General features: G+C 48.5%; 4 protein-coding genes and 1 pseudogene across 4 annotated transcripts; 4 read left to right on the top strand and 1 right to left on the bottom strand.

Annotated features, from left to right (window-relative positions):
* Positions 1–39,547: 39,547 nt before the first annotated feature.
* On the top strand, positions 39,548–40,222 carry LOC142710426 (histone H1A-like). Its single transcript, XM_075848555.1, has one exon. The coding sequence runs from the start codon at positions 39,548–39,550 to the stop codon at positions 40,220–40,222; it is 675 nt and encodes a 224-aa protein (XP_075704670.1).
* A 906-nt stretch (positions 40,223–41,128) lies between these two features.
* LOC142710427 (histone H3-like) lies at positions 41,129–41,531 on the top strand (annotated as a pseudogene).
* Positions 41,532–42,533: 1,002 nt separating this feature from the next.
* On the top strand, positions 42,534–42,845 carry LOC142710430 (histone H4). The gene has a single exon (XM_075848558.1). The coding sequence runs from the start codon at positions 42,534–42,536 to the stop codon at positions 42,843–42,845; it is 312 nt and encodes a 103-aa protein (XP_075704673.1).
* A 1,660-nt stretch (positions 42,846–44,505) lies between these two features.
* Positions 44,506–44,898, bottom strand: LOC142710428 (histone H2A type 1-like). Its single transcript, XM_075848556.1, has one exon. The coding sequence runs from the start codon at positions 44,896–44,898 to the stop codon at positions 44,506–44,508; it is 393 nt and encodes a 130-aa protein (XP_075704671.1).
* Positions 44,899–45,217: 319 nt separating this feature from the next.
* LOC142710429 (histone H2B 1.1-like) lies at positions 45,218–45,598 on the top strand. The gene has a single exon (XM_075848557.1). The coding sequence runs from the start codon at positions 45,218–45,220 to the stop codon at positions 45,596–45,598; it is 381 nt and encodes a 126-aa protein (XP_075704672.1).
* The last annotated feature ends 24,873 nt before the right edge of the window (positions 45,599–70,471 follow it).

The raw sequence follows: 70,471 nt of genomic DNA, 5'->3' as shown, positions 1-70,471 counted from the left end.
GAGTAGTCTCTAGTGTCCTGTCTGTGTCCGGGTAATGTACTGCTGGAGGAGCAGGTTCTGGGGTCTGGCCTGTGTCAGGTTATAGTTATACAGATGGAGTAGTCTCTAGTGTCCTGTCTGTGTCCGGGTAATGTACTGCTGGAGGAGCAGGTTCTGGGGTCTGGCCTGTGTCAGGTTATAGTTATACAGGTGGAGTAGTCTCTAGTGTCCTGTCTGTGTCCGGGTAATGTACTGCTGGAGGAGCAGGTTCTGGGGTGTGCCAGGTTATAGTTATACAGGTGGAGTAGTCTCTAGTGTCCTGTCTGTGTCCGGGTAATGTACTGCTGGAGGAGCAGGTTCTGGGGTCTGGCCTGTGCCAGGTTATAGTTATACAGGTGGAGTAGTCTCTAGTGTCCTGTCTGTGTCCGGGTAATGTACTGCTGGAGGAGCAGGTTCTGGGGTCTGGCCTGTGTCAGGTTATAGTTATACAGGTGGAGAAGTCTCTAGTGTCCTGTCTGTGTCCGGGTAATGTACTGCTGGAGGAGCAGGTTCTGGGGTCTGGCCTGTGTCAGGTTATAGTTATACAGGTGGAGTAGTCTCTAGTGTCCTGTCTGTGTCCGGGTAATGTACTGCTGGAGGAGCAGGTTCTGGGGTCTGGCCTGTGTCAGGTTATAGTTATACAGGTGGAGAAGTCTCTAGTGTCCTGTCTGTGTCCGGGTAATGTACTGCTGGAGGAGCAGGTTCTGGGGTCTGGCCTGTGCCAGGTTATAGTTATACAGGTGGAGTAGTCTCTAGTGTCCTGTCTGTGTCCGGGTAATGTACTGCTGGAGGAGCAGGTTCTGGGGTCTGGCCTGTGTCAGGTTATAGTTATACAGGTGGAGTAGTCTCTAGTGTCCTGTCTGTGTCCGGGTAATGTACTGCTGGAGGAGCAGGTTCTGGGGTCTGGCCTGTGTCAGGTTATAGTTATACAGGTGGAGAGGTCTCTAGTGTCCTGTCTGTGTCCGGGTAATGTACTGCTGGAGGAGCAGGTTCTGGGGTCTGGCCTGTGTCAGGTTATAGTTATACAGGTGGAGTAGTCTCTAGTGTCCTGTCTGTGTCCGGGTAATGTACTGCTGGAGGAGCAGGTTCTGGGGTCTGGCCTGTGTCAGGTTATAGTTATACAGGTGGAGTAGTCTCTAGTGTCCTGTCTGTGTCCGGGTAATGTACTGCTGGAGGAGCAGGTTCTGGGGTCTGGCCTGTGTCAGGTTATAGTTATACAGGTGGAGTAGTCTCTAGTGTCCTGTCTGTGTCCGGGTAATGTACTGCTGGAGGAGCAGGTTCTGGGGTCTGGCCTGTGTCAGGTTATAGTTATACAGGTGGAGTAGTCTCTAGTGTCCTGTCTGTGTCCGGGTAATGTACTGCTGGAGGAGCAGGTTCTGGGGTCTGTCCTGTGTCAGGTTATAGTTATACAGGTGGAGAAGCCTCTAGTGTCCTGTCTGTGTCCGGGTAATGTACTGCTGGAGGAGCAGGTTCTGGGGTCTGGCCTGTGTCAGGTTATAGTTATACAGATGGAGTAGTCTCTAGTGTCCTGTCTGTGTCCGGGTAATGTACTGCTGGAGGAGCAGGTTCTGGGGTCTGGCCTGTGTCAGGTTATAGTTATACAGGTGGAGTAGTCTCTAGTGTCCTGTCTGTGTCCGGGTAATGTACTGCTGGAGGAGCAGGTTCTGGGGTCTGGCCTGTGTCAGGTTATAGTTATACAGGTGGAGTAGTCTCTAGTGTCCTGTCTGTGTCCGGGTAATGTACTGCTGGAGGAGCAGGTTCTGGGGTCTGGCCTGTGTCAGGTTATAGTTATACAGGTGGAGTAGTCTCTAGTGTCCTGTCTGTGTCCGGGTAATGTACTGCTGGAGGAGCAGGTTCTGGGGTCTGGCCTGTGTCAGGTTATAGTTATACAGGTGGAGTAGCCTCTAGTGTCCTTTCTGTGTCCGGGTAATGTACTGCTGGAGGAGCAGGTTCTGGGGTCTGGCCTGTGTCAGGTTATAGTTATACAGGTGGAGTAGTCTCTAGTGTCCTGTCTGTGTCCGGGTAATGTACTGCTGGAGGAGCAGGTTCTGGGGTCTGGCCTGTGTCAGGTTATAGTTATACAGGTGGAGTAGTCTCTAGTGTCCTGTCTGTGTCCGGGTAATGTACTGCTGGAGGAGCAGGTTCTGGCCTGTGCCAGGTTATAGTTATACAGGTGGAGTAGTCTCTAGTGTCCTGTCTGTGTCCGGGTAATGTACTGCTGGAGGAGCGGGGTCTGGGGTCTGGCCTGTGTCAGGTTATAGTTATACAGGTGGAGAAGCCTCTAGTGTCCTGTCTGTGTCCGGGTAATGTACTGCTGGAGGAGCAGGTTCTGGGGTCTGGCCTGTGTCAGGTTATAGTTATACAGGTGGAGTAGTCTCTAGTGTCCTGTCTGTGTCCGGGTAATGTACTGCTGGAGGAGCAGGTTCTGGGGTCTGGCCTGTGCCAGGTTATAGTTATACAGGTGGAGAAGTCTCTAGTGTCCTGTCTGTGTCCGGGTAATGTACTGCTGGAGGAGCAGGTTCTGGGGTCTGGCCTGTGTCAGGTTATAGTTATACAGGTGGAGAAGTCTCTAGTGTCCTGTCTGTGTCCGGGTAATGTACTGCTGGAGGAGCAGGTTCTGGGGTCTGGTCTGTGCCAGGTTATAGTTATACAGGTGGAGTAGTCTCTAGTGTCCTGTCTGTGTCCGGGTAATGTACTGCTGGAGGAGCAGGTTCTGGGGTCTGGCCTGTGTCAGGTTATAGTTATACAGGTGGAGTAGTCTCTAGTGTCCTGTCTGTGTCCGGGTAATGTACTGCTGGAGGAGCAGGTTCTGGGGTCTGGCCTGTGTCAGGTTATTGTTATACAGGTGGAGAAGTCTCTAGTGTCCTGTCTGTGTCCGGGTAATGTACTGCTGGAGGAGCAGGTTCTGGCCTGTGCCAGGTTATAGTTATACAGGTGGAGTAGTCTCTAGTGTCCTGTCTGTGTCCGGGTAATGTACTGCTGGAGGAGCAGGTTCTGGGGTCTGGCCTGTGCCAGGTTATAGTTATACAGGTGGAGTAGTCTCTAGTGTCCTGTCTGTGTCCGGGTAATGTACTGCTGGAGGAGCAGGTTCTGGGGTCTGGCCTGTGTCAGGTTATAGTTATACAGGTGGAGTAGTCTCTAGTGTCCTGTCTGTGTCCGGGTAATGTACTGCTGGAGGAGCAGCTTCTGGGGTCTGGCCTGTGTCAGGTTATAGTTATACAGGTGGAGAAGCCTCTAGTGTCCTGTCTGTGTCCGGGTAATGTACTGCTGGAGGAGCAGGTTCTGGGGTCTGGCCTGTGTCAGGTTATAGTTATACAGGTGGAGAAGTCTCTAGTGTCCTGTCTGTGTCCGGGTAATGTACTGCTGGAGGAGCAGGTTCTGGGGTCTGGCCTGTGTCAGGTTATAGTTATACAAGTGGAGTAGTCTCTAGTGTCCTGTCTGTGTCCGGGTAATGTACTGCTGGAGGAGCAGGTTCTGGGGTCTGTCCTGTGTCAGGTTATAGTTATACAGGTGGAGTAGTCTCTAGTGTCCTGTCTGTGTCCGGGTAATGTACTGCTGGAGGAGCAGGTTCTGGGGTCTGGCCTGTGTCAGGCTATAGTTATACAGGTGGAGTAGTCTCTAGTGTCCTGTCTGTGTCCGGGTAATGTACTGCTGGAGGAGCAGGTTCTGGGGTCTGGCCTGTGTCAGGTTATAGTTATACAGGTGGAGTAGTCTCTAGTGTCCTGTCTGTGTCCGGGTAATGTACTGCTGGAGGAGCAGGTTCTGGGGTCTGGCCTGTGTCAGGTTATAGTTATACAGGTGGAGTAGTCTCTAGTGTCCTGTCTGTGTCCGGGTAATGTACTGCTGGAGGAGCAGGTTCTGGGGTCTGGCCTGTGTCAGGTTATAGTTATACAGGTGGAGTAGTCTCTAGTGTCCTGTCTGTGTCCGGGTAATGTACTGCTGGAGGAGCAGGTTCTGGGGTCTGGCCTGTGTCAGGTTATAGTTATACAGGTGGAGCAGTCTCTAGTGTCCTGTCTGTGTCCGGGTAATGTACTGCTGGAGGAGCAGGTTCTGGGGTCTGGCCTGTGCCAGGTTATAGTTATACAGGTGGAGTAGTCTCTAGTGTCCTGTCTGTGTCCGGGTAATGTACTGCTGGAGGAGCAGGTTCTGGGGTCTGGCCTGTGTCAGGTTATAGTTATACAGGTGGAGAAGCCTCTAGTGTCCTGTCTGTGTCCGGGTAATGTACTGCTGGAGGAGCAGGTTCTGGGGTCTGGCCTGTGTCAGGTTATAGTTATACAGGTGGAGTAGTCTCTAGTGTCCTGTCTGTGTCCGGGTAATGTACTGCTGGAGGAGCAGGTTCTGGGGTCTGGCCTGTGTCAGGTTATTGTTATACAGGTGGAGAAGTCTCTAGTGTCCTGTCTGTGTCCGGGTAATGTACTGCTGGAGGAGCAGGTTCTGGGGTCTCGCCTGTGTCAGGTTATAGTTATACAGGTGGAGTAGTCTCTAGTGTCCTGCCTGTGTCCGGGTAATGTACTGCTGGAGGAGCAGGTTCTGGGGTCTGGCCTGTGTCAGGTTATAGTTATACAGGTGGAGTAGTCTCTAGTGTCCTGTCTGTGTCCGGGTAATGTACTGCTGGAGGAGCAGGTTCTGGGGTCTGGCCTGTGTCAGGTTATAGTTATACAGGTGGAGTAGTCTCTAGTGTCCTGTCTGTGTCCGGGTAATGTACTGCTGGAGGAGCAGGTTCTGGGGTCTGGCCTGTGTCAGGTTATAGTTATACAGGTGGAGTAGTCTCTAGTGTCCTGTCTGTGTCCGGGTAATGTACTGCTGGAGGAGCAGGTTCTGGGGTGTGTCAGGTTATAGTTATACAGGTGGAGAAGTCTCTAGTATCCTGTCTGTGTCCGGGTAATGTACTGCTGGAGGAGCAGGTTCTGGGGTCTGGCCTGTGTCAGGTTATAGTTATACAGGTGGAGTAGTCTCTAGTGTCCTGTCTGTGTCCGGGTAATGTACTGCTGGAGGAGCAGGTTCTGGGGTCTGGCCTGTGTCAGGTTATAGTTATACAGGTGGAGTAGTCTCTAGTGTCCTGTCTGTGTCCGGGTAATGTACTGCTGGAGGAGCAGGTTCTGGGGTCTGGCCTGTGTCAGGTTATAGTTATACAGGTGGAGTAGTCTCTAGTGTCCTGTCTGTGTCCGGGTAATGTACTGCTGGAGGAGCAGGTTCTGGGGTCTGGCCTGTGTCAGGTTATAGTTATACAGGTGGAGAAGTCTCTAGTGTCCTGTCTGTGTCCGGGTAATGTACTGCTGGAGGAGCAGGTTCTGGGGTCTGGCCTGTGTCAGGTTATAGTTATACAGGTGGAGAAGCCTCTAGTGTCCTGTCTGTGTCCGGGTAATGTACTGCTGGAGGAGCAGGTTCTGGGGTCTGGCCTGTGTCAGGTTATAGTTATACAGGTGGAGAAGTCTCTAGTGTCCTGTCTGTGTCCGGGTAATGTACTGCTGGAGGAGCAGGTTCTGGGGTCTGGCCTGTGTCAGGTTATAGTTATACAGGTGGAGTAGTCTCTAGTGTCCTGTCTATGTCCGGGTAATGTACTGCTGGAGGAGCAGGTTCTGGGGTCTGGCCTGTGTCAGGTTATAGTTATACAGGTGGAGAAGTCTCTAGTGTCCTGTCTGTGTCCGGGTAATGTACTGCTGGAGGAGCAGGTTCTGGGGTCTGGCCTGTGTCAGGTTATAGTTATACAGGTGGAGTAGTCTCTAGTGTCCTGTCTGTGTCCGGGTAATGTACTGCTGGAGGAGCAGGTTCTGGGGTCTGGCCTGTGTCAGGTTATAGTTATACAGGTGGAGAAGTCTCTAGTGTCCTGTCTGTGTCCGGGTAATGTACTGCTGGAGGAGCAGGTTCTGGGGTCTGGCCTGTGTCAGGTTATAGTTATACAGGTGGAGTAGTCTCTAGTGTCCTGTCTGTGTCCGGGTAATGTACTGCTGGAGGAGCAGGTTCTGGGGTCTGGCCTGTGTCAGGTTATAGTTATACAGGTGGAGTAGTCTCTAGTGTCCTGTCTGTGTCCGGGTAATGTACTGCTGGAGGAGCAGGTTCTGGGGTCTGGCCTGTGTCAGGTTATAGTTATACAGGTGGAGAAGCCTCTAGTGTCCTGTCTGTGTCCGGGTAATGTACTGCTGGAGGAGCAGGTTCTGGGGTCTGGCCTCTTTCAGGTTATAGTTATACAGGTGGAGTAGTCTCTAGTGTCCTGTCTGTGTCTGGGTAATGTACTGCTGGAGGAGCAGGTTCTGGGGTCTGGCCTGTGTCAGGTTATAGTTATACAGGTGGATAAGTCTCTAGTGTCCTGTCTGTGTCCGGGTAATGTACTGCTGGAGGAGCAGGTTCTGGGGTCTGTCCTGTGTCAGGTTATAGTTATACAGGTGGAGAAGTCTCTAGTGTCCTGTCTGTGTCCGGGTAATGTACTGCTGGAGGAGCAGGTTCTGGGGTCTGGCCTGTGTCAGGTTATAGTTATACAGGTGGAGAAGTCTCTAGTGTCCTGTCTGTGTCCGGGTAATGTACTGCTGGAGGAGCAGGTTCTGGGGTCTGGCCTGTGCCAGGTTATAGTTATACAGGTGGAGAAGTCTCTAGTGTCCTGTCTGTGTCCGGGTAATGTACTGCTGGAGGAGCAGGTTCTGGGGTCTGGCCTGTGTCAGGTTATTGTTATACAGGTGGAGTAGTCTCTAGTGTCCTGTCTGTGTCCGGGTAATGTACTGCTGGAGGAGCAGGTTCTGGGGTCTGACCTGTGTCAGGTTATAGTTATACAGGTGGAGTAGTCTCTAGTGTCCTGTCTGTGTCCGGGTAATGTACTGCTGGAGGAGCAGGTTCTGGGGTCTGGCCTGTGTCAGGTTATAGTTATACAGGTGGAGTAGTCTCTAGTGTCCTGTCTGTGTCCGGGTAATGTACTGCTGGAGGAGCAGGTTCTGGGGTCTGGCCTGTGTCAGGTTATAGTTATACAGGTGGAGAAGCCTCTAGTGTCCTGTCTGTGTCCGGGTAATGTACTGCTGGAGGAGCAGGTTCTGGGGTCTCGTCTGTGTCAGGTTCTAGTTATACAGGTGGAGTAGTCTCTAGTGTCCTGTCTGTGTCCGGGTAATGTACTGCTGGAGGAGCAGGTTCTGGGGTCTGGCCTGTGCCAGGTTATAGTTATACAGGTGGAGTAGTCTCTAGTGTCCTGTCTGTGTCCGGGTAATGTACTGCTGGAGGAGCAGGTTCTGGGGTCTGGCCTGTGTCAGGTTATAGTTATACAGGTGGAGTAGTCTCTAGTGTCCTGTCTGTGTCCGGGTAATGTACTGCTGGAGGAGCAGGTTCTGGGGTCTGGCCTGTGTCAGGTTATAGTTATACAGGTGGAGAAGCCTCTAGTGTCCTGTCTGTGTCCGGGTAATGTACTGCTGGAGGAGCAGGTTCTGGGGTCTGGCCTGTGTCAGGTTATTGTTATACAGGTGGAGTAGTCTCTAGTGTCCTGTCTGTGTCCGGGTAATGTACTGCTGGAGGAGCAGGTTCTGGGGTCTGGCCTGTGTCAGGTTATAGTTATACAGGTAGAGTAGTCTCTAGTGTCCTGTCTGTGTCCGGGTAATGTACTGCTGGAGGAGCAGGTTCTGGGGTCTGGCCTGTGTCAGGTTATAGTTATACAGGTGGAGTAGTCTCTAGTGTCCTGTCTGTGTCCGGGTAATGTACTGCTGGAGGAGCAGGTTCTGGGGTCTGGCCTGTGTCAGGTTATAGTTATACAGGTGGAGAAGTCTCTAGTGTCCTGTCTGTGTCCGGGTAATGTACTGCTGGAGGAGCAGGTTCTGGGGTCTGGCCTGTGTTAGGTTATAGTTATACAGGTGGAGAAGTCTCTAGTGTCCTGTCTGTGTCCGGGTAATGTACTGCTGGAGGAGCAGGTTCTGGGGTCTGGCCTGTGTCAGGTTATAGTTATACAGGTGGAGTAGTCTCTAGTGTCCTGTCTGTGTCCGGGTAATGTACTGCTGGAGGAGCAGGTTCTGGGGTCTGGCCTGTGTCAGGTTATAGTTATACAGGTGGAGAAGTCTCTAGTGTCCTGTCTGTGTCCGGGTAATGTACTGCTGGAGGAGCAGGTTCTGGGGTCTGGCCTGTGTCAGGTTATAGTTATACAGGTGGAGAAGCCTCTAGTGTCCTGTCTGTGTCCGGGTAATGTACTGCTGGAGGAGCAGGTTCTGGGGTCTGGCCTGTGTCAGGTTATAGTTATACAGGTGGAGAAGCCTCTAGTGTCATGTCTGTGTCCGGGTAATGTACTGCTGGAGGAGCAGGTTCTGGGGTCTGGCCTGTGTCAGGTTATAGTTATACAGGTGGAGTAGTCTCTAGTGTCCTGCCTGTGTCCGGGTAATGTACTGCTGGAGGAGCAGGTTCTGGGGTCTGGCCTGTGTCAGGTTATAGTTATACAGGTGGAGTAGTCTCTAGTGTCCTGTCTGTGTCCGGGTAATGTACTGCTGGAGGAGCAGGTTCTGGGGTCTGGCCTGTGTCAGGTTATAGTTATACAGGTGGAGTAGTCTCTAGTGTCCTGTCTGTGTCCGGGTAATGTACTGCTGGAGGAGCAGGTTCTGGGGTCTGGCCTGTGTCAGGTTATAGTTATACAGGTGGAGAAGTCTCTAGTGTCCTGTCTGTGTCCGGGTAATGTACTGCTGGAGGAGCAGGTTCTGGGGTCTGGCCTGTGTCAGGTTATAGTTATACAGGTGGAGAAGTCTCTAGTGTCCTGTCTGTGTCCGGGTAATGTACTGCTGGAGGAGCAGGTTCTGGGGTCTGGCCTGTGTCAGGTTATAGTTATACAGGTGGAGAAGCCTCTAGTGTCCTGTCTGTGTCCGGGTAATGTACTGCTGGAGGAGCAGGTTCTGGGGTCTGGCCTGTGTCAGGTTATAGTTATACAGGTGGAGTAGTCTCTAGTGTCCTGTCTGTGTCCGGGTAATGTACTGCTGGAGGAGCAGGTTCTGGGGTCTGGCCTGTGTCAGGTTATAGTTATACAGGTGGAGTAGTCTCTAGATTCCTGTCTGTGTCCGGGTAATGTACTGCTGGAGGAGCAGGTTCTGGGGTCTGGCCTGTGTCAGGTTATAGTTATACAGGTGGAGAAGTCTCTAGTGTCCTGTCTGTGTCCGGGTAATGTACTGCTGGAGGAGCAGGTTCTGGGGTCTGGCCTGTGTCAGGTTATAGTTATACAGGTGGAGTAGTCTCTAGTGTCCTGTCTGTGTCCGGGTAATGTACTGCTGGAGGAGCAGGTTCTGGGGTCTGGCCTGTGTCAGGTTATAGTTATACAGGTGGAGAAGTCTCTAGTGTCCTGTCTGTGTCCGGGTAATGTACTGCTGGAGGAGCAGGTTCTGGGGTCTGGCCTGTGTCAGGTTATAGTTATACAGGTGGAGAAGTCTCTAGTGTCCTGTCTGTGTCCGGGTAATGTACTGCTGGAGGAGCAGGTTCTGGGGTCTGGCCTGTGTCAGGTTATAGTTATACAGGTGGAGAAGTCTCTAGTGTCCTGTCTGTGTCCGGGTAATGTACTGCTGGAGGAGCAGGTTCTGGGGTCTGGCCTGTGTCAGGTTATAGTTATACAGGTGGAGAAGTCTCTAGTGTCCTGTCTGTGTCCGGGTAATGTACTGCTGGAGGAGCAGGTTCTGGGGTCTGGCCTGTGTCAGGTTATAGTTATACAGGTGGAGTAGTCTCTAGTGTCCTGTCTGTGTCCGGGTAATGTACTGCTGGAGGAGCAGGTTCTGGGGTCTGGCCTGTGTCAGGTTATAGTTATACAGGTGGAGTAGTCTCTAGTGTCCTGTCTGTCCGGGTAATGTACTGCTGGAGGAGCAGGTTCTGGGGTCTGGCCTGTGTCAGGTTATAGTTATACAGGTGGAGAAGTCTCTAGTGTCCTGTCTGTGTCCGGGTAATGTACTGCTGGAGGAGCAGGTTCTGGGGTCTGGCCTGTGTCAGGTTATAGTTATACAGGTGGAGTAGTCTCTAGTGTCCTGTCTGTGTCCGGGTAATGTACTGCTGGAGGAGCAGGTTCTGGGGTCTGGCCTGTGTCAGGTTATAGTTATACAGGTGGAGAAGTCTCTAGTGTCCTGTCTGTGTCCGGGTAATGTACTGCTGGAGGAGCAGGTTCTGGGGTCTGGCCTGTGTCAGGTTATAGTTATACAGGTGGAGTAGTCTCTAGTGTCCTGTCTGTGTCCGGGTAATGTACTGCTGGAGGAGCAGGTTCTGGGGTCTGGCCTGTGTCAGGTTATTGTTATACAGGTGGAGTAGTCTCTAGTGTCCTGTCTGTGTCCGGGTAATGTACTGCTGGAGGAGCAGGTTCTGGGGTCTGGCCTGTGTCAGGTTATAGTTATACAGGTGGAGTAGTCTCTAGTGTCCTGTCTGTGTCCGGGTAATGTACTGCTGGAGGAGCAGGTTCTGGGGTCTGGCCTGTGTCAGGTTATAGTTATACAGGTGGAGTAGTCTCTAGTGTCCTGTCTGTGTCCGGGTAATGTACTGCTGGAGGAGCAGGTTCTGGGGTCTGGCCTGTGTCAGGTTATAGTTATACAGGTGGAGAAGTCTCTAGTGTCCTGTCTGTGTCCGGGTAATGTACTGCTGGAGGAGCAGGTTCTGGGGTCTGGCCTGTGTCAGGTTATAGTTATACAGGTGGAGAAGTCTCTAGTGTCCTGTCTGTGTCCGGGTAATGTACTGCTGGAGGAGCAGGTTCTGGGGTCTGGCCTGTGTCAGGTTATAGTTATACAGGTGGAGTAGTCTCTAGTGTCCTGTCTGTGTCCGGGTAATGTACTGCTGGAGGAGCAGGTTCTGGGGTCTGGCCTGTGTCAGGTTATAGTTATACAGGTGGAGTAGTCTCTAGTGTCCTGTCTGTGTCCGGGTAATGTACTGCTGGAGGAGCAGGTTCTGGGGTCTGGCCTGTGTCAGGTTATAGTTATACAGGTGGAGTAGTCTCTAGTGTCCTGTCTGTGTCCGGGTAATGTACTGCTGGAGGAGCAGGTTCTGGGGTCTGGCCTGTGTCAGGTTATAGTTATACAGGTGGAGAAGTCTCTAGTGTCCTGTCTGTGTCCGGGTAATGTACTGCTGGAGGAGCAGGTTCTGGGGTCTGGCCTGTGTCAGGTTATAGTTATACAGGTGGAGTAGTCTCTAGTGTCCTGTCTGTGTCCGGGTAATGTACTGCTGGAGGAGCAGGTTCTGGGGTCTGGCCTGTGTCAGGTTATTGTTATACAGGTGGAGTAGTCTCTAGTGTCCTGTCTGTGTCCGGGTAATGTACTGCTGGAGGAGCAGGTTCTGGGGTCTGGCCTGTGTCAGGTTATAGTTATACAGGTGGAGTAGTCTCTAGTGTCCTGTCTGTGTCCGGGTAATGTACTGCTGGAGGAGCAGGTTCTGGGGTCTGGCCTGTGTCAGGTTATAGTTATACAGGTGGAGTAGTCTCTAGTGTCCTGTCTGTGTCCGGGTAATGTACTGCTGGAGGAGCAGGTTCTGGGGTCTGGCCTGTGTCAGGTTATAGTTATACAGGTGGAGAAGTCTCTAGTGTCCTGTCTGTGTCCGGGTAATGTACTGCTGGAGGAGCAGGTTCTGGGGTCTGGCCTGTGTCAGGTTATAGTTATACAGGTGGAGAAGTCTCTAGTGTCCTGTCTGTGTCCGGGTAATGTACTGCTGGAGGAGCAGGTTCTGGGGTCTGGCCTGTGTCAGGTTATAGTTATACAGGTGGAGTAGTCTCTAGTGTCCTGTCTGTGTCCGGGTAATGTACTGCTGGAGGAGCAGGTTCTGGGGTCTGGCCTGTGTCAGGTTATAGTTATACAGGTGGAGTAGTCTCTAGTGTCCTGTCTGTGTCCGGGTAATGTACTGCTGGAGGAGCAGGTTCTGGGGTCTGGCCTGTGTCAGGTTATAGTTATACAGGTGGAGTAGTCTCTAGTGTCCTGTCTGTGTCCGGGTAATGTACTGCTGGAGGAGCAGGTTCTGGGGTCTGGCCTGTGTCAGGTTATAGTTATACAGGTGGAGAAGCCTCTAGTGTCCTGTCTGTGTCCGGGTAATGTACTGCTGGAGGAGCAGGTTCTGGGGTCTGGCCTGTGTCAGGTTATTGTTATACAGGTGGAGTAGTCTCTAGTGTCCTGTCTGTGTCCGGGTAATGTACTGCTGGAGGAGCAGGTTCTGGGGTCTGGCCTGTGTCAGGTTATAGTTATACAGGTGGAGAAGCCTCTAGTGTCCTGTCTGTGTCCGGGTAATGTACTGCTGGAGGAGCAGGTTCTGGGGTCTGGCCTGTGTCAGGTTATAGTTATACAGGTGGAGAAGTCTCTAGTGTCCTGTCTGTGTCCGGGTAATGTACTGCTGGAGGAGCAGGTTCTGGGGTCTGGCCTGTGTCAGGTTATAGTTATACAGGTGGAGAAGTCTCTAGTGTCCTGTCTGTGTCCGGGTAATGTACTGCTGGAGGAGCAGGTTCTGGGGTCTGGCCTGTGTCAGGTTATTGTTATACAGGTGGAGTAGTCTCTAGTGTCCTGTCTGTGTCCGGGTAATGTACTGCTGGAGGAGCAGGTTCTGGGGTCTGGCCTGTGTCAGGTTATAGTTATACAGGTGGAGTAGTCTCTAGTGTCCTGTCTGTGTCCGGGTAATGTACTGCTGGAGGAGCAGGTTCTGGGGTCTGGCCTGTGTCAGGTTATAGTTATACAGGTGGAGTAGTCTCTAGTGTCCTGTCTGTGTCCGGGTAATGTACTGCTGGAGGAGCAGGTTCTGGGGTCTGGCCTGTGTCAGGTTATAGTTATACAGGTGGAGTAGTCTCTAGTGTCCTGTCTGTGTCCGGGTAATGTACTGCTGGAGGAGCAGGTTCTGGGGTCTGGCCTGTGTCAGGTTATAGTTATACAGGTGGAGTAGTCTCTAGTGTCCTGTCTGTGTCCGGGTAATGTACTGCTGGAGGAGCAGGTTCTGGGGTCTGGCCTGTGTCAGGTTATAGTTATACAGGTGGAGAAGTCTCTAGTGTCCTGTCTGTGTCCGGGTAATGTACTGCTGGAGGAGCAGGTTCTGGGGTCTGGCCTGTGTCAGGTTATAGTTATACAGGTGGAGTAGTCTCTAGTGTCCTGTCTGTGTCCGGGTAATGTACTGCTGGAGGAGCAGGTTCTGGGGTCTGGCCTGTGTCAGGTTATTGTTATACAGGTGGAGAAGTCTCTAGTGTCCTGTCTGTGTCCGGGTAATGTACTGCTGGAGGAGCAGGTTCTGGGGTCTGGCCTGTGTCAGGTTATAGTTATACAGGTGGAGAAGTCTCTAGTGTCCTGTCTGTGTCCGGGTAATGTACTGCTGGAGGAGCAGGTTCTGGGGTCTGGCCTGTGTCAGGTTATAGTTATACAGGTGGAGTAGTCTCTAGTGTCCTGTCTGTGTCCGGGTAATGTACTGCTGGAGGAGCAGGTTCTGGGGTCTGGCCTGTGTCAGGTTATAGTTATACAGGTGGAGAAGTCTCTAGTGTCCTGTCTGTGTCCGGGTAATGTACTGCTGGAGGAGCAGGTTCTGGGGTCTGGCCTGTGTCAGGTTATAGTTATACAGGTGGAGTAGCCTCTAGTGTCCTGTCTGTGTCCGGGTAATGTACTGCTGGAGGAGCAGGTTCTGGGGTCTGGCCTGTGCCAGGTTATAGTTATACAGGTGGAGAAGCCTCTAGTGTCCTGTCTGTGTCCGGGTAATGTACTGCTGGAGGAGCAGGTTCTGGGGTCTGTCCTGTGTCAGGTTATAGTTATACAGGTGGAGTAGTCTCTAGTGTCCTGTCTGTGTCCGGGTAATGTACTGCTGGAGGAGCAGGTTCTGGGGTCTGGCCTGTGTCAGGTTATAGTTATACAGGTGGAGAAGTCTCTAGTGTCCTGTCTGTGTCCGGGTAATGTACTGCTGGAGGAGCAGGTTCTGGGGTCTGGCCTGTGTCAGGTTATAGTTATACAGGTGGAGTAGTCTCTAGTGTCCTGTCTGTGTCCGGGTAATGTACTGCTGGAGGAGCAGGTTCTGGGGTCTGGCCTGTGTCAGGTTATAGTTATACAGGTGGAGTAGCCTCTAGTGTCCTGTCTGTGTCCGGGTAATGTACTGCTGGAGGAGCAGGTTCTGGGGTCTGGCCTGTGTCAGGTTATAGTTATACAGGTGGAGTAGCCTCTAGTGTCCTGTCTGTGTCCGGGTAATGTACTGCTGGAGGAGCAGGTTCTGGGGTCTGGCCTGTGTCAGGTTATAGTTATACAGGTGGAGTAGTCTCTAGTGTCCTGTCTGTGTCCGGGTAATGTACTGCTGGAGGAGCAGGTTCTGGGGTCTGGCCTGTGTCAGGTTATAGTTATACAGGTGGAGTAGTCTCTAGTGTCCTGTCTGTGTCCGGGTAATGTACTGCTGGAGGAGCAGGTTCTGGGGTCTGGCCTGTGTCAGGTTATAGTTATACAGGTGGAGTAGTCTCTAGTGTCCTGTCTGTGTCCGGGTAATGTACTGCTGGAGGAGCAGGTTCTGGGGTCTGGCCTGTGTCAGGTTATAGTTATACAGGTGGAGAAGTCTCTAGTGTCCTGTCTGTGTCCGGGTAATGTACTGCTGGAGGAGCAGGTTCTGGGGTCTGGTCTGTGTCAGGTTATAGTTATACAGGTGGAGTAGTCTCTAGTGTCCTGTCTGTGTCCGGGTAATGTACTGCTGGAGGAGCAGGTTCTGGGGTCTGGCCTGTGTCAGGTTATAGTTATACAGGTGGAGTAGTCTCTAGTGTCCTGTCTGTGTCCGGGTAATGTACTGCTGGAGGAGCAGGTTCTGGGGTCTGGCCTGTGTCAGGTTATTGTTATACAGGTGGAGAAGCCTCTAGTGTCCTGTCTGTGTCCGGGTAATGTACTGCTGGAGGAGCAGGTTCTGGGGTCTGGCCTGTGTCAGGCTATAGTTATACAGGTGGAGAAGCCTCTAGTGTCCTGTCTGTGTCCGGGTAATGTACTGCTGGAGGAGCAGGTTCTGGGGTCTGGCCTGTGTCAGGTTATTGTTATACAGGTGGAGTAGTCTCTAGTGTCCTGTCTGTGTCCGGGTAATGTACTGCTGGAGGAGCAGGTTCTGGGGTCTGGCCTGTGTCAGGTTATTGTTATACAGGTGGAGTAGTCTCTAGTGTCCTGTCTATGTCCGGGTAATGTACTGCTGGAGGAGCAGGTTCTGAGGTCTGGCCTGTGTCAGGTTATAGTTATACAGGTGGAGTAGTCTCTAGTGTCCTGTCTGTGTCCGGGTAATGTACTGCTGGAGGAGCAGGTTCTGGGGTCTGGCCTGTGTCAGGTTATAGTTATACAGGTGGAGAAGTCTCTAGTGTCCTGTCTGTGTCCGGGTAATGTACTGCTGGAGGAGCAGGTTCTGGGGTCTGGCCTGTGTCAGGTTATAGTTATTCAGGTGGAGAAGTCTCTAGTGTCCTGTCTGTGTCCGGGTAATGTACTGCTGGAGGAGCAGGTTCTGGGGTCTGGCCTGTGTCAGGTTATAGTTATACAGGTGGAGAAGTCTCTAGTGTCCTGTCTGTGTCCGGGTAATGTACTGCTGGAGGAGCAGGTTCTGGGGTCTGGCCTGTGTCAGGTTATAGTTATACAGGTGGAGTAGTCTCTAGTGTCCTGTCTGTGTCCGGGTAATGTACTGCTGGAGGAGCAGGTTCTGGGGTCTGGCCTGTGTCAGGTTATAGTTATACAGGTGGAGTAGTCTCTAGTGTCCCGTCTGTGTCCGGGTAATGTACTGCTGGAGGAGCAGGTTCTGGGGTCTGGCCTGTGTCAGGTTATAGTTATACAGGTGGAGTAGTCTCTAGTGTCCTGTCTGTGTCCGGGTAATGTACTGCTGGAGGAGCAGGTTCTGGGGTCTGGCCTGTGTCAGGTTATAGTTATACAGGTGGAGTAGTCTCTAGTGTCCTGTCTGTGTCCGGGTAATGTACTGCTGGAGGAGCAGGTTCTGGGGTCTGGCCTGTGTCAGGTTATAGTTATACAGGTGGAGTAGTCTCTAGTGTCCTGTCTGTGTCCGGGTAATGTACTGCTGGAGGAGCAGGTTCTGGGGTCTGGCCTGTGTCAGGTTATAGTTATACAGGTGGAGAAGTCTCTAGTGTCCTGTCTGTGTCCGGGTAATGTACTGCTGGAGGAGCAGGTTCTGGGGTCTGGCCTGTGTCAGGTTATAGTTATACAGGTGGAGTAGTCTCTAGTGTCCTGTCTGTATCCGGGTAATGTACTGCTGGAGGAGCAGGTTCTGGGGTCTGGCCTGTGTCAGGTTATAGTTATACAGGTGGAGTAGTCTCTAGTGTCCTGTCTGTGTCCGGGTAATGTACTGCTGGAAGAGCAGGTTCTGGGGTCTGGCCTGTGTCAGGTTATAGTTATACAGGTGGAGTAGTCTCTAGTGTCCTGTCTGTGTCCGGGTAATGTACTGCTGGAAGAGCAGGTTCTGGGGTCTGGCCTGTGTCAGGTTATAGTTATACAGGTGGAGTAGTCTCTAGTGTCCTGTCTGTGTCCGGGTAATGTACTGCTGGAGGAGCAGGTTCTGGGGTCTGGCCTGTGTCAGGTTATTGTTATACAGGTGGAGAAGCCTCTAGTGTCCTGTCTGTGTCCGGGTAATGTACTGCTGGAGGAGCAGGTTCTGGGGTCTGGCCTGTGTCAGGTTATAGTTATACAGGTGGAGTAGTCTCTAGTGTCCTGTCTGTGTCCGGGTAATGTACTGCTGGAGGAGCAGGTTCTGGGGTCTGGCCTGTGTCAGGTTATAGTTATACAGGTGGAGTAGTCTCTAGTGTCCTGTCTGTGTCCGGGTAATGTACTGCTGGAGGAGCAGGTTCTGGGGTCTGGCCTGTGTCAGGTTATAGTTATACAGGTGGAGTAGTCTCTAGTGTCCTGTCTGTGTCCGGGTAATGTACTGCTGGAGGAGCAGGTTCTGGGGTCTGGCCTGTCAGGTTATAGTTATACAGGTGGAGTAGTCTCTAGTGTCCTGTCTGTGTCCGGGTAATGTACTGCTGGAGGAGCAGGTTCTGGGGTCTGGCCTGTGTCAGGTTATAGTTATACAGGTGGAGAAGTCTCTAGTGTCCTGTCTGTGTCCGGGTAATGTACTGCTGGAGGAGCAGGTTCTGGGGTCTGGCCTGTGTCAGGTTATAGTTATACAGGTGGAGTAGTCTCTAGTGTCCTGTCTGTGTCCGGGTAATGTACTGCTGGAGGAGCAGGTTCTGGGGTCTGGCCTGTGTCAGTTATACAGGTGGAGTAGTCTCTAGTGTCCTGTCTGTGTCCGGGTAATGTACTGCTGGAGGAGCAGGTTCTGGGGTCTGGCCTGTGTCAGGTTATAGTTATACAGGTGGAGTAGTCTCTAGTGTCCTGTCTGTGTCCGGGTAATGTACTGCTGGAGGAGCAGGTTCTGGGGTCTGGCCTGTGTCAGGTTATAGTTATACAGGTGGAGAAGTCTCTAGTGTCCTGTCTGTGTCCGGGTAATGTACTGCTGGAGGAGCAGGTTCTGGGGTCTGGCCTGTGTCAGGTTATAGTTATACAGGTGGAGTAGTCTCTAGTGTCCTGTCTGTGTCCGGGTAATGTACTGCTGGAGGAGCAGGTTCTGGGGTCTGGCCTGTGTCAGGTTATAGTTATACAGGTGGAGTAGTCTCTAGTGTCCTGTCTGTGTCCGGGTAATGTACTGCTGGAGGAGCAGGTTCTGGGGTCTGGCCTGTGTCAGGTTATTGTTATACAGGTGGAGAAGCCTCTAGTGTCCTGTCTGTGTCCGGGTAATGTACTGCTGGAGGAGCAGGTTCTGGGGTCTGGCCTGTGTCAGGTTATAGTTATACAGGTGGAGTAGTCTCTAGTGTCCTGCCTGTGTCCGGGTAATGTACTGCTGGAGGAGCAGGTTCTGAGTTCTGGCCTGTGTCAGGTTATAGTTATACAGGTGGAGAAGTCTCTAGTGTCCTGTCTGTGTCCGGGTAATGTACTGCTGGAGGAGCAGGTTCTGGGGTCTGGCCTGTGTCCGGTTATAGTTATACAGGTGGAGTAGTCTCTAGTGTCCTGTCTGTGTCCGGGTAATGTACTGCTGGAGGAGCAGGTTCTGGGGTCTGGCCTGTGCCAGGTTATAGTTATACAGGTGGAGTAGTCTCTAGTGTCCTGTCTGTGTCCGGGTAATGTACTGCTGGAGGAGCAGGTTCTGGGGTGTGCCAGGTTATAGTTATACAGGTGGAGTAGTCTCTAGTGTCCTGTCTGTGTCCGGGTAATGTACTGCTGGAGGAGCAGGTTCTGGGGTCTGGCCTGTGTCAGGTTATAGTTATACAGGTGGAGAAGTCTCTAGTGTCCTGTCTGTGTCCGGGTAATGTACTGCTGGAGGAGCAGGTTCTGGGGTCTGGCCTGTGTCAGGTTATAGTTATACAGGTGGAGTAGTCTCTAGTGTCCTGTCTGTATCCGGGTAATGTACTGCTGGAGGAGCAGGTTCTGGGGTCTGGCCTGTGTCAGGTTATAGTTATACAGGTGGAGTAGTCTCTAGTGTCCTGTCTGTGTCCGGGTAATGTACTGCTGGAGGAGCAGGTTCTGGGGTCTGGCCTGTGTCAGGTTATAGTTATACAGGTGGAGAAGTCTCTAGTGTCCTGTCTGTGTCCGGGTAATGTACTGCTGGAGGAGCAGGTTCTGGGGTCTGGCCTGTGTCAGGTTATAGTTATACAGGTGGAGAAGTCTCTAGTGTCCTGTCTGTGTCCGGGTAATGTACTGCTGGAGGAGCAGGTTCTGGGGTCTGGCCTGTGTCAGGTTATAGTTATACAGGTGGAGTAGTCTCTAGTGTCCTGTCTGTGTCCGGGTAATGTACTGCTGGAAGAGCAGGTTCTGGGGTCTGGCCTGTGTCAGGTTATAGTTATACAGGTGGAGTAGTCTCTAGTGTCCTGTCTGTGTCCGGGTAATGTACTGCTGGAGGAGCAGGTTCTGGGGTCTGGCCTGTGTCAGGTTATTGTTATACAGGTGGAGAAGCCTCTAGTGTCCTGTCTGTGTCCGGGTAATGTACTGCTGGAGGAGCAGGTTCTGGGGTCTGGCCTGTGTCAGGTTATTGTTATACAGGTGGAGTAGTCTCTAGTGTCCTGTCTGTGTCCGGGTAATGTACTGCTGGAGGAGCAGGTTCTGGGGTCTGGCCTGTGTCAGGTTATAGTTATACAGGTGGAGTAGTCTCTAGTGTCCTGTCTGTGTCCGGGTAATGTACTGCTGGAGGAGCAGGTTCTGGGGTCTGGCCTGTGTCAGGTTATAGTTATACAGGTGGAGTAGTCTCTAGTGTCCTGTCTGTGTCCGGGTAATGTACTGCTGGAGGAGCAGGTTCTGGGGTCTGGCCTGTGTCAGGTTATAGTTATACAGGTGGAGAAGCCTCTAGTGTCCTGTCTGTGTCCGGGTAATGTACTGCTGGAGGAGCAGGTTCTGGGGTCTGGCCTGTGTCAGGTTATAGTTATACAGGTGGAGTAGTCTCTAGTGTCCTGTCTGTGTCCGGGTAATGTACTGCTGGAGGAGCAGGTTCTGGGGTCTGGCCTGTGTCAGGTTATAGTTATACAGGTGGAGAAGCCTCTAGTGTCCTGTCTGTGTCCGGGTAATGTACTGCTGGAGGAGCAGGTTCTGGGGTCTGGCCTGTGTCAGGTTATAGTTATACAGGTGGAGAAGTCTCTAGTGTCCTGTCTGTGTCCGGGTAATGTACTGCTGGAGGAGCAGGTTCTGGGGTCTGGCCTGTGCCAGGTTATAGTTATACAGGTGGAGTAGTCTCTAGTGTCCTGTCTGTGTCCGGGTAATGTACTGCTGGAGGAGCAGGTTCTGGGGTCTGGCCTGTGTCAGGTTATAGTTATACAGGTGGAGAAGTCTCTAGTGTCCTGTCTGTGTCCGTGTAATGTACTGCTGGAGGAGCAGGTTCTGGGGTCTCGCCTGTGTCAGGTTATAGTTATACAGGTGGAGTAGTCTCTAGTGTCCTGTCTGTGTCCGGGTAATGTACTGCTGGAGGAGCAGGTTCTGGGGTCTGGCCTGTGCCAGGTTATAGTTATACAGGTGGAGTAGTCTCTAGTGTCCTGTCTGTGTCCGGGTAATGTACTGCTGGAGGAGCAGGTTCTGGGGTCTGGCCTGTGTCAGGTTATAGTTATACAGGTGGAGAAGTCTCTAGTGTCCTGTCTGTGTCCGTGTAATGTACTGCTGGAGGAGCAGGTTCTGGGGTCTGGCCTGTGTCAGGTTATTGTTATACAGGTGGAGTAGTCTCTAGTGTCCTGTCTGTGTCCGGGTAATGTACTGCTGGAGGAGCAGGTTCTGGGGTCTCGCCTGTGTCAGGTTATAGTTATACAGGTGGAGTAGTCTCTAGTGTCCTGTCTGTGTCCGGGTAATGTACTGCTGGAGGAGCAGGTTCTGGGGTCTGGCCTGTGTCAGGTTATTGTTATACAGGTGGAGTAGTCTCTAGTGTCCTGTCTGTGTCCGGGTAATGTACTGCTGGAGGAGCAGGTTCTGGGGTCTGGCCTGTGTCAGGTTATAGTTATACAGGTGGAGTAGTCTCTAGTGTCCTGTCTGTGTCCGGGTAATGTACTGCTGGAGGAGCAGGTTCTGGGGTCTGGCCTGTGTCAGGTTATAGTTATACAGGTGGAGTAGTCTCTAGTGTCCTGTCTGTGTCCGGGTAATGTACTGCTGGAGGAGCAGGTTCTGGGGTCTGGCCTGTGTCAGGTTATAGTTATACAGGTGGAGTAGTCTCTAGTGTCCTGTCTGTGTCCGGGTAATGTACTGCTGGAGGAGCAGGTTCTGGGGTCTGGCCTGTGTCAGGTTATAGTTATACAGGTGGAGTAGTCTCTAGTGTCCTGTCTGTGTCCGGGTAATGTACTGCTGGAGGAGCAGGTTCTGGGGTCTGGCCTGTGTCAGGTTATAGTTATACAGGTGGAGAAGTCTCTAGTGTCCTGTCTGTGTCCGGGTAATGTACTGCTGGAGGAGCAGGTTCTGGGGTCTGGCCTGTGTCAGGTTATAGTTATACAGGTGGAGTAGTCTCTAGTGTCCTGTCTATGTCCGGGTAATGTACTGCTGGAGGAGCAGGTTCTGGGGTCTGGCCTTTGTCAGGTTATAGTTATACAGGTGGAGTAGTCTCTAGTGTCCTGTCTGTGTCCGGGTAATGTACTGCTGGAGGAGCAGGTTCTGGGGTCTGGCCTGTGTCAGGTTATAGTTATACAGGTGGAGTAGTCTCTAGTGTCCTGTCTGTGTCCGGGTAATGTACTGCTGGAGGAGCAGGTTCTGGGGTCTGGCCTGTGTCAGGTTATAGTTATACAGGTGGAGTAGTCTCTAGTGTCCTGTCTGTGTCCGGGTAATGTACTGCTGGAGGAGCAGGTTCTGGGGTCTGGCCTGTGTCAGGTTATAGTTATACAGGTGGAGTAGTCTCTAGTGTCCTGTCTGTGTCCGGGTAATGTACTGCTGGAGGAGCAGGTTCTGGGGTCTGGCCTGTGTCAGGTTATTGTTATACAGGTGGAGAAGCCTCTAGTGTCCTGTCTGTGTCCGGGTAATGTACTGCTGGAGGAGCAGGTTCTGGGGTCTGGCCTGTGTCAGGTTATAGTTATACAGGTGGAGAAGCCTCTAGTGTCCTGTCTGTGTCCGGGTACTGTACTGCTGGAGGAGCAGGTTCTGGGGTCTGGCCTGTGTCAGGTTATAGTTATACAGGTGGAGTAGTCTCTAGTGTCCTGTCTGTGTCCGGGTAATGTACTGCTGGAGGAGCAGGTTCTGGGGTCTGGCCTGTGTCAGGTTATAGTTATACAGGTGGAGTAGTCTCTAGTGTCCTGTCTGTGTCCGGGTAATGTACTGCTGGAGGAGCAGGTTCTGGGGTCTGGCCTGTGTCAGGTTATAGTTATACAGGTGGAGTAGTCTCTAGTGTCCTGTCTGTGTCCGGGTAATGTACTGCTGGAGGAGCAGGTTCTGGGGTCTGGCCTGTGTCAGGTTATAGTTATACAGGTGGAGAAGTCTCTAGTGTCCTGTCTGTGTCCGGGTAATGTACTGCTGGAGGAGCAGTTTCTGGGGTAGGGCCTGTGTCAGGTTATAATTATACAGGTGGAGAAGTCTCTAGTGTCCTGTCTGTGTCCGGGTAATGTACTGCTGGAGGAGCAGGTTCTGGGGTCTGGCCTGTGTCAGGTTATAGTTATACAGGTGGAGTAGTCTCTAGTGTCCTGTCTGTGTCCGGGTAATGTACTGCTGGAGGAGCAGGTTCTGGGGTCTGGCCTGTGTCAGGTTATAGTTATACAGGTGGAGTAGTCTCTAGTGTCCTGTCTGTGTCCGGGTAATGTACTGCTGGAGGAGCAGGTTCTGGGGTCTGGCCTGTGTCAGGTTATTGTTATACAGGTGGAGAAGCCTCTAGTGTCCTGTCTGTGTCCGGGTAATGTACTGCTGGAGGAGCAGGTTCTGGGGTCTGGCCTGTGTCAGGTTATAGTTATACAGGTGGAGTAGTCTCTAGTGTCCTGCCTGTGTCCGGGTAATGTACTGCTGGAGGAGCAGGTTCTGAGTTCTGGCCTGTGTCAGGTTATAGTTATACAGGTGGAGTAGTCTCTAGTGTCCTGTCTGTGTCCGGGTAATGTACTGCTGGAGGAGCAGGTTCTGGGGTCTGGCCTGTGTCAGGTTATAGTTATACAGGTGGAGTAGTCTCTAGTGTCCTGTCTGTGTCCGGGTAATGTACTGCTGGAGGAGCAGGTTCTGGGGTCTGGCCTGTGTCAGGTTATAGTTATACAGGTGGAGTAGTCTCTAGTGTCCTGTCTGTGTCCGGGTAATGTACTGCTGGAGGAGCAGGTTCTGGGGTCTGGCCTGTGTCAGGTTATAGTTATACAGGTGGAGTAGTCTCTAGTGTCCTGTCTGTGTCCGGGTAATGTACTGCTGGAGGAGCAGGTTCTGGGGTCTGGCCTGTGTCAGGTTATAGTTATACAGGTGGAGTAGTCTCTAGTGTCCTGTCTGTATCCGGGTAATGTACTGCTGGAGGAGCAGGTTCTGGGGTCTGGCCTGTGTCAGGTTATAGTTATACAGGTGGAGTAGTCTCTAGTGTCCTGTCTGTGTCCGGGTAATGTACTGCTGGAGGAGCAGGTTCTGGGGTCTGGCCTGTGTCAGGTTATAGTTATACAGGTGGAGTAGTCTCTAGTGTCCTGTCTGTGTCCGGGTAATGTACTGCTGGAGGAGCAGGTTCTGGGGTCTGGCCTGTGTCAGGTTATAGTTATACAGGTGGAGTAGTCTCTAGTGTCCTGTCTGTGTCCGGGTAATGTACTGCTAGAGGAGCAGGTTCTGGGGTCTGGCCTGTGTCAGGTTATAGTTATACAGGTGGAGTAGTCTCTAGTGTCCTGTCTGTGTCCGGGTAATGTACTGCTGGAGGAGCAGGTTCTGGGGTCTGGCCTGTGTCAGGTTATAGTTATACAGGTGGAGTAGTCTCTAGTGTCCTGTCTGTGTCCGGGTAATGTACTGCTGGAGGAGCAGGTTCTGGGGTCTGGCCTGTGTCAGGTTATAGTTATACAGGTGGAGTAGTCTCTAGTGTCCTGTCTGTGTCCGGGTAATGTACTGCTGGAGGAGCAGGTTCTGGGGTCTGGCCTGTGCCAGGTTATTGTTATACAGGTGGAGAAGCCTCTAGTGTCCTGTCTGTATCCGGGTAATGTACTGCTGGAGGAGCAGGTTCTGGGGTCTCGCCTGTGTCAGGTTATAGTTATACAGGTGGAGAAGCCTCTAGTGTCCTGTCTGTGTCCGGGTAATGTACTGCTGGAGGAGCAGGTTCTGGGGTCTGGCCTGTGCCAGGTTATAGTTATACAGGTGGAGTAGTCTCTAGTGTCCTGTCTGTGTCCGGGTAATGTACTGCTGGAGGAGCAGGTTCTGGGGTCTGGCCTGTGTCAGGTTATAGTTATACAGGTGGAGTAGTCTCTAGTGTCCTGTCTGTGTCCGGGTAATGTACTGCTGGAGGAGCAGGTTCTGGGGTCTGGCCTGTGTCAGGTTATAGTTATACAGGTGGAGTAGTCTCTAGTGTCCTGTCTGTGTCCGGGTAATGTACTGCTGGAGGAGCAGGTTCTGGGGTCTGGCCTGTGTCAGGTTATAGTTATACAGGTGGGGTAGTCTCTAGTGTCCTGTCTGTGTCCGGGTAATGTACTGCTGGAGGAGCAGGTTCTGGGGTCTGGCCTGTGTCAGGTTATAGTTATACAGGTGGAGAAGTCTCTAGTGTCCTGTCTGTGTCCGGGTAATGTACTGCTGGAGGAGCAGGTTCTGGGGTCTGGCCTGTGTCAGGTTATAGTTATACAGGTGGAGAAGTCTCTAGTGTCCTGTCTGTGTCCGGGTAATGTACTGCTGGAGGAGCAGGTTCTGGGGTCTGGCCTGTGTCAGGTTATAGTTATACAGGTGGAGTAGTCTCTAGTGTCCTGTCTGTGTCCGGGTAATGTACTGCTGGAGGAGCAGGTTCTGGGGTCTGGCCTGTGTCAGGTTATAGTTATACAGGTGGAGTAGTCTCTAGTGTCCTGTCTGTGTCCGGGTAATGTACTGCTGGAGGAGCAGGTTCTGGGGTCTGGCCTGTGTCAGGTTATAGTTATACAGGTGGAGTAGTCTCTAGTGTCCTGTCTGTGTCCGGGTAATGTACTGCTGGAGGAGCAGGTTCTGGGGTCTGGCCTGTGTCAGGTTATAGTTATACAGGTGGAGTAGTCTCTAGTGTCCTGTCTGTGTCCGGGTAATGTACTGCTGGAGGAGCAGGTTCTGGGGTCTGGCATGTGCCAGGTTATAGTTATACAGGTGGAGAAGTCTCTAGTGTCCTGTCTGTGTCCGGGTAATGTACTGCTGGAGGAGCAGGTTCTGGGGTCTGGCCTGTGTCAGGTTATAGTTATACAGGTGGAGAAGTCTCTAGTGTCCTGTCTGTGTCCGGGTAATGTACTGCTGGAGGAGCAGGTTCTGGGGTCTGGCCTGTGTCAGGTTATAGTTATACAGGTGGAGCAGTCTCTAGTGTCCTGTCTGTGTCCGGGTAATGTACTGCTGGAGGAGCAGGTTCTGGGGTCTGGCCTGTGTCAGGTTATAGTTATACAGGTGGAGTAGTCTCTAGTGTCCTCTCTGTGTCCGGGTAATGTACTGCTGGAGGAGCAGGTTCTGGGGTCTGGCCTGTGTCAGGTTATAGTTATACAGGTGGAGAAGCCTCTAGTGTCCTGTCTGTGTCCGGGTAATGTACTGCTGGAGGAGCAGGTTCTGGGGTCTGGCCTGTGTCAGGTTATAGTTATACAGGTGGAGAAGTCTCTAGTGTCCTGTCTGTGTCCGGGTAATGTACTGCTGGAGGAGCAGGTTCTGGGGTCTGGCCTGTGTCAGGTTATAGTTATACAGGTGGAGTAGCCTCTAGTGTCCTGTCTGTGTCCGGGTAATGTACTGCTGGAGGAGCAGGTTCTGGGGTCTGGCCTGTGTCAGGTTATAGTTATACAGGTGGAGAAGCCTCTAGTGTCCTGTCTGTGTCCGGGTAATGTACTGCTGGAGGAGCAGGTTCTGGGGTCTGGCCTGTGTCAGGTTATAGTTATACAGGTGGAGTAGTCTCTAGTGTCCTGTCTGTGTCCGGGTAATGTACTGCTGGAGGAGCAGGTTCTGGGGTCTGGCCTGTGTCAGGTTATAGTTATACAGGTGGAGTAGTCTCTAGTGTCCTGTCTGTGTCCGGGTAATGTACTGCTGGAGGAGCAGGTTCTGGGGTCTGGCCTGTCAGGTTATAGTTATACAGGTGGAGTAGCCTCTAGTGTCCTGTCTGTGTCCGGGTAATGTACTGCTGGAGGAGCAGGTTCTGGGGTCTGGCCTGTGTCAGGTTATAGTTATACAGGTGGAGTAGTCTCTAGTGTCCTGTCTGTGTCCGGGTAATGTACTGCTGGAGGAGCAGGTTCTGGGGTCTGGCCTGTGTCAGGTTATAGTTATACAGGTGGAGTAGTCTCTAGTGTCCTGTCTATGTCCGGGTAATGTACTGCTGGAGGAGCAGGTTCTGGGGTCTGGCCTGTGTCAGGTTATAGTTATACAGGTGGAGAAGTCTCTAGTGTCCTGTCTGTGTCCGGGTAATGTACTGCTGGAGGAGCAGGTTCTGGGGTCTGGCCTGTGCCAGGTTATAGTTATACAGGTGGAGTAGTCTCTAGTGTCCTGTCTGTGTCCGGGTAATGTACTGCTGGAGGAGCAGGTTCTGGGGTCTGGCCTGTGTCAGGTTATAGTTATACAGGTGGAGTAGTCTCTAGTGTCCTGTCTGTGTCCGGGTAATGTACTGCTGGAGGAGCAGGTTCTGGGGTCTGGCCTGTGTCAGGTTATAGTTATACAGGTGGAGTAGTCTCTAGTGTCCTGTCTATGTCCGGGTAATGTACTGCTGGAGGAGCAGGTTCTGGGGTCTGGCCTGTGTCAGGTTATAGTTATACAGGTGGAGAAGTCTCTAGTGTCCTGTCTGTGTCCGGGTAATGTACTGCTGGAGGAGCAGGTTCTGGGGTCTGGCCTGTGCCAGGTTATAGTTATACAGGTGGAGTAGTCTCTAGTGTCCTGTCTGTGTCCGGGTAATGTACTGCTGGAGGAGCAGGTTCTGGGGTCTGGCCTGTGTCAGGTTATAGTTATACAGGTGGAGTAGTCTCTAGTGTCCTGTCTGTGTCCGGGTAATGTACTGCTGGAGGAGCAGGTTCTGGGGTCTCGCCTGTGTCAGGTTATAGTTATACAGGTGGAGAAGTCTCTAGTGTCCTGTCTGTGTCCGGGTAATGTACTGCTGGAGGAGCAGGTTCTGGGGTCTGGCCTGTGTCAGGTTATTGTTATACAGGTGGAGTAGTCTCTAGTGTCCTGTCTGTGTCCGGGTAATGTACTGCTGGAGGAGCAGGTTCTGGGGTCTGGCCTGTGCCAGGTTATAGTTATACAGGTGGAGTAGTCTCTAGTGTCCTGTCTGTGTCCGGGTAATGTACTGCTGGAGGAGCAGGTTCTGGGGTCTGGCCTGTGTCAGGTTATAGTTATACAGGTGGAGAAGTCTCTAGTGTCCTGTCTGTGTCCGTGTAATGTACTGCTGGAGGAGCAGGTTCTGGGGTCTCGCCTGTGTCAGGTTATAGTTATACAGGTGGAGAAGTCTCTAGTGTCCTGTCTGTGTCCGGGTAATGTACTGCTGGAGGAGCAGGTTCTGGGGTCTGGCCTGTGTCAGGTTATAGTTATACAGGTGGAGAAGTCTCTAGTGTCCTGTCTGTGTCCGGGTAATGTACTGCTGGAGGAGCAGGTTCTGGGGTCTGGCCTGTGCCAGGTTATAGTTATACAGGTGGAGTAGTCTCTAGTGTCCTGTCTGTGTCCGGGTAATGTACTGCTGGAGGAGCAGGTTCTGGGGTCTGGCCTGTGTCAGGTTATAGTTATACAGGTGGAGAAGTCTCTAGTGTCCTGTCTGTGTCCGGGTAATGTACTGCTGGAGGAGCAGGTTCTGGGGTCTGACCTGTGTCAGGTTATAGTTATACAGGTGGAGTAGTCTCTAGTGTCCTGTCTGTGTCCGGGTAATGTACTGCTGGAGGAGCAGGTTCTGGGGTGTGTCAGGTTATAGTTATACAGGTGGAGTAGTCTCTAGTGTCCTGTCTGTGTCCGGGTAATGTACTGCTGGAGGAGCAGGTTCTGGGGTCTGGCCTGTGCCAGGTTATAGTTATACAGGTGGAGTAGTCTCTAGTGTCCTGTCTGTGTCCGGGTAATGTACTGCTGGAGGAGCAGGTTCTGGGGTCTGGCCTGTGTCAGGTTATAGTTATACAGGTGGAGTAGTCTCTAGTGTCCTGTCTGTGTCCGGGTAATGTACTGCTGGAGGAGCAGGTTCTGGGGTCTGGCCTGTGTCAGGTTATAGTTATACAGGTGGAGTAGTCTCTAGTGTCCTGTCTGTGTCCGGGTAATGTACTGCTGGAGGAGCAGGTTCTGGGGTCTGGCCTGTGTCAGGTTATAGTTATACAGGTGGAGTAGTCTCTAGTGTCCTGTCTGTGTCCGGGTAATGTACTGCTGGAGGAGCAGGTTCTGGGGTCTGGCCTGTGTCAGGTTATAGTTATACAGGTGGAGAAGTCTCTAGTGTCCTGTCTGTGTCCGGGTAATGTACTGCTGGAGGAGCAGGTTCTGGGGTCTGGCCTGTGTCAGGTTATAGTTATACAGGTGGAGAAGTCTCTAGTGTCCTGTCTGTGTCCGGGTAATGTACTGCTGGAGGAGCAGGTTCTGGGGTCTGGCCTGTGTCAGGTTATAGTTATACAGGTGGAGTAGTCTCTAGTGTCCTGTCTGTGTCCGGGTAATGTACTGCTGGAGGAGCAGGTTCTGGGGTCTGGCCTGTGTCAGGTTATAGTTATACAGGTGGAGTAGTCTCTAGTGTCCTGTCTGTGTCCGGGTAATGTACTGCTGGAGGAGCAGGTTCTGGGGTCTGGCCTGTGTCAGGTTATAGTTATACAGGTGGAGAAGTCTCTAGTGTCCTGTCTGTGTCCGGGTAATGTACTGCTGGAGGAGCAGGTTCTGGGGTCTGGCCTGTGTCAGGTTATAGTTATACAGGTGGAGAAGCCTCTAGTGTCCTGTCTGTGTCCGGGTAATGTACTGCTGGAGGAGCAGGTTCTGGGGTCTGGCCTGTGTCAGGTTATAGTTATACAGGTGGAGTAGCCTCTAGTGTCCTGTCTGTGTCCGGGTAATGTACTGCTGGAGGAGCAGGTTCTGGGGTCTGGCCTGTGTCAGGTTATAGTTATACAGGTGGAGAAGCCTCTAGTGTCCTGTCTGTGTCCGGGTAATGTACTGCTGGAGGAGCAGGTTCTGGGGTCTGGCCTGTGTCAGGTTATAGTTATACAGGTGGAGAAGCCTCTAGTGTCCTGTCTGTGTCCGGGTAATGTACTGCTGGAGGAGCAGGTTCTGGGGTCTGGCCTGTGTCAGGTTATAGTTATACAGGTGGAGAAGTCTCTAGTGTCCTGTCTGTGTCCGGGTAATGTACTGCTGGAGGAGCAGGTTCTGGGGTCTGGCCTGTGTCAGGTTATAGTTATACAGGTGGAGAAGTCTCTAGTGTCCTGTCTGTGTCCGGGTAATGTACTGCTGGAGGAGCAGGTTCTGGGGTCTGGCCTGTGCCAGGTTATAGTTATACAGGTGGAGTAGTCTCTAGTGTCCTGTCTGTGTCCGGGTAATGTACTGCTGGAGGAGCAGGTTCTGGGGTCTGGCCTGTGTCAGGTTATAGTTATACAGGTGGAGTAGCCTCTAGTGTCCTGTCTGTGTCCGGGTAATGTACTGCTGGAGGAGCAGGTTCTGGGGTCTGGCCTGTGTCAGGTTATAGTTATACAGGTGGAGTAGTCTCTAGTGTCCTGTCTGTGTCCGGGTAATGTACTGCTGGAGGAGCAGGTTCTGGGGTCTGGCCTGTGTCAGGTTATAGTTATACAGGTGGAGAAGTCTCTAGTGCCCTGTCTGTGTCCGGGTAATGTACTGCTGGAGGAGCAGGTTCTGGGGTCTGGCCTGTGTCAGGTTATAGTTATACAGGTGGAGTAGTCTCTAGTGTCCTGTCTGTGTCCCGGTAATGTACTGCTGGAGGAGCAGGTTCTGGGGTCTGGCCTGTGTCAGGTTATAGTTATACAGGTGGAGTAGTCTCTAGTGTCCTGTCTGTGTCCGGGTAATGTACTGCTGGAGGAGCAGGTTCTGGGGTCTGGCCTGTGTCAGGTTATAGTTATACAGGTGGAGTAGTCTCTAGTGTCCTGTCTGTGTCCGGGTAATGTACTGCTGGAGGAGCAGGTTCTGGGGTCTGGCCTGTGCCAGGTTATAGTTATACAGGTGGAGTAGTCTCTAGTGTCCTGTCTGTGTCCGGGTAATGTACTGCTGGAGGAGCAGGTTCTGGGGTCTGGCCTGTGTCAGGTTATAGTTATACAGGTGGAGAAGTCTCTAGTGTCCTGTCTGTGTCCGGGTAATGTACTGCTGGAGGAGCAGGTTCTGGGGTCTGGCCTGTGTCAGGTTATAGTTATACAGGTGGAGTAGTCTCTAGTGTCCTGTCTGTGTCCGGGTAATGTACTGCTGGAGGAGCAGGTTCTGGGGTCTGGCCTGTGTCAGGTTATAGTTATACAGATGGAGTAGTCTCTAGTGTCCTGTCTGTGTCCGGGTAATGTACTGCTGGAGGAGCAGGTTCTGGGGTCTGGCCTGTGTCAGGTTATAGTTATACAGGTGGAGTAGTCTCTAGTGTCCTGTCTGTGTCCGGGTAATGTACTGCTGGAGGAGCAGGTTCTGGGGTGTGCCAGGTTATAGTTATACAGGTGGAGTAGTCTCTAGTGTCCTGTCTGTGTCCGGGTAATGTACTGCTGGAGGAGCAGGTTCTGGGGTCTGGCCTGTGTCAGGTTATAGTTATACAGGTGGAGTAGTCTCTAGTGTCCTGTCTGTGTCCGGGTAATGTACTGCTGGAGGAGCAGGTTCTGGGGTCTGGCCTGTGTCAGGTTATAGTTATACAGGTGGAGTAGTCTCTAGTGTCCTGTCTGTGTCCGGGTAATGTACTGCTGGAGGAGCAGGTTCTGGGGTCTGGCCTGTGTCAGGTTATAGTTATACAGGTGGAGTAGTCTCTAGTGTCCTGTCTGTGTCCGGGTAATGTACTGCTGGAGGAGCAGGTTCTGGGGTCTGGCCTGTGTCAGGTTATAGTTATACAGGTGGAGTAGTCTCTAGTGTCCTGTCTGTGTCCGGGTAATGTACTGCTGGAGGAGCAGGTTCTGGGGTCTCGCCTGTGTCAGGTTATAGTTATACAGGTGGAGTAGTCTCTAGTGTCCTGTCTGTGTCCGGGTAATGTACTGCTGGAGGAGCAGGTTCTGGGGTCTGGCCTGTGTCAGGTTATAGTTATACAGGTGGAGAAGCCTCTAGTGTCCTGTCTGTGTCCGGGTAATGTACTGCTGGAGGAGCAGGTTCTGGGGTCTGGCCTGTGTCAGGTTATAGTTATACAGGTGGAGTAGTCTCTAGTGTCCTGTCTGTGTCCGGGTAATGTACTGCTGGAGGAGCAGGTTCTGGGGTCTGGCCTGTGTCAGGTTATAGTTATACAGGTGGAGAAGTCTCTAGTGTCCTGTCTGTGTCCGGGTAATGTACTGCTGGAGGAGCAGGTTCTGGGGTCTGGCTTGTCAGGTTATAGTTATACAGGTGGAGTAGTCTCTAGTGTCCTGTCTGTGTCCGGGTAATGTACTGCTGGAGGAGCAGGTTCTGGGGTCTGGCCTGTGCCAGGTTATAGTTATACAGGTGGAGTAGTCTCTAGTGTCCTGTCTGTGTCCGGGTAATGTACTGCTGGAGGAGCAGGTTCTGGGGTCTGGCCTGTGTCAGGTTATAGTTATACAGGTGGAGTAGTCTCTAGTGTCCTGTCTGTGTCCGGGTAATGTACTGCTGGAGGAGCAGGTTCTGGGGTCTCGCCTGTGTCAGGTTATAGTTATACAGGTGGAGAAGTCTCTAGTGTCCTGTCTGTCCGGGTAATGTACTGCTGGAGGAGCAGGTTCTGGGGTCTGGCCTGTGTCAGGTTATAGTTATACAGGTGGAGTAGTCTCTAGTGTCCTGTCTGTGTCCGGGTAATGTACTGCTGGAGGAGCAGGTTCTGGGGTCTGGCCTGTGTCAGGTTATAGTTATACAGGTGGAGAAGCCTCTAGTGTCCTGTCTGTGTCCGGGTAATGTACTGCTGGAGGAGCAGGTTCTGGGGTCTGGCCTGTGTCAGGTTATAGTTATACATGTGGAGAAGTCTCTAGTGTCCTGTCTGTGTCCGGGTAATGTACTGCTGGAGGAGCAGGTTCTGGGGTCTGGCCTGTGCCAGGTTATAGTTATACAGGTGGAGTAGTCTCTAGTGTCCTGTCTGTGTCCGGGTAATGTACTGCTGGAGGAGCAGGTTCTGGGGTCTGGCCTGTGTCAGGTTATAGTTATACAGGTGGAGAAGCCTCTAGTGTCCTGTCTGTGTCCGGGTAATGTACTGCTGGAGGAGCAGGTTCTGGGGTCTGGCCTGTGTCAGGTTATAGTTATACAGGTGGAGTAGTCTCTAGTGTCCTGTCTGTGTCCGGGTAATGTACTGCTGGAGGAGCAGGTTCTGGGGTCTGGCCTGTGTCAGGTTATAGTTATACAGGTGGAGAAGCCTCTAGTGTCCTGTCTGTGTCCGGGTAATGTACTGCTGGAGGAGCAGGTTCTGGGGTCTGGCCTGTGTCAGGTTATAGTTATACAGGTGGAGAAGCCTCTAGTGTCCTGTCTGTGTCCGGGTAATGTACTGCTGGAGGAGCAGGTTCTGGGGTCTGGCCTGTGTCAGGTTATAGTTATACAGGTGGAGAAGCCTCTAGTGTCCTGTCTGTGTCCGGGTAATGTACTGCTGGAGGAGCAGGTTCTGGGGTCTGGCCTGTGTCAGGTTATAGTTATACAGGTGGAGTAGTCTCTAGTGTCCTGTCTGTGTCCGGGTAATGTACTGCTGGAGGAGCAGGTTCTGGGGTCTGGCCTGTGTCAGGTTATAGTTATACAGGTGGAGAAGTCTCTAGTGTCCTGTCTGTGTCCGGGTAATGTACTGCTGGAGGAGCAGGTTCTGGGGTCTGGCCTGTGTCAGGTTATAGTTATACAGGTGGAGAAGTCTCTAGTGTCCTGTCTGTGTCCGGGTAATGTACTGCTGGAGGAGCAGGTTCTGGGGTCTGGCCTGTGTCAGGTTATAGTTATACAGGTGGAGAAGTCTCTAGTGTCCTGTCTGTGTCCGGGTAATGTACTGCTGGAGGAGCAGGTTCTGGGGTCTGGCCTGTGTCAGGTTATAGTTATACAGGTGGAGTAGTCTCTAGTGTCCTGTCTGTGTCCGGGTAATGTACTGCTGGAGGAGCAGGTTCTGGGGTCTGGCCTTTGTCAGGTTATAGTTATACAGGTGGAGTAGTCTCTAGTGTCCTGTCTGTGTCCGGGTAATGTACTGCTGGAGGAGCAGGTTCTGGGGTCTGGCCTGTGTCAGGTTATAGTTATACAGGTGGAGAAGCCTCTAGTGTCCTGTCTGTGTCCGGGTAATGTACTGCTGGAGGAGCAGGTTCTGGCCTGTGTCAGGTTATAGTTATACAGGTGGAGTAGTCTCTAGTGTCCTGTCTGTGTCCGGGTAATGTACTGCTGGAGGAGCAGGTTCTGGGGTCTGGCCTGTGTCAGGTTATAGTTATACAGGTGGAGAAGTCTCTAGTGTCCTGTCTGTGTCCGGGTAATGTACTGCTGGAGGAGCAGGTTCTGGGGTCTGGCCTGTGTCAGGTTATAGTTATACAGGTGGAGTAGTCTCTAGTGTCCTGTCTGTGTCCGGGTAATGTACTGCTGGAGGAGCAGGTTCTGGGGTCTGGCCTGTGTCAGGTTATTGTTATACAGGTGGAGTAGTCTCTAGTGTCCTGTCTGTGTCCGGGTAATGTACTGCTGGAGGAGCAGGTTCTGGGGTCTGGCCTGTGTCAGGTTATTGTTATACAGGTGGAGAAGTCTCTAGTGTCCTGTCTGTGTCCGGGTAATGTACTGCTGGAGGAGCAGGTTCTGGGGTCTGGCCTGTGTCAGGTTATAGTTATACAGGTGGAGTAGTCTCTAGTGTCCTGTCTGTGTCCGGGTAATGTACTGCTGGAGGAGCAGGTTCTGGGGTCTGGCCTGTGTCAGGTTATAGTTATACAGGTGGAGTAGTCTCTAGTGTCCTGTCTGTGTCCGGGTAATGTACTGCTGGAGGAGCAGGTTCTGGGGTCTGGCCTGTGTCAGGTTATAGTTATACAGGTGGAGTAGTCTCTAGTGTCCTGTCTGTGTCCGGGTAATGTACTGCTGGAGGAGCAGGTTCTGGGGTCTCGCCTGTGTCAGGTTATAGTTATACAGGTGGAGTAGTCTCTAGTGTCCTGTCTGTGTCCGGGTAATGTACTGCTGGAGGAGCAGGTTCTGGGGTCTGGCCTGTGTCAGGTTATAGTTATACAGGTGGAGAAGCCTCTAGTGTCCTGTCTGTGTCCGGGTAATGTACTGCTGGAGGAGCAGGTTCTGGGGTCTGGCCTGTGTCAGGTTATAGTTATACAGGTGGAGTAGTCTCTAGTGTCCTGTCTGTGTCCGGGTAATGTACTGCTGGAGGAGCAGGTTCTGGGGTCTGGCCTGTGTCAGGTTATAGTTATACAGGTGGAGTAGTCTCTAGTGTCCTGTCTGTGTCCGGGTAATGTACTGCTGGAGGAGCAGGTTCTGGGGTCTGGCCTGTGCCAGGTTATAGTTATACAGGTGGAGAAGTCTCTAGTGTCCTGTCTGTGTCCGGGTAATGTACTGCTGGAGGAGCAGGTTCTGGGGTGTGTCAGGTTATAGTTATACAGGTGGAGAAGTCTCTAGTGTCCTGTCTGTGTCCGGGTAATGTACTGCTGGAGGAGCAGGTTCTGGGGTCTGGCCTGTGTCAGGTTATAGTTATACAGGTGGAGAAGTCTCTAGTGTCCTGTCTGTGTCCGGGTAATGTACTGCTGGAGGAGCAGGTTCTGGGGTCTGGCCTGTGTCAGGTTATAGTTATACAGGTGGAGTAGTCTCTAGTGTCCTGTCTGTGTCCGGATAATGTACTGCTGGAGGAGCAGGTTCTGGGGTCTGGCCTGTGTCAGGTTATAGTTATACAGGTGGAGTAGTCTCTAGTGTCCTGTCTGTGTCTGGGTAATGTACTGCTGGAGGAGCAGGTTCTGGGGTCTGGCCTGTGTCAGGTTATAGTTATACAGGTGGAGAAGTCTCTAGTGTCCTGTCTGTGTCCGGGTAATGTACTGCTGGAGGAGCAGGTTCTGGGGTCTGGCCTGTGTCAGGTTATAGTTATACAGGTGGAGAAGCCTCTAGTGTCCTGTCTGTGTCCGGGTAATGTACTGCTGGAGGAGCAGGTTCTGGGGTCTGGCCTGTGTCAGGTTATAGTTATACAGGTGGAGAAGCCTCTAGTGTCCTGTCTGTGTCCGGGTAATGTACTGCTGGAGGAGCAGGTTCTGGGGTCTGGCCTGTGTCAGGTTATAGTTATACAGGTGGAGAAGTCTCTACTGTCCTGTCTGTGTCCGGGTAATGTACTGCTGGAGGAGCAGGTTCTGGGGTCTGGCCTGTGTCAGGTTATAGTTATACAGGTGGAGTAGTCTCTAGTGTCCTGTCTGTGTCCGGGTAATGTACTGCTGGAGGAGCAGGTTCTGGGGTCTGGCCTGTGTCAGGTTATAGTTATACAGGTGGAGTAGTCTCTAGTGTCCTGTCTGTGTCCGGGTAATGTACTGCTGGAGGAGCAGGTTCTGGGGTCTGGCCTGTGTCAGGTTATAGTTATACAGGTGGAGTAGTCTCTAGTGTCCTGTCTGTGTCTGGGTAATGTACTGCTGGAGGAGCAGGTTCTGGGGTCTGGCCTGTGTCAGGTTATAGTTATACAGGTAGAGAAGTCTCTAGTGTCCTGTCTGTGTCCGGGTAATGTACTGCTGGAGGAGCAGGTTCTGGGGTCTGGCCTGTGTCAGGTTATAGTTATACAGGTGGAGTAGTCTCTAGTGTCCTGTCTGTGTCCGGGTAATGTACTGCTGGAGGAGCAGGTTCTGGGGTCTGGCCTGTGTCAGGTTATAGTTATACAGGTGGAGTAGTCTCTAGTGTCCTGTCTGTGTCCGGGTAATGTACTGCTGGAGGAGCAGGTTCTGGGGTCTGGCCTGTGTCAGGTTATAGTTATACAGGTGGAGTAGTCTCTAGTGTCCTGTCTGTGTCCGGGTAATGTACTGCTGGAGGAGCAGGTTCTGGGGTCTGGCCTGTGCCAGGTTATAGTTATACAGGTGGAGAAGCTTCTAGTGTCCTGTCTGTGTCCGGGTAATGTACTGCTGGAGGAGCAGGTTCTGGGGTCTGGCCTGTGTCAGGTTATAGTTATACAGGTGGAGTAGTCTCTAGTATCCTGTCTGTGTCCGGGTAATGTACTGCTGGAGGAGCAGGTTCTGGGGTCTGGCCTGTGTCAGGTTATAGTTATACAGGTGGAGTAGTCTCTAGTGTCCTGTCTGTGTCCGGGTAATGTACTGCTGGAGGAGCAGGTTCTGGGGTCTGGCCTGTGTCAGGTTATAGTTATACAGGTGGAGTAGTCTCTAGTGTCCTGTCTGTGTCCGGGTAATGTACTGCTGGAGGAGCAGGTTCTGGGGTCTGGCCTGTGTCAGGTTATAGTTATACAGGTGGAGAAGCCTCTAGTGTCCTGTCTGTGTCCGGGTAATGTACTGCTGGAGGAGCAGGTTCTGGGGTCTCGCCTGTGTCAGGTTATAGTTATACAGGTGGAGAAGTCTCTAGTGTCCTGTCTGTCCGGGTAATGTACTGCTGGAGGAGCAGGTTCTGGGGTCTGGCCTGTCAGGTTATAGTTATACAGGTGGAGAAGTCTCTAGTGTCCTGTCTGTGTCCGGGTAATGTACTGCTGGAGGAGCAGGTTCTGGGGTCTGGCCTGTGTCAGGTTATAGTTATACAGGTGGAGTAGTCTCTAGTGTCCTGTCTGTGTCCGGGTAATGTACTGCTGGAGGAGCAGGTTCTGGGGTCTGGCCTGTGTCAGGTTATAGTTATACAGGTGGAGAAGCCTCTAGTGTCCTGTCTGTGTCCGGGTAATGTACTGCTGGAGGAGCAGGTTCTGGGGTCTGGCCTGTGTCAGGTTATTGTTATACAGGTGGAGTAGTCTCTAGTGTCCTGTCTGTGTCCGGGTAATGTACTGCTGGAGGAGCAGGTTCTGGGGTCTGGCCTGTGTCAGGTTATAGTTATACAGGTGGAGTAGTCTCTAGTGTCCTGTCTGTGTCCGGGTAATGTACTGCTGGAGGAGCAGGTTCTGGGGTCTGGCCTGTGTCAGGTTATAGTTATACAGGTGGAGTAGTCTCTAGTGTCCTGTCTGTGTCCGGGTAATGTACTGCTGGAGGAGCAGGTTCTGGGGTCTGGCCTGTGTCAGGTTATAGTTATACAGGTGGAGAAGTCTCTAGTGTCCTGTCTGTGTCCGGGTAATGTACTGCTGGAGGAGCAGGTTCTGGGGTCTGGCCTGTGCCAGGTTATAGTTATACAGGTGGAGTAGTCTCTAGTGTCCTGTCTGTGTCCGGGTAATGTACTGCTGGAGGAGCAGGTTCTGGGGTCTGGCCTGTGCCAGGTTAGTTATACAGGTGGAGTAGTCTCTAGTGTCCTGTCTGTGTCCGGGTAATGTACTGCTGGAGGAGCAGGTTCTGGGGTCTGGCCTGTGTCAGGTTATAGTTATACAGGTGGAGTAGTCTCTAGTGTCCTGTCTGTGTCCGGGTAATGTACTGCTGGAGGAGCAGGTTCTGGGGTCTGTCCTGTGTCAGGTTATAGTTATACAGGTGGAGTAGTCTCTAGTGTCCTGTCTGTGTCGGGGTAATGTACTGCTGGAGGAGCAGGTTCTGGGGTCTGGCCTGTGTCAGGTTATAGTTATACAGGTGGAGTAGTCTCTAGTGTCCTGTCTGTGTCCGGGTAATGTACTGCTGGAGGAGCAGGTTCTGGGGTCTGGCCTGTGTCAGGTTATAGTTATACAGGTGGAGTAGTCTCTAGTGTCCTGTCTGTGTCCGGGTAATGTACTGCTGGAGGAGCAGGTTCTGGGGTCTGGCCTGTGTCAGGTTATAGTTATACAGGTGGAGTAGTCTCTAGTGTCCTGTCTGTGTCCGGGTAATGTACTGCTGGAGGAGCAGGTTCTGGGGTCTGGCCTGTGTCAGGTTATAGTTATACAGGTGGAGTAGTCTCTAGTGTCCTGTCTGTGTCCGGGTAATGTACTGCTGGAGGAGCAGGTTCTGGGGTCTGGCCTGTGTCAGGTTATAGTTATACAGGTGGAGAAGTCTCTAGTGTCCTGTCTGTGTCCGGGTAATGTACTGCTGGAGGAGCAGGTTCTGGGGTCTGGCCTGTGTCAGGTTATAGTTATACAGGTGGAGAAGTCTCTAGTGTCCTGTCTGTGTCCGGGTAATGTACTGCTGGAGGAGCAGGTTCTGGGGTCTGGCCTGTGTCAGGTTATAGTTATACAGGTGGAGAAGCCTCTAGTGTCCTGTCTGTGTCCGGGTAATGTACTGCTGGAGGAGCAGGTTCTGGGGTCTGGCCTGTGCCAGGTTATAGTTATACAGGTGGAGTAGTCTCTAGTGTCCTGTCTGTGTCCGGGTAATGTACTGCTGGAGGAGCAGGTTCTGGGGTCTGGCCTGTGTCAGGTTATAGTTATACAGGTGGAGTAGTCTCTAGTGTCCTGTCTGTGTCCGGGTAATGTACTGCTGGAGGAGCAGGTTCTGGGGTGTGCCAGGTTCTAGTTATACAGGTGGAGAAGTCTCTAGTGTCCTGTCTGTGTCCGGGTAATGTACTGCTGGAGGAGCAGGTTCTGGGGTCTGGCCTGTGTCAGGTTATAGTTATACAGGTGGAGAAGTCTCTAGTGTCCTGTCTGTGTCCGGGTAATGTACTGCTGGAGGAGCAGGTTCTGGAGCCTGGCCTGTGTCAGGTTATAGTTATACAGGTGGAGTAGTCTCTAGTGTCCTGTCTGTGTCCGGGTAATGTACTGCTGGAGGAGCAGGTTCTGGGGTCTGGCCTGTGTCAGGTTATAGTTATACAGGTGGAGAAGTCTCTAGTGTCCTGTCTGTGTCCGGGTAATGTACTGCTGGAGGAGCAGGTTCTGGGGTCTGGCCTGTGTCAGGTTATAGTTATACAGGTGGAGTAGTCTCTAGTGTCCTGTCTGTGTCCGGGTAATGTACTGCTGGAGGAGCAGGTTCTGGGGTCTGGCCTGTGTCAGGTTATAGTTATACAGGTGGAGTAGTCTCTAGTGTCCTGTCTGTGTCCGGGTAATGTACTGCTGGAGGAGCAGGTTCTGGGGTCTGGCCTGTGTCAGGTTATAGTTATACAGGAGGAGTAGTCTCTAGTGTCCTGTCTGTGTCCGGGTAATGTACTGCTGGAGGAGCAGGTTCTGGGGTCTGGCCTGTGTCAGGTTATAGTTATACAGGTGGAGAAGTCTCTAGTGTCCTGTCTGTGTCCGGGTAATGTACTGCTGGAGGAGCAGGTTCTGGGGTCTGGCCTGTGTCAGGTTATTTTAGTAAAGGAGGAGCAGACTTGTGTCTTTTCTGTGCTGGGAAGTTGTAATACAGGTGGAGCAGACCCCGGTGTCCTGCCTGTGCCGAGTTATTGTAACATAAGTAGAGCAGACTCTGGTGTTTCCTCTGTGCTGGGTTATTGTAACACAGGTGGAGCAGTTTCTGGTGTCTCCTCTGTGCCAAGTTACAGTAAGACAGGCGGAAGACACTCCGACATCGCGTCTGTGCCGGGTTACCCTTCTGGGCTCTCTGCAGCTCCAGGTCGCCCCCGCATCGGACAATCAGCTTCCCGCACGTTAGACATTGTGGTAAAGAACCCTGTGATAGTGACAAGTGCCGGGAATAGAGGGCACGAGCTCCCGCAAACACATGTATCTTGTCCGATGACAGCGATGTGCAGATCGGCAGGACTATGGCAGAGATCCCGGGGCCTCCTCCCGGCTCCTTCCCAGCATCTCTGCCAGTGAAGGCTAGAAATGAGTAGGGGGAATGTCAGGGAGGGGGAAGTCACGTAGAGTGCCCGCTCGCCCGGCCGCTTCTAGTCGGTAAAGGGCTCTTATCCCGGGCAGGGAAGCACAAGGGGAGAGCGGAGCTTCACTCCTGTCAGATGAGGAAAGGGAGGACATGTGATCAGTGTCAGCCAATAGACGCTCAGGACAATCGCAGCCAATCACTGAGCAGCCGCTGTACATATAAGAGGTGCCCCCCCCAGCTCCGTCCTCAGTGTTTCCCTCGCAGGATTATTGTTTTAGTGTATTCCCGTGTTATACGATGGCAGAGACCGCACCAGCCGCCGCTGTCCCTCCCGCCGAGCCGGCCGCCAAATCCAAGAAGCTGCCGAAAAAAACTGCAGCAGGGGGCGCCAAGAAAAACAAAAAACCCTCCGGTCCCAGCGTGTCCGAGCTCATCGTGAAAGCCGTGTCCGCCTCCAAAGAGCGCAGTGGGGTGTCTCTGGCCGCCCTGAAGAAGGCTCTGGCTGCTGGAGGATACGATGTAGACAAGAACAACAGCCGCCTGAAGATGGCACTCAAGACTCTGGTGACCAAGGAAACCCTGCTCCAGGTGAAAGGCAGCGGCGCCTCCGGCTCCTTCAAGCTGAACAAGAAACAGCAGGAGACTAAGGACAAGGCGGTCAAGAAGAAGCCGGCGGCTGCTGCCAAATCACCGAAGAAGACTCCGGCCAAGAGCCTGACAAAGGCAAAGAGGCCTGCCGCTGCCAAGAAGCTGGCGAAGAGCCCCAAGAAGCCAAAACCTGCCCCCAAGAAAATAACCAAGAGCCCAGCAAAGAAGGCGGCCAAGCCCAAAGCTGCCAAGAGTCCGGCTAAGAAAGCTGCCAAGAGTCCGGCTAAGAAAGCTGGCAAGAGTCCGGCAAAGAAAGCGCCCAAAGCTGCCAAGAGTCCGGCAAAGAAAGCGTCTAAAACCAGGAAGACCGTGGCTAAGAAATAACCGAGAGACGCCCGTTTCTTGTCCCACAAAGGCTCTTTTCAGAGCCACCACCTTCTCCCCGGCAGAGCTGTATGATCACTGGCCGCTATTTCCTCCGGTACAGACAGCATCGCGATCCTGAGATAAAGGAGGCGCCATCATCGCGTGTGCACGGAGGAGCTTCATGTCCCTGTTACTCTATGACAAGTGTCATTTCTGGTCATTGCGCTGGACGCCATAGCTGCTGTATCCGGACCTCCACAGTGTCTGTCCCGTCACTATGGTGTAACATCCAGGCAGAGTTTATCAGGTCACAGTCCACCAGGTGTAATGTGTGAATAAGGACCGGGGCAGCAATAGACTTGTAGATTACAGCACAGGATCCACGTGAAGGAGGCCGATGGTTTACACTCTCTCCGGTGTAAATAGAGCACAATGTCCCCTCCTCCTCATTACACGTGGTGGATGGTGACCCTTATATGCTGCCTCTGGATGCGGGGCACAGTGTCCTGTGTAAGGATGGGGTGGGGGATTGTCCCTTTGTGTGATCTATAAAACCACTGCAGCGGGGGATGATGGGGAAGTAGTCTCTTATATAACGCTGTGTACGTGATCTGCGGACATGGAAATACAGTGAGCTGTTACTGATGATAACTATTTCGCAGAGAGCTGGAGAAATGATCTCATTAACGCCCCCTGCTGTAAAAGCTGCGTGTGGACTTCATGTAAACCGGTGTCCGCCTCTTCGGAGCGGTGATTGGTTGCGAATATCACATTTGCTTTGTCGGGCGCATATTTTTATGAAGAAGCCAATAGAATGTAGGGGTGTGCCTTTCATGGACCAATGAGGACACGCTCAAGTGTATAAATACTCTGCTCTTTCCTCTCCTCGTATCAGTCTACAAGTGTGCACGTTGTTGTAGAGCTATGGCCAGAACAAAGCAGACCGCGCGTAAATCCACCGGCGGGAAAGCTCCCCGCAAGCAGCTGGCTACTAAAGCTGCACGGAAGAGCGCTCCCGCTACCGGCGGAGTGAAGAAGCCTCATCGTTACCGCCCGGGCACAGTCGCTCTCCGTGAAATCCGCCGCTACCAGAAGTCCACCGAGCTTCTTATCCGTAAGCTGCCCTTCCAGCACCTGGTGCGAGAGATCGCTCAGGACTTCAAGACCGATCTGCGCTTCCAGAGCTCCGCAGTCATGGCTCTGCAGGAGGCCAGCGAGGCTTATCTGGTCGGACTGTTTGAGGATACCAACCTGTGCGCCATCCACGCCAAGAGGGTCACCATCATGCCCAAAGATATTCAACAGGATCCGGGGGGAGAGGGCTTAGGTCTGAACCCGGCACCGACTACAACACAAAGGCTCTTTTCAGAGCCACCAAATCCTCCCTCAAACGAGCTGGATCCCTTTCCTCCGTTATTCTACCGCGACTCTCCCGCTGGCTTCTCGGTGCTCTGCTATTAATATGTGGAGGTGCCATGTTAACCCTTTCAGTGCTTAGCGCCATTTACACTATAACCAGTCCTCGTCTCTAGCTCACGTTATCCGGCCCTTTCAGCAGTCCTGTCATGTGTTATGCCGGATGTCTGCGCTGTATTCATCACCTCCCTCTCCGGCTGTATCGTAGCGATAACCCGCCCCACTCCTCACTGATGACCGCACATCGCTCTTCCTATAATAACCTCCGCTGCTACTGCGAGGAATGACGCCGTTATGTGCAGCTAATGATCCACCGCTGACCAGTGTGTGCGGAGTCCTTGTTCCCTACTCCTTGTAAAGGCAAACCAGGTAGGGTGGGGAGCAGGTATCCTCTGCTAGGTGTGAACACAAGCGCAGGGGAGTTCTACTCTTATTCTGTGAGGTCATGATCATCGGGTGTAGTCCCGGTCACCGTTGTAAATCAGATTTCTAAACCCATTAACACTGCCCGAGTCCTCACTATTCATTCTATAAAACCGTTGTGGTGCTGGTGGCCTGAGGGGTGATCTGCGGGCACACAAATCCTGAACCTGACGGCAGATGACGAGCGGCCGCCATACTAATCCAAGACGTCATGCTTGTTCCTTGTTTAGATTTGGGGCAGATAGAGATTACATAGCAGTCGCGCTAGAAGCGGGAAAAGAGCGGCCGGTATTGTAAAATGAGCCTGAAATTCAAAATCTCAGACAAGCCAATCAGCGGGAGGGGGAGGGATTGGTAATGTGAATTTGCTGAGAGAAACGCCCCGGAAGTGACATGCATGACAGTTCTCTCTCTGCTCCACCCAAGGTCTATATAAAGACGCGCCCCGCGGTAGTCGGTACAATATTTCTCTTCAGCTCCAGCTTACAGGATGTCTGGTCGTGGTAAAGGAGGAAAAGGCCTCGGAAAGGGCGGTGCCAAGCGGCACAGGAAGGTGCTCCGTGATAACATCCAGGGCATCACCAAGCCTGCAATCCGCCGTCTAGCTCGCAGGGGAGGCGTCAAACGCATCTCCGGTCTCATCTATGAAGAGACTCGCGGCGTCCTGAAGGTTTTCCTGGAGAACGTCATCCGTGACGCCGTCACCTACACCGAGCACGCCAAGAGGAAGACCGTCACCGCTATGGACGTGGTGTACGCGCTCAAACGCCAGGGCCGCACTCTCTACGGCTTCGGAGGTTAATTCCGCTCCTGCTCAGCTCCATCTTACGCAACACAAAGGCTCTTCTCAGAGCCGCCACATCCTCTATAGATCAGCTATGATGTCTGCTGGTGACCGCTCGTGTATCTGAGCAGTGACCTTCTACTTCTATATACACGGGGGTAGGGGCTTCAGTATCACGTCGGTCTTCCAGTGAGGAGCCGGATATAGGACCGCAGTGTGTCCCCTAATAGCGTCCTAGAAGCAGCTGACTGAATTCGGTCTTGGACCAGAGAGTGTTAATCTGAAGGGAAAGAGTGCCTTAGTGCTATACTTGCTGGCGAGTGATCCTCCGGCAGGAATACACATCCTCGTAGCGGCGCTGCCGGACGCCGTTTGTGCCGATGCCTGCACGTACACGAGTGGCAGAAACTCACCGCTGAATATCCGCTCAGTTGCTCATAGCGCTGTATAAGCGCCCGAGCAGTGGATCAGACAGCGGACTTGCGGTGTTGCTTCTTCGGCGTCCAGCTTGCTGCTGGGCAACGTGCTTTCCGCAATCCTTGGAGAGAGGGCCAGTGTTTTCTTAGCTGCTGTCACTGCTACTAATGTTACCAGATTCTCACAACAAACAATAAATCTGTTACTGGGACCAACTTTGACACAAGTATCGGCTCGTATTGCTCCGTATCTCATTCTGCCGGACGGCTGGGGTTAATAAGGCTGCTGGCAATAAATCTAGTAACCTCTAGTACTAATAATGACTCTGTCTGCTGTCCCTATATAGGACTCACTTTATTACAGTAACGCGTGCAGTTTCCTGCAGAGCAGCATTTAGTGAGACGCATTCAATGAATGAAAAAGGAGAAACTGATGCAGCTGATACGGCATTTTACAAGAGTAAAACCCAATGTTGGAGGGGCCGTGTTTTCCAAGCTGCTCTCATTGCTACAAATGTTACCAGATTTTCAAAACAAACGACCAATTCGAGAGATCCTTTGATCCGTGCGCTTCTCGCCCTTCTCTTCCCCTCCCTTTTTCATTTGTTGACATTTAGTTGGTGGTGTACACCAGGGCAGAATTAGAAGCAATAAGAGTCCTTGAGAGGAATGGTTTGTTACCCGAATAGCGTCTCCTGTGTATATAAAGCATTGCCGCAGACCCCTCGTAGGACTTCTCCTTTGTAGTTTAGGAACTGCTCTTATCGGTACATGACGCGGGGATGGAATCTTAGCCTAAACACCTGGGATGATGGTGGTTATACTTCAGGGGGACCGAATTGTGACAACGCTCTTGAGACTGGAAGATATAATTTAAGACACTATGTAGTCGGGGGCGAGTTGTAGATCATGAACATGAATCACTGGAGTAGTTGTACTATTAATGTGTCCTGTACAGTATAGTTAGTGCACCAATGACAGCGCCATCATCTGCACGAGGCAGTAGTGAATGTATAGGTCATGAGTAACGCAGCAGTTCTACACACCCCCTACGGCTTCCTCTTCAATGTTTATCCCCGCGGTATATGAATTCATAATAGAGATTGTCGCCCCCTCCTGATCGCTAGATCTCTGTACAAGCAGAGCCACTTATCTGGCGCAGAACGTTTACATATCGGAGATCAGCGGTGAGAGCTCTGTTCTAAGGACCATGTGGGGGGCTCTTAAAAGAGCCTTTGTGGTTAAATGTGAATAAGCGGCGCTCACTTGCTCTTGGCGCTTTTGCTGCTCTCGGTCTTCTTGGGCAGCAGAACGGCCTGGATGTTGGGCAGGACGCCTCCCTGAGCGATGGTCACACCACCCAGCAGCTTGTTGAGCTCCTCGTCATTGCGCACGGCCAGCTGCAGGTGACGGGGGATAATTCGGGTCTTCTTGTTGTCCCGGGCGGCATTTCCGGCCAGTTCCAGGATCTCAGCGGTCAGATATTCCAGCACAGCGGCCATGTAAACCGGAGCGCCGGCGCTGACCCTCTGAGCGTAGTTGCCCTTGCGGAGAAGTCTGTGCACACGGCCGACAGGGAACTGTAGTCCTGCCCGGGATGAGCGGGTCTTGGCTTTAGCCCGCACTTTGCCTCCCTGTTTACCGCGTCCAGACATTGCTAAAGCAGAGAAATCTCCAGTCCGTATCGTAACAATCACACCCTTTCTGCTGCCGTTTATAAGCTACTGCACCGCTCACCAGCTCCTGTGATTGGATAGATTTAAAGCCACCAACAGAGAACAGACTTGTGGGAACCACCAATTAGCTGCACTGGGAGTGGCTTATGGCGATTCCATAGGTCACATGACTTGCTCTTCCAGTAGAACAGCGGTCAGGCAGCGTTGCTCATTTGCATAGCCCGTGTATAAATACAGCAGCGGTGGGAGGGTAAAGCATTCCATTATCTCAGTTGTGAGCAGATCGCAGTGTGTTATCATGCCTGAGCCCGCCAAGTCTGCCCCGGCGCCCAAGAAGGGCTCCAAGAAAGCCGTGACCAAGACACAGAAGAAGGACGGCAAGAAGCGAAGAAAGAGCAGGAAGGAGAGCTACGCCATTTACGTATACAAGGTGCTCAAGCAGGTCCACCCTGACACCGGCATCTCGTCCAAGGCCATGGGCATCATGAACTCCTTCGTCAATGACATCTTCGAGCGCATCGCAGGGGAAGCCTCCCACCTGGCTCACTACAACAAGCGCTCCACCATCACCTCCCGGGAGATCCAGACTGCCGTGCGCCTGCTGCTGCCTGGAGAGCTGGCCAAGCACGCCGTGTCCGAGGGCACCAAGGCCGTCACCAAGTACACCAGCGCCAAGTAATGTGCCCCGTCCCTGCAGTAAGAACACAAAGGCTCTTCTAAGAGCCACCCACCTTGTCTACAACAGAGCTGTGCCTGCTATTGTCTGGCCTCCCGCTAGTCTCCCTGTTCTATGTGCGGCCGCTCTCGTGTCGGTGCAGATGCTGCTTCATACATTATGTGGCTGCCGGACAGGGAGAGACATTGCCGCGTGTGATGAAGCCGGGACACGGATCCTGCGGGCAGATGACCCGTCATAATATCACACTATCCAGAAGAAACGGAACGTTGTACATTAGGAGACGGAAGGAAGCATGGGACATCTGTAAATAACAATGATGAGGGTAGTAGTCCGATTTATAACAGATGCCAGGGAAACTGCTTGACGCCGATAGAGAACAAGCAATCACACTGGCGAGGACTGGGTAAAGGGTGGTTATTGTAATACAGGCGGAGCAGACTCTGGTGTATCCTCTGTGCCGGGTATTGTAATACAAGTGGAGCAGACTCTGGTGTCTCCTCTGTGCCGGGTATTGTAATACAAGTGGAGCAGACTCTGGTGTCTCCTCTGTACCGGGTATTGTAATACAAGTGGAGCAGACTCTGGTGTCTCCTCTGTGCCGGGTATTGTAATACAAGTGGAGCAGACTCTGGTGTCTCCTCTGTGCCGGGTATTGTAATACAAGTGGAGCAGACTCTGGTGTCTCCTCTATGCCGGGTATTGTAATACAAGTGGAGCAGACTCTGGTGTCTCCTCTGTGCCGGGTATTGTAATACAAGTGGAGCAGACTCTGGTGTCTCCTCTGTGCCGGGTGTTGTAATACAAGTGGAGCAGACTCTGGTGTCTCCTCTGTGCCGGGTATTGTAATACAAGTGGAGCAGACTCTGGTGTCTCCTCTGTGCCGGGTGTTGTAATACAAGTGGAGCAGACTCTGGTGTCTCCTCTGTGCCGGGTATTGTAATACAAGTGGAGCAGACTCTGGTGTCTCCTCTGTGCCGGGTATTGTAATACAAGTGGAGCAGACTCTGGTGTCTCCTCTGTGCCGGGTATTGTAATACAAGTGGAGCAGACTCTGGTGTCTCCTCTATGCCGGGTATTGCAATACAGACATGGCTGAAACAATAATCTTGCACAAAAAAAAAAAAAAAAAGTTTGCTCCACCCGTTTTACAATACCCGATAAAGAGGAGACGCCAGAGTCTGCTCCACCTGCATTACAATAACAAGTCAACCAGAGTTTGAGGCTATAATAACCAAAGGTGGTTTTTTTGGTGCTAGGTTAATGTAGCAGCCAACTCTAATGTGTTGACTCCTTATTGTAATACAGGAGGAACAGCCTCTATTTCTTGTCTGTGAGGGCTTATTTTAATACAGGTGGAGCAGACTCTGGTTTCTTCTACACCCTGTAATAGAAAAGGGACATAATGCGGTAAAAGGAGGGAACAGGGATATAATGCCTGTAACATGAAGGAACAGGGAAATAATGCCTGTAATATGAAGGAACAGGGAAATAATGCCGGTAATATGAAGGAACAGGGACATAATGCCGGTAATATGAGGGAACAGGGACATAATGCCGGTAATATGAAGGAACAGGGACATAATGCCGGTAAGATGAAGGAACAGGGACATAATGCCTGTAATATGAAGGAACAGGGACATAATGCCTGTAATATGAAGGAACAGGGACATAATGCCGGTAATTTGAAGGAACAGGGACATAATGCCGGTAATATGAAGGAACAGGGAAATAATGCCTGTAATATGAAGGAACAGGGACATAATGCCTGTAATATGAAGGAACAGGGACATAATGCCTGTAATATGAAGGAACAGGGACATAATGCCGGTAATTTGAAGGAACAGGGACATAATGCCGGTAATATGAAGAAACAGGGAAATAATGCCGGTAATATGAGGGAATAGGGACATAATGCCTGTAATATGAAGGAACAGGGACATAATGCCGGTAATATGAAGGAACAGGGACATTATGTCGGTATTATGAAGGAACAGGGACATAATGCCGGTAATACGAAGGAACAGGCACATAATGCTGGTAATATGAAGGAACAGGGACATAATGCCGGTAATATGAGGGAACAGGGACATAATGCCGGTAATACGAAGGAACAGGCACATAATGCTGGTAATATGAAGGAACAGGGACATAATGCCGGTAATATGAAGGAACAGGGAAATAATGCCGGTAATATGAAGAAACAGGGAAATAATGGCGGTAATATGAGGGAACAGGGACCTAATGCCGGTAATATGAAGGAACAGGCACATAATGCTGGTAATATGAAGGAACAGGGACATAATGCCTGAAATATGAAGGAACAGGGACATAATGCCGGTAATATGAAGGAACAGGGAAATAATGCCTGTAATATGAAGAAACAGGGACATAATGCCGGTAATATGAGGGAACAGGGACATAATGCCGGTAATACGAAGGAACAGGGACATAATGCCGGAAATATGAAGGAACAGGGACATAATGCCGGTAATATGAAGGAACAGGGACATAATGCCGGAAATATGAAGGAACAGGGACATAATGGCAGTAATATGAAGGAACAGGGACATAACGCCGGTAATAGGAAGGAACAGGGACATAATGCTGGTAATATGAAGAAACAAGGACATAATGCCGGTAATAAGAAGGAACAGGGACCTAATGCCTATAATATGAAGGAACAGGGACATAATGCAGGTAATATGAAGGAACAGGGATATAATGTCGGTAATATGAGGGAGCAGGGACATATTACCGGCATTATGTCCCTGTACCCTCCTACAGGGGACCTAATGCCGGTAATATGAAGGAACAGGCACATAATGCTGGTAATATGAAGGAACAGGGACATAATGCCTGAAATATGAAGGAACAGGGACATAATGCCGGTAATATGAAGGAACAGGGAAATAATGCCTGTAATATGAAGAAACAGGGAAATAATGCCGGTAATATGAAGGAACAGGGACATAATGCCGGTAATATGAGGGAACAGGGACATAATGCCGGTAATACGAAGGAACAGGGACATAATGCCGGTAATATGAAGGAACAGGGATAAAATGCAGGTAATATGAAGGAACAGGGACATAATGCCGGTAATATGAAGGAACAGGGACATAATGCCGGAAATATGAAGGAACAGGGACATAATGCCGGTAATATGAAGGAACAGGGACATAATGCCGGAAATATGAAGGAACAGGGACATAATGGCAGTAATATGAAGGAACAGGGACATAACGCCGGTAATAGGAAGGAACAGGGACATAATGCTGGTAATATGAAGAAACAAGGACATAATGCCGGTAATAAGAAGGAACAGGGACCTAATGCCTATAATATGAAGGAACAGGGACATAATGCAGGTAATATGAAGGAACAGGGACATAATGCCGGAAATATGTAGGAACGGGGACATAATGCCTGTAATATGAAGGAACAGGGACATAATGCCTGTAATATGAAGGAACAGGGACATAATGCCGGTAATATGAAGGAACAGGGACATAATGCCAGTAATATGAAGGAACAGGGACATAATGCCGGTAGTATGAAGGAACAGGGACATAATGCCTGTAATATGAAGGATCAGGGACATAATGCCGGTAATATGAAGGAACAGGGACATAATGCCGGTAATATGAAGGAACAGGGACGTAATGCGGGTAATATGAAGGAACAGGCACATAATGCTGGTAAGATGAGGGAACAGGGACATAATGCCTGTAATATGAAGGAACAGGCACATAATGCCTGTAATATAAAAGAACAGGGACGTAATGCCGGTAATATGAAGGAACAGGGACATAATGCCTGTAATATGAAGGAACAGAGACAAAATGCCGGTAATATAAAGGAACAAGTACATAATGCCTATAATATAATGGAACAGGGACATAATGCCTGTAATATGAAATAACAGGGATATAATGTCGGTAATATTAGGGAGCAGGGACATATTACCGGCATTATGTCCCTGTACCCTCCTACAGGGGACATAATGACAGTAATATGAAGGAACAGGGACATAATGCCTGTAATATGAAGGAACAGGGACATAATGCCTGTAATATGAAGGAACAGGGACATAATGCCTGTAATATGCAGGAACAGGGACATAATGCCTGTAATATGCCGGAACAGGGACATAATGCCGGTAATATAAAGGAACAGGAACATAATGCCGGTAATAAGAAGGAACAGGGACATAATGCCGGTAATATGAAGGAACAGCGAAATAATGCCTGTAATATGAAGGAACAGGGACATAATGCCGGTAATATGAATAAACTGGGACATAATACCTGTAATAGGAAGGAACAGGGACATAATGCCGGTAATATGAAGGAACAGGGACATAATGCTGGTAATATGAAGGAATAAGGACATAATGCCGGTAATATGAAGGAGCAGGGACATAATGCCTGTAATATGAAGGAACAGGGACATAATGCCGGTAATATGAAGGAACAGGGACATAATGCTGAAAAAAATGAAGGAACAGGGACATAATGCCGGTAAGATGAGGGAACAGGGGCAAAATGCCGGTAATATGAAGGAACAGGGACATAATGCCGGTACTATGATGGAACAGGGACATAATGCCTGTAATATGAAGGAACAGGGAAATAATCCTTGTAATATGAAGGAACAGGGACATAATGCCGGGAATATGAAGGAACAGGGACATAATGCCGGTAGGATGAAGGAACAGGGACATAATGCCTGTAATATGAAGGAATAGGGACATAATGGCGGTTTAGATGAAGGATTAAGGACGTAATGCCGGTAATATGAAGGAACAGGGACATAATGCCGGTAAAATAAAGGAACAGGGACATAATGCCGGTAATATGAAGGAATAAGGACATAATGCCGGTAATATGAAGGAACATGGACATAATGCTGGTAATATGAAGGAACAGGGACATAATGCCGGTAATATGAGGGAAAAGGGACATAATGCCGGTAATATGAAGGAATTGGACATAATGCCTGTAATATGAAGGAACAGGGACATAATACCGGTAATATGAAGGAACAGGGAAATAATCCTTGTAATATGAAGGAACAGGGAGGTAATACCGATAATATGAAGGTACAGGGACATAATGCCGGTAGGATGAAGGAACAGGGACATAATGCCTGTAATATGAAGGAATAGGGACATAATGGCGGTTTAGATGAAGGATTAAGGACATAATGCCGGTAATATGAAGGAACAGGGACATAATGCCGGTAATATGAAGGAACAGGGACATAATGCCTGTAATAAGAAGGAACAGGGACATAATGCCGGTAATATGAAGGAATAAGGACATAATGCCGGAAATATGAAGGAACAGGGACATAATGCCGGTAATATGAAGGAACAGGGACATAATGCCTGTAATATGAAAAAACAGGGACATAATGCCGGTAATATGAAGGAACAGGGACATAATGCCGGTAATATGAAGGATCAGGGACATAATGCCTGTAATAAGAAGGAACAGGGACATAATGCCGGTAATATAAAGGAACAGGGACATAATGCCGGTAATATGAAGGAATAAGGACATAATGCCGGAAATATGAAGGAACAGGGACATAATGCCGGTAATATGAAGGAACAGGGACATAATGCCTGTAATATGAAAGAACAGGGACATAATGCCGGTAATATGAAGGAACAGGGACATAATGCCGGTAATATGAAGGAACAGGTACATAATGCCTGTAATAAGAAGGAACAGGGACATAATGCCGGTAATATGAAGGAACAGGGACATAATGCCGGTAATATGAAGGAATAAGGACATAATGCCGGAAATATGAAGGAACAGGGACATAATGCCGGTAATATGAAGGAACAGGGACATAATGCCTGTAATATGAAAGAACAGGGACATAATGCCGGTAATATGAAGGAACAGGGACATAATGCCGGTAAGATGAGGGAACAAGGACATAATGCCTGTAATATGAAGGAACAGGGACATAATGCCGTTAATATGAAGGAACAGGTACATAATGCCGGTAATATGAAGGAACAGGGACATAATGCCTGTAATATGAAGGAATAGGGACATAATGCTGGTAATATGAAGGAACAGGGACATAATGCCTGTAATATGAAGGAACAGGGACATAATGCCTGTAATATGAAAGAACAGGGACATAATGCCGGTAATATGAAGGAACAGGGACATAATGCCGGTAATATGAGGGAAAAGGGACATAATGCCGGTAATATGAAGGAATTGGACATAATGCCTGTAATATGAAGGAACAGGTACATAATGCCTGTAATAATAAGGAACAGGGTCATAATGCCGGTAATATGAAGGAACAGGGACATAATGCCGGTAATATGAAGGAATAAGGACATAATGCCGGAAATATGAAGGAACAGGGACATAATGCCGGTAATATGAAGGAACAGGGACATAATGCCTGTAATATGAAAGAACAGGGACATAATGCCGGTAATATGAAGGAACAGGGACTTAATGCCGGTAATATGAAGGAACAGGGACATAATGCCGGTAATAAGAAGGAACAGGGAAATAATGCCGGTAATATGAGGGAGCAGGCACATAATGCCTGTAATATGAAGGAATAGGGACATAATGCTGGTAATATGAAGGAACAGGGACATAATGTCGGTAATATGAAGGAATAGGGACATAATGCCAGTAATATGAAAGAACAGGGACATAATGCCTGTAATATGAGGGAACAGGGACATAATGCCTGTAATATGAAGGAACAGGTACATAATGCCTGTAATATGAAGGAACAGGGACATAATGCCGGTAATATGAAGGAATAGGACATAATGCCTGTAATATGCAGGAACAGGGACATAATGCTGGTAATATGAAGGAACAGGGACATAATGCCGGTAATATGAAGGAACAGGGACATAATGCCGGTAAGATGAGGGAACAGGGACATAATGCCTGTAATATGAAGGAACAGGGACATAATGCCGGTAATATGAAGGAACAGGTAAATAATGCCGGTAATATGAAGGAACAGAGACATAATGCCAGTAATATGAAGGAACAGGGACATAATGCCTGTAATATGAAAGAACAGGGACATAATGCCGGTAATATGAAGGAACAGGGACATAATGCCGGTAATATGAGGGAAAAGGGACATAATGCATGTAATATGAGGGAACAGGGACATAATGCCTGTAATATGAAGGAACAGGGACATAATGCCTGTAATATGAAAGAACAGGGACATAATGCCGGTAATATGAAGGAACAGCGAAATAATGCCTGTAATATGAAGGAACAGGGACATAATGCCGGTAATATGAAGAAACTGGGACATAATGCCGGTAATATGAAGGAATAAGGACATAATGCTTGTAATATGAAGGAGCAGGGACATAATGCTTGTAATATGAAGGAACAGGGACATAATGCCGGTAATATGAAGGAACAGGGACATAATGCCTGTAATAAGAAGGAACAGGGACATAATGCCGGTAATATGAAGGAACAGGGACATAATGCCGGTAATATGAAGGAATAAGGACATAATGCCGGTAATATGAAGGAACAGGGACATAATGCTGGTAATATGAAGGAACAGGGACATAATGCCGGTAATATGAGGGAAAAGGGACATAATGCCGGTAATATGAAGGAATTGGACATAATGCCTGTAATATGAAGGAACAGGGACATAATACGGGTAATATGAAGGAACAGGGAAATAATCCTTGTAATATGAAGGAACAGGGAGGTAATACCGATAATATGAAGGTACAGGGACATAATGCCGGTAGGATGAAGGAACAGGGACATAATGCCTGTAATATGAAGGAATAGGGACATAATGGCGGTTTAGATGAAGGATTAAGGACATAATGCCGGTAATATGAAGGAACAGGGACATAATGCCGGTAATATGAAGGAACAGGGACATAATGCCTGTAATAAGAAGGAACAGGGACATAATGCCGGTAATATGAAGGAATAAGGACATAATGCCGGAAATATGAAGGAACAGGGACATAATGCCGGTAATATGAAGGAACAGGGACATAATGCCTGTAATATGAAAGAACAGGGACATAATGCCGGTAATATGAAGGAACAGGGACATAATGCCGGTAATATGAGGGAAAAGGGACATAATGCCGGTAATATGAAGGAATTGGACATAATGCCTGTAATATGAAGGAACAGGTACATAATGCCTGTAATAATAAGGAACAGGGTCATAATGCCGGTAATATGAAGGAACAGGGACATAATGCCGGTAATATGAAGGAATAAGGACATAATGCCGGAAATATGAAGGAACAGGGACATAATGCCGGTAATATGAAGGAACAGGGACATAATGCCTGTAATATGAAAGAACAGGGACATAATGCCGGTAATATGAAGGAACAGGGACTTAATGCCGGTAATATGAAGGAACAGGGACATAATGCCGGTAATAAGAAGGAACAGGGAAATAATGCCGGTAATATGAGGGAGCAGGCACATAATGCCTGTAATATGAAGGAATAGGGACATAATGCTGGTAATATGAAGGAACAGGGACATAATGTCGGTAATATGAAGGAATAGGGACATAATGCCAGTAATATGAAAGAACAGGGACATAATGCCTGTAATATGAGGGAACAGGGACATAATGCCTGTAATATGAAGGAACAGGTACATAATGCCTGTAATATGAAGGAACAGGGACATAATGCCGGTAATATGAAGGAATAGGACATAATGCCTGTAATATGCAGGAACAGGGACATAATGCTGGTAATATGAAGGAACAGGGACATAATGCCGGTAATATGAAGGAACAGGGACATAATGCCGGTAAGATGAGGGAACAGGGACATAATGCCTGTAATATGAAGGAACAGGGACATAATGCCGGTAATATGAAGGAACAGGTAAATAATGCCGGTAATATGAAGGAACAGAGACATAATGCCAGTAATATGAAGGAACAGGGACATAATGCCTGTAATATGAAAGAACAGGGACATAATGCCGGTAATATGAAGGAACAGGGACATAATGCCGGTAATATGAGGGAAAAGGGACATAATGCATGTAATATGAGGGAACAGGGACATAATGCCTGTAATATGAAGGAACAGGGACATAATGCCTGTAATATGAAAGAACAGGGACATAATGCCGGTAATATGAAGGAACAGCGAAATAATGCCTGTAATATGAAGGAACAGGGACATAATGCCGGTAATATGAAGAAACTGGGACATAATGCCGGTAATATGAAGGAATAAGGACATAATGCTTGTAATATGAAGGAGCAGGGACATAATGCTTGTAATATGAAGGAACAGGGACATAATGCCGGTAATATGAAGGAACAGGGACATAATGCCTGTAATAAGAAGGAACAGGGACATAATGCCGGTAATATGAAGGAACAGGGACATAATGCCGGTAATATGAAGGAATAAGGACATAATGCCGGTAATATGAAGGAACAGGGACATAATGCTGGTAATATGAAGGAACAGGGACATAATGCCGGTAATATGAGGGAAAAGGGACATAATGCCGGTAATATGAAGGAATTGGACATAATGCCTGTAATATGAAGGAACAGGGACATAATACGGGTAATATGAAGGAACAGGGAAATAATCCTTGTAATATGAAGGAACAGGGAGGTAATACCGATAATATGAAGGTACAGGGACATAATGCCGGTAGGATGAAGGAACAGGGACATAATGCCTGTAATATGAAGGAATAGGGACATAATGGCGGTTTAGATGAAGGATTAAGGACATAATGCCGGTAATATGAAGGAACAGGGACATAATGCCGGTAATATGAAGGAACAGGGACATAATGCCTGTAATAAGAAGGAACAGGGACATAATGCCGGTAATATGAAGGAATAAGGACATAATGCCGGAAATATGAAGGAACAGGGACATAATGCCGGTAATATGAAGGAACAGGGACATAATGCCTGTAATATGAAAGAACAGGGACATAATGCCGGTAATATGAAGGAACAGGGACATAATGCCGGTAATATGAAGGAACAGGTACATAATGCCGGTAATATGAAGGAACAGGGACATAATGCCGGTAATATGAAAGAACAGGGACATAATGCCTGTAATAAGAAGGAACAGGGACATAATGCCGGTAATATGAAGGAACAGGGACATAATGCCGGTAAGATGAGGGAACAAGGACATAATGCCTGTAATATGAAGGAACAGGGACATAATGCCGGTAATATGAAGGAACAGGTACATAATGCCGGTAAGATGAGGGAACAGGGACATAATGCCTGTAATATGAAGGAACAGGGACATAATGCCGGTAATATGAAGGAACAGGTAAATAATGCCGGTAATATGAAGGAACAGAGACATAATGCCAGTAATATGAAGGAACAGGGACATAATGCCTGTAATATGAAAGAACAGGGACATAATGCCGGTAATATGAAGGAACAGGGACATAATGCCGGTAATATGAGGGATAAGGGACATAATGCCGGTAATATGAAGGAATAGGACATAATGCCGGTAATATGAAGGAACAGGGACATAATGCCGGTAATATGAGGGAACAGGGACATAATGCCTGTAATATGAAGGAACAGGGACATAATGCATGTAATATGACGGAACAGGGACATAATGCCTGTAATATGAAGGAACAGGGACATAATGCCTGTAATATGAAGGAACAGGGACATAATGCCTGTAATATGCAGGAACAGGGACATAATGCCTGTAATATGCCGGAACAGGGACATAATGCCGGTAATATAAAGGAACAGGAACATAATGCCGGTAATAAGAAGGAACAGGGATATAATGCCGGTAATATGAAGGAACAGCGAAATAATGCCTGTAATATGAAGGAACAGGGACATAATGCCGGTAATATGAATAAACTGGGACATAATACCTGTAATAGGAAGGAACAGGGACATAATGCCGGTAATATGAAGGAACAGGGACATAATGCTGGTAATATGAAGGAATAAGGACATAATGCCGGTAATATGAAGGAGCAGGGACATAATGCCTGTAATATGAAGGAACAGGGACATAATGCCGGTAATATGAAGGAACAGGGACATAATGCTGAAAAAAATGAAGGAACAGGGACATAATGCCGGTAAGATGAGGGAACAGGGGCAAAATGCCTGTAATATGAAGGAATAGGGACATAATGGCGGTTTAGATGAAGGATTAAGGACATAATGCCGGTAATATGAAGGAACAGGGACATAATGCCGGTAAAATGAAGGAACAGGGACATAATGCCTGTAATAAGAAGGAACAGGGACATAATGGCGGTAATATGAAGGAACAGGGACATAATGCCGGTAATATGAAGGAATAAGGACATAATGCCGGAAATATGAAGGCACAGGGACATAATGCCGGTAATATGAAGGAACAGGGACATAATGCCTGTAATATGAAAGAACAGGGACATAATGCCGGTAATATGAAGGAACACGGACATAATGCCGGTAATATGAAGGAACAGCGAAATAATGCCTGTAATATGAAGGAACAGGGACATAATGCCGGTAATATGAAGAAACTGGGACATAATGCTGGTAATATGAAGGAACAGGGACATAATGCCGGTAATATGAGGGAAAAGGGACATAATGCCGGTAATATGAAGGAATTGGACATAATGCCGGTAATATGAAGGAATAAGGACATAATGCCGGTAATATGAAGGAACAGGGACATAATGCTGGTAATATGAAGGAACAGGGACATAATGCCGGTAATATGAGGGAAAAGGGACATAATGCCGGTAATATGAAGGAATTGGACATAATGCCTGTAATATGAAGGAACAGGGACATAATACCGGTAATATGAAGGAACAGGGAAATAATCCTTGTAATATGAAGGAACAGAGACATAATGCCGGTAATATAAAGGAACAGGGACATAATGCCTGTAATATGAAGGAACAGGGACATAATGCCTGTAATATGAAAGAACAGGGACATAATGCCTGTAATATGAAAGAACAGGGACATAATGCCGGTAATATGAAGGAACAGGGACATAATGCCGGTAATATGAAGGAACAGGGACATAATGCCTGTAATATGAAAGAACAGGGACATAATGCCGGTAATATGAAGGAACAGGGACATAATGCCGGTAATATGAAGGAACAGGTACATAATGCCTGTAATAAGAAGGAACAGGGACATAATGCCGGTAATATGAAGGAACAGGGACATAATGCCGGTAATATGAAGGAATAAGGACATAATGCCGGAAATATGAAGGAACAGGGACATAATGCCGGTAATATGAAGGAACAGGGACATAATGCCTGTAATATGAAGGAACAGGGAAATAATCCTTGTAATATGAAGGAACAGGGACATAATGCCGGGAATATGAAGGAACAGGGACATAATGCCGGTAGGATGAAGGAACAGGGACATAATGCCTGTAATATGAAGGAATAGGGACATAATGGCGGTTTAGATGAAGGATTAAGGACATAATGCCGGTAATATGAAGGAACAGGGACATAATGCCGGTAAAATGAAGGAACAGGGACATAATGCCTGTAATAAGAAGGAACAGGGACATAATGCCGGTAATATGAAGGCACAGGGACATAATGCCGGTAATATGAAGGAACAGGGACATAATGCCTGTAATATGAAAGAACAGGGACATAATGCCGGTAATATGAAGGAACACGGACATAATGCCGGTAATATTATTGAACAGGGTCATAATGCCTGTAATATGAAGGAACAGGGACATATTGCCGGTAATATGAAGGAACAGGGACATAATGGCGGTAATATGAAGGAATAGGGACATAATGCCGGTAATATGAAGGAACAGGGACATAATGCCGGTAATATGAAGGAAAAGCGAAATAATGCCTGTAATATGAAGGAACAGGTACATAAAGCCGGTAATATGAAGGAACAGGGACATAATGCCTGTAATATGCCGGAACAGGGACATAATGCCGGTAATATAAAGGAACAGGAACATAATGCCGGTAATAAGAAGGAACAGGGACATAATGCCGGTAATATGAAGGAACAGCGAAATAATGCCTGTAATATGAAGGAACAGGGACATAATGCCGGTAATATGAATAAACTGGGACATAATACCTGTAATAGGAAGGAACAGGGACATAATGCCGGTAATATGAAGGAACAGGGACATAATGCTGGTAATATGAAGGAATAAGGACATAATGCCGGTAATATGAAGGAGCAGGGACATAATGCCTGTAATATGAAGGAACAGGGACATAATGCCGGTAATATGAAGGAACAGGGACATAATGCTGAAAAATATGAAGGAACAGGGACATAATGCTGGTACTATGATGGAACAGGGACATAATGCCTGTAATATGAAGGAACAGGGACATAATGCCGGGAATATGAAGGAACAGGGACATAATGCCGGTAGGATGAAGGAACAGGGACATAATGCCTGTAATATGAAGGAATAGGGACATAATGGCGGTTTAGATGAAGGATTAAGGACATAATGCCGGTAATATGAAGGAACAGGGACATAATGCCGGTAAAATGAAGGAACAGGGACATAATGCCTGTAATAAGAAGGAACAGGGACATAATGCCGGTAATATGAAGGAACAGGGACATAATGCCGGTAATATGAAGGAATAAGGACATAATGCCGGAAATATGAAGGCACAGGGACATAATGCCGGTAATATGAAGGAACAGGGACATAATGCCTGTAATATGAAAGAACAGGGACATAATGCCGGTAATATGAAGGAACACGGACATAATGCCGGTAATATGAAGGAACAGGGTCATAATGCCTGTAATATGAAGGAACAGGGACATAATGCCGGTAATATGAAGGAACAGGGACATAATGGCGGTAATATGAAGGAATAGGGACATAATGCCGGTAATATGAAGGAACAGCGAAATAATGCCTGTAATATGAAGGAACAGGGACATAATGCCGGTAATATGAAGGAATAGGGACATAATGCCGGTAATATGAAGGAACAGGGACATAATGGCGGTAATATGAAGGAATAGGGACATAATGCCGGTAATATGAAGGAATAGGGACATAATGCCGGTAATATGAAGGAACAGGGACATAATGACGGTAATATGAAGGAACAGGGACATAATGGCGGTAATATGAAGGAATAGGGACATAATGCCTGTAATATGAAAGAACAGGGACATAATGCCGGTAATATGAAGGAACAGGGACATAATGCCGGTAATATGAGGGAAAAGGGACATAATGCCGGTAATATGAAGGAATTGGACATAATGCCTGTAATATGAAGGAATTGGACATAATACCGGTAATATGAAGGAACAGGGAAATAATCCTTGTAATATGAAGGCACAGGGAGGTAATACCGATAATATGAAGGTACAGGGACATAATGCCGGTAGGATGAAGGAACAGGGACATAATGCCTGTAATATGAAGGAATAGGGACATAATGGCGGTTTAGATGAAGGATTAAGGACATAATGCCGGTAATATGAAGGAACAGGGACATAATGCCGGTAATATGAAGGAACAGGGACATAATGCCTGTAATAAGAAGGAACAGGGACATAATGCCGGTAATATGAAGGAATAAGGACATAATGCCGGAAATATGAAGGAACAGGGACATAATGCCGGTAATATGAAGGAACAGGGACATAATGCCTGTAATATGAAAAAACAGGGACATAATGCCGGTAATATGAAGGAACAGGGACATAATGCCGGTAATATGAAGGATCAGGGACATAATGCCTGTAATAAGAAGGAACAGGGACATAATGCCGGTAATATAAAGGAACAGGGACATAATGCCGGTAATATGATGGAATAAGGACATAATGCCGGAAATATGAAGGAACAGGGACATAATGCCGGTAATATGAAGGAACAGGGACATAATGCCGGTAAGATGAGGGAACAGGGACATAATGCCTGTAATATGAAGGAACAGGGACATAATGTCGGTAATATGAAGGAACAGGTACATAATGCCGGTAATATGAAGGAACAGGGACATAATGCTCGTAATATGAAGGAATAGGGACATAATGCCAGTAATATGAAGGAACAGGGACATAATGCCTGTAATATGAAAGAACAGGGACATAATGCCGGTAATATGAAGGAACAGGGACATAATGCCGGTAATATGAGGGAAAAGGGACATAATGCCGGTAATATGAAGGAATAGGACATAATGCCGGTAATATGAAGGAACAGGGACATAATGCATGTAATATGAGGGAACAGGGACATAATGCCTGTAATATGAAGGAACAGGGACATAATGCATGTAATATGACGGAACAGGGACATAATGCCGGTAATATGAAGGAAAAGTGACATAATGCCTGTAATATGAAGGAACAGGGACATAATGCCTGTAATATGCAGGAACAGGGACATAATGCCTGTAATATGCCGGAACAGGGACATAATGCCGGTAATATAAAGGAACAGGAACATAATGCCGGTAATAAGAAGGAACAGGGACATAATGCCGGTAATATGAAGGAACAGCAAAATAATGCCTGTAATATGAAGGAACAGGGACATAATGCCGGTAATATGAAGAAACTGGGACATAATACCTGTAATAGGAAGGAACAGGGACATAATGCCGGTAATATGAAGGAACAGGGACATAATGCCTGTAATATGAAGGAACAGGGACATAATACCGGTAATATGAAGGAACAGGGAAATAATCCTTGTAATATGAAGGAACAGGGAGGTAATACCGATAATATGAAGGTACAGGGACATAATGCCGGTAGGATGAAGGAACAGGGACATAATGCCTGTAATATGAAGGAATAGGGACATAATGGCGGTTTAGATGAAGGATTAAGGACATAATGCCTGTAATATGAAAGAACAGGGACATAATGCCGGTAATATGAAGGAACAGGGACATAATGCCGGTAATATGAAGGAACAGGTACATAATGCCTGTAATAAGAAGGAACAGGGACATAATGCCGGTAATATGAAGGAACAGGGACATAATGCCGGTAATATGAAGGAATAAGGACATAATGCCGGAAATATGAAGGAACAGGGACATAATGCCGGTAATATGAAGGAACAGGGACATAATGCCGGTAAGATGAGGGAACAAGGACATAATGCCTGTAATATGAAGGAACAGGGACATAATGCCGGTAATATGAAGGAACAGGTACATAATGCCGGTAATATGAAGGAACAGGGAAATAATGCCGGTAATATGAGGGAGCAGGCACATAATGCCTGTAATATGAAGGAATAGGGACATAATGCTGGTAATATGAAGGAACAGGGACATAATGTCGGTAATATGAAGGAATAGGGACATAATGCCAGTAATATGAAAGAACAGGGACATAATGCCTGTAATATGAGGGAACAGGGACATAATGCCTGTAATATGAAGGAACAGGTACATAATGCCTGTAATATGAAGGAACAGGGACATAATGCCGGTAATATGAAGGAATAGGACATAATGCCGGTAATATGAAGGAACAGGTACATAATGCCGGTAAGATGAGGGAACAGGGACATAATGCCTGTAATATGAAGGAACAGGGACATAATGCCGGTAATATGAAGGAACAGGTACATAATGCCGGTAATATGAAGGAACAGGGACATAATGCTCGTAATATGAAGGAATAGGGACATAATGCCAGTAATATGAAGGAACAGGGACATAATGCCTGTAATATGAAAGAACAGGGACATAATGCCGGTAATATGAAGGAACAGGGACATAATGCCGGTAATATGAGGGAAAAGGGACATAATGCCGGTAATATGAAGGAATAGGACATAATGCCGGTAATATGAAGGAACAGGGACATAATGCATGTAATATGAGGGAACAGGGACATAATTCCTGTAATATGAAGGAACAGGGACATAATGCCTGTAATATGAAGGAACAGTGACATAATGCCTGTAATATGAAGGAACAGGGACATAATGCCTGTAATATGAAGGAACAGGGACATAATGCCGGTAAGATGAGGGAACAGGGACAAAATGCCGGTAATATGAAGGAACAGGGACATAATGCCGGTACTATGACGGAACAGGGACATAATGCCTGTAATATGAAGGAACAGGGAAATAATCCCTGTAATATGAAGGAACAGGGACATAATGCCTGTAATAAGAAGGAACAGGGACATAATGCCGGTAATATGAAGGTACAGGGACATAATGCCGGTAGGATGAAGGAACAGGGACATAATGCCGGTAATATGAAGGAACAGGGACATAATGCCTGTAATAAGAAGGAACAGGAACATAATGCCGGTAATATGAAGAAATAAGGACATAATGCCGGAAATATGAAGGAACAGGGACATAATGCCTGTAATAACAAGGAACAGGGACCTAATGCCGGTAATATGAAGGAACAGGGACATAATACCTGTAATATGAATGAACAGGGAAATAATGCCTGTAATATGAAGGAACAGGGACATAATGCTGGTAATATGAAGGAACAGGGACATAATGCCGGTAATATGAAGGAACAGGGACATAATGCCGGTAATATGAAGGAAAAGGAACATAATGCCTGTAAGATGAGGGAACAGGGACAAAATGCCGGTAAGATGAGGGAACAGGGACATAATGCCGGTAATATGAAGGAACAGGGACATAATGCCTGTAATATGAAGGAACAGGGACATAATGCCTTTAATATGAAGGAACAGGGACATAATGCCTGTAATATGAAGGGACAGGGACATAATGCCGGTAATATGAAGGAAGAGGCACATAATGCTGGTAAGATGAGGGAACAGGGACATAATGCATGTAATATGAAGGAACAGGGACATAATACATGTAATATGAAGGAACAGGGACATAATGCCTGTAATAAGAAGGAACAGGGACATAATGCCGGTAATATGAAGGAACAGGGACATAATGCCTGTAATATGAAGGAACAGGGATATAATGCCTGTAATATGAAGGAACAGGGACATAATGCCGGTAATATGAAGGAACAGGGACATAATGCCGGTAATATGAAGGAACAGGGACATAATGCCTGTAATATGAAGGAATAGGGACATAATGCCGGTAATATGAAGAAATAAGGACATAATGCCGGAAATATGAAGGAAAAGGACATAATGCCGGTAATATGAAGGAACAGGGACAAAATGCCGGTAATATGAAGGAACAGGGACATAATGCTGGAAATATGAAGGAAAAGGATATAATGCCTGTAATATGAAGGAAGAGGCACATAATGCTGGTAAGATGAGGGAACAGGGACATAATACATGTAATATGAAGGAACAGGGACATAATGCCTGTAATAAGAAGGAACAGGGACATAATGCCGGTAATATGAAGGAACAGGGACATAATGCCTGTAATAAGAAGGAACAGGGACCTAATGCCGGTAATATGAAGGAACAGGGAAATAATGCCTATAATGTGAAGGAGCAGGGACATAATGCTGGTAATATGAAGGAACCGGTATATAGAGCCTGTAATATGAAGGGACAGGGACATAATGCCGGTAATATGAAGGAACTGGGACATAATGCCGGTATTATGAAGGAACAGGGACATAATGCCTGTAATATGAAGGAACAGGGATATAATGCCTGTAATATGAAGGAACAGGGACATAATGCCGGTAATATGAAGGAACAGGGATATAATGCCTGTAATATGAAGGAACAGGGACATAATGCCGGTAATATGAAGGAACAGGGACATAATGCCGGTAATATGAAGGAAGAGGGACATAATGCCTGTAATATGAAGGAACAGGGAAATAATGCCGGTAATATGAAGGAACAGGGACATAATGCCTGTAATATTAAGGAACAGGGACATAATGCCGGTAATATGAAGGAACAGGGACATAATGCCGGAAATATGAAGGAACAGGAAAATAATTCCGGTGATATAAGGGAACAGGGACATAATGCCGGTAATATGAAGGAACAGGGACATAATGCCGGTAATATGAAGGAACAGGGACATAATGCCTGTAATATGAAGGAACAGGGACATAATGCCGGTAATATGAAGGAACAGGGACATAATTCCGGTAATATGAAGGAACGGGGAAATAATGCCTGTAATATGAAGGAAGAGGGACATAATGCCGGAAATATGAAGGAACAGGGACATAATGCCGGTAATATGAAGGAACAGGAACATAATGCGGTAATATGAAGGAACGGGGACATAATGCCGGTAATGTGAAGGAACAGGGACATAATGCCGGTAGTATGAAGGAACAGGGACATAATGCCGGTAATATGAAGGAACAGGGACATAATGCCGGTAATATGAAGGAAGAGGGACATAATGTCTGTAATATGAAAGAACAGGGACATAATGCCGGTAATATGAAGGAACAGAGAAATAATGCCTGTAATATGAAGGAACAGGGACATAATGCCTGAAATAAGAAGGAACAGGGACATAATGCCGGTAGTATGAAGGAACAGGGACATAATGCCGGTAATATGAAGGAGCCGGTATATAGAGCCTGTAATATGAAGGAACAGGGACATAATGCCGGTAATATGAAGGAACAGGGACATAATGCCGGTAATATGAAGGAACAGGTATATAATGCCGGTAATATGAAGGAACAGGGACATAATGCCGGTAAGATGAGGGAACAGGGACAAAATGCCGGTAAGATGAGGGAACAGGGACATAATGCCGGTAATATGAAGAAAGAGGGACATAATGGCGGTAATATGAAGGAACAGGGACATAATGCCTGTAATATGAAGGAAAAGGGACATAATGCCTGTAATATGAAGGAAAAGGGACATAATGCCTGTAATATGAAGGAACAGGGACATAATGCCGGTAATATGAAGGAACAGGGACATAATGCCGGAAATATGAAGGAACAGGAAAATAATTCCTGTGATATAAGGGAACAGGGACATAATGCCGGTAATATGAAGGAACAGGGACATAATGCCGGTAATATGAAGGAACAGGGACATAATGCCTGTAATATGAAGGAACAGGGACATAATGCCGGTAATATGAAGGAACAGGGACATAATTCCGGTAATATGAAGGAACGGGGAAATAATGCCTGTAATATGAAGGAAGAGGGACATAATGCCGGAAATATGAAGGAACAGGGACATAATGCCGGTAATATGAAGGAACAGAGACATAATGCGGTAATATGAAGGAACAGGGACATAATGCCGGTAATGTGAAAGAACAAGAACATAATGCCGGTACTTTGAAGGAACAAGGACAAAATGCCGATTATATGGAGGAACAGGGACGTAATGCCGGTAATATGAAGGAACAGGGACATAATGCTGGTAATATGAAGGAACAGGGAAAAATGCCTGTAATATGAAGGAACAGGGACATAATGCCGGTAATATGAAGGAACAGGGACATAATGCCGGTAAGATGTGGGAACAGGGACATAATGCCTGTAATATGAAGGAACAGGGAAATAATGCCTGTAATATGAAGGAACAGGGACATAATGCCGGTAATATAAAGGAACAGGGACATAATGCAGGTAATATGAAGGAACAGGGACATAATGCCAGTAATATGAAGGAACAGGGAAATAATGCCTGTAATATGAAGGAACAGGGACATAATGCCGGTAATATGAAGGAACAGGGAAATAATGCCGGTAAGATGAAGGAACAGGGACATAATGCCGGTAATATGAAGGAACAGGGACATAATGCCGGTAATATGAAGGATCAGGGACATAATGCCGGTAATATGAAGGAACAGGGACATAATGCCGGTAATATGAAGGAACAGGGAAATAATGCCGGTAAGATGAAGGAACAGGGACATATTGCCGGTAATATGAAGGAACAGGGACATAATGCCGGTAATATGAAGGATCAGGGACATAATGCCGGTAATATGAAGGAACAGGGACATAATGCCGGTAATATGAAGGAACAGGGACATAATGCCGGTAATATGAAGGAACAGGGACATAATGCCGGCAATATGAAGGAACAGGGAAATAATGCCCGTAATATGAGGGAGCAGGGACATAATGCCTGTAATATGAAGGAGCAGGGACATAATGCTGGTAAGAAGAGGGAACAGGGACATAATGCCGGTAATATGAAGAAACCGGGACATAATGCCTGTAATATAAAGGAACAGGGAAATAGTGCCGGTAATATGAAGGAACAGGGACATAATGCCGGTAATATGAAGGAATAGGACATAATGCCGGTAATATGCAGGAACAGGGACATAATTCCGGTAATATGAAGGAACAGGGACATAATGCATGTAATATGAAGGAACAGGGACATAATGCCGGTAATATGAAGGAATAGGACATAATGCCTGTAATATGCAGGAACAGGGACATAATGCCGGTAATATGAAGGAACAGGGAAATAATGCCTGTAATATGAAGGAATAGGGACATAATGCCTGTAATATGAAGAAACAGGGACATAATGCCGGTAATATGAAGGAACAGGCACACAATGCTGGTAAGATGAGGGAACAGGGACATAATGCCGGTAATATGAGGGAACAGGGACATAATGCCGGTAATATGAAGGAATAAGGACATAATGCCGGTAATATGAAGGAGCAGGGACATAATGCCGCTAATATGAAGGAACAGGGACATAATGCCGGTAATATGAAGGAACAGGGAAATAATGCCTGTAATATGAAGGAACAGGGACATAATGCCGATAATATGAAGGAACAGGGATATAATGCCTGTAATATGAAGTTAAAGGGACATGATGCCTGTAATATGAAGGATCAAGGACATAATGCCTGTAATATGAAGAAACAGGGACATAATGCCGATAATATGAAGAAACAGGGACATAATGCCGGTAATATGAAGGAACAGGGACATAATGCCTGTAATATGAGGAAACAGGGACGTAATGCCGGTAATATGAAGGAACAGGGACATAATGCCGGCAATATGAAGGAACAGGGATATAATGCCTGTAATATGAAGGAACAGGGACATTATGCCGGTAATATGAAGGAACAGGGACATAATGCCTGTAATATAAAGGAACAGGGACATAATGCTGGTAATATGAGGGAACAGGGACATAATGCCGGTAATATGAAGGATCAGGGACATAATGCCGGTAATATGAAGGAACAGGGACATAATGCCGGTAATATGAAGGAACAGGGAAAAATGCCTGTAATATGAAGGAACAGGGACATAATGCCGGTAATATGAAGGAACAGGGACATAATGCCGGTAAGATGTGGGAACAGGGACATAATGCCTGTAATATGAAGGAACAGGGATATAATGCCGGTAATATGAGGGAGCAGGGACATAATGCCGGTAATATGAAGGAACAGGGACATAATGCCTGTAATATGCAGGAACAGGGACATAATGCCGGTAATATGAAGGAACAGGGAAATAATGCCTATAATATGAAGGAATAGGGACATAATGCCTGTAATATGAAGAAACAGGGACATAATGACGGTAATATGAAGGAACAGGCACATAATGCTGGTAAGATGAGGGAACAGGGACATAATGCCGGTAATATGAAGGAACAGAGACATAATGCCGGTAATATGAAGGAATAAGGACATAATGCCGGTAATATGAAGGAGCAGGGACATAATGCCGGTAATATGAAGGAACAGGGAAATTGTGCCGGTAATATGAAGGAACAGGGACATAATGCCGGTCATATGGGGGAACAGGGACATAATGCCGGTAATATGAAGGAACAGGGACATAATGCCTGTAATATGCAGGAACAGGGACATAATGCCGGTAATATGAAGGAACAGGGAAATAATGCCTATAATATGAAGGAATAGGGACATAATGCCTATAATATGAAGAAACAGGGACATAATGCCGGTAATATGAAGGAACAGGCACATAATGCTGGTAAGATGAGGGAACAGGGACATAATGCCGGTAATATGAAGGAACAGAGACATAATGCCGGTAATATGAAGGAATAAGGACATAATGCCGGTAATATGAAGGAGCAGGAACATAATGCCTGTAATATGAAGGAACAGGGACATAATGCTGGAAATATGAAGGAACAGGGACATAATGCCTGTAATATGAAGGAACTGGAAGATAATGCCGGTAATATGAAGGAACAGGGATATAATGCTGGTAAGATGAGGGAACAGGGACATAATGCATGTAATATGAAGGAACAGGGACAAAATTCCGGTAATATGAAGGAACAGGGAAATAATGCGGGTAATATGAAGGAACAGGGACATAATGCCGGTAATATGAAGGAACAGGGACATAATGCCGGTAATATGAAGGAACAAGGACATAATGCCTGTAATATGAAGGATCAGGGACAAAATGCCTGTAATATGAGGGAACAGGGAAATAATGCCGGTAAGATGAGGGAACAGGGAGAAAATGCCGGTAATATGAAGGAACAGGGACATAATGCCGGTACTATGATGGAAAAGGGACATAATGCCTGTAATATGAAGGAACAGGGACATAATGCCGGTAAGATGAAGGAACAGGCACATAATGCCAGTTCAGATGAGGGAACAGGGACATAATGCCGGTAATATGAAGGAATAGGGACATAATGGCGGTTTAGATGAGGGAACAGGGACATAAAGCCGGTATGTTGAAGGAACAGAGACATAATGCCTGTAATATGAAGGAACAGGGACATAATGCCGGTAATATGAAGGAATAAGGACATAATGCCGGTAATATGAAGGAACAGGGACATAATGCCGGTAATATGAAGGAACAGGGACATAATGCCGGAAATATGAAGGAAAAGGACAATAATGCCTGTAATATGAAGGAAGAGGCACATAATGCTGGTAAGATGAGGGAACAGGGACATAATGCATGTAATATGAAGGAACAGGGACATAATGCCGGTAATAAGAAGGAACAGGGACATAATTCTGGTAATATGAAGGAACAGGGATATAATGGTGGTAATATGAAGGAACAGGGAAATAATGCCGGTAATATGAAGGAACAGGGACATAATGCCTGCAATATGAAGGAACAGGGACATAATGCCGGTAATATGAAGGAACAGGGACATAATGCCGGAAATATGAAGGAACAGGGACATAATGCCGGTAATATGAAGGAACAGGGACATAATGCCGGAAATATGAAGGAATAGGGACATAATGCCAGTAATATGAAGGAACAGGGACATAAAGCCGGTAATAGGAAGGAACAGGGACATAATTCTGGTAAGATGAGTGAACAGGGACGTAATGCCGGTAAGATGAGTGAATAGGGACAAAATGCCGGTAATATGAAGGAACAAGGGCATAATGCAGGTAAAATGAAGGTACAAGGACATAATACTGGTAAGATGAGTGAACAGGGACAAAATGCCGGTAAGATGAGGGAACAGGGACATAATGCCGGTAATATGAAGAAACAGGGACATAATGCCGGTAATATGAAGGAACAGGGACATAATGCCGGAAATATGAAGGAACAGGGACATAATGCCGGTAATATGAAGGAACACGGACATAATGCCTGTAATATGAAGGATCAGGGACATAATGCCTGTAATATGAAGGAACAGGGACATAATGCCTGTAATATGAAGGAACAGGGACATAATTCCGGTAATATGAAGGAACAGGGAAATAATGCATGTAATATGAAGGAACAGGGACATAATGCCTGTAATATGAAGGAACAGGAACATAATGCGGTAATATGAAGGAACAGGGACATAATGCCGGTAATATGAAAGAACAAGAACATAATGCCGGTACTTTGAAGGAACAAGGACAAAATGCCGATTATATGGAGGAACAGGGACGTA

Source organism: Rhinoderma darwinii, unplaced genomic scaffold, assembly GCF_050947455.1.
Source record: "Rhinoderma darwinii isolate aRhiDar2 unplaced genomic scaffold, aRhiDar2.hap1 Scaffold_4248, whole genome shotgun sequence".
Classification (NCBI taxonomy): Eukaryota; Metazoa; Chordata; class Amphibia; order Anura; family Rhinodermatidae; genus Rhinoderma; species Rhinoderma darwinii.
The sequence above is the reverse complement of the archived record's forward strand: the minus strand, read 5'-3'. Positions and strand labels throughout refer to the sequence as shown.

What these genes read in the sequence shown, in the direction of transcription:
- LOC142710429 (XM_075848557.1), top strand. Translation starts at nt 45,218, where the DNA reads ATGCCTGAGCCCGCCAAGTCTGCCCCGGCGCCCAAGAAGGGCTCCAAG.
- LOC142710426 (XM_075848555.1), top strand. Translation starts at nt 39,548, where the DNA reads ATGGCAGAGACCGCACCAGCCGCCGCTGTCCCTCCCGCCGAGCCGGCC.
- LOC142710430 (XM_075848558.1), top strand. Translation starts at nt 42,534, where the DNA reads ATGTCTGGTCGTGGTAAAGGAGGAAAAGGCCTCGGAAAGGGCGGTGCC.
- LOC142710428 (XM_075848556.1), bottom strand. Translation starts at nt 44,898, where the DNA reads ATGTCTGGACGCGGTAAACAGGGAGGCAAAGTGCGGGCTAAAGCCAAG.